General features: G+C 53.1%; 1 protein-coding gene and 1 pseudogene across 1 annotated transcript; both read right to left on the reverse strand.

Moving 5' to 3' along the window:
* Positions 1 to 20,211: 20,211 nt before the first annotated feature.
* LOC128903378 (olfactory receptor 14J1-like) lies at positions 20,212 to 20,687 on the reverse strand (annotated as a pseudogene).
* A 24,930-nt stretch (positions 20,688 to 45,617) lies between these two features.
* On the reverse strand, positions 45,618 to 46,550 carry LOC128903265 (olfactory receptor 14C36-like). The gene has a single exon (XM_054187279.1). The coding sequence runs from the start codon at positions 46,548 to 46,550 to the stop codon at positions 45,618 to 45,620; it is 933 nt and encodes a 310-aa protein (XP_054043254.1).
* Between the last annotated feature and the right edge of the window lie 24,141 nt (positions 46,551 to 70,691).

Genomic DNA, 70,691 nt, shown 5'->3' on the forward strand with positions numbered 1-70,691 from the left:
GGGCTCCAGGGGAACCTGCTGGGAAACAGGATGAAGTCACCACTGATGTTCCCTCCCTCAGCTGGGCAGAGACACTTCTTTCCAGAACTTTTAATTCTCCTCTCAAAGTTACATCGAAATATCACCTTTTTTGCTCTTATTATTAGATAACCGCAAGCTCTGCTGGAGCCGTTCATAGAGACAGGGCATCGTCTCAGGGATCATGAATGAGCCTGGTGGGAAAGCCCTTTGGCCAAGTGAAATGGCAGCAACCTCCAGATCCAGCAGTGGTCCATATCAAAACTGAACTGAAACTCAAATAGGAATTCCAGGGCACCGAGATGAGCTTTAGGTAATTCAGGAACAGTTAAACGAAGAAAAGGGAATAATGTAGGACCGCTGTCGAATTCAGTAGGAGTAGGACTAGACCTGAGATATTCAATGTCCTCTTTGCCTCAGTTACCAGCAGCGAGGTCTCCCAGGCCTTGGTGCTTTGAGGCAGGACTCTGGAGGAGAGCAACCAGCAGTGGATGGGGATCAAGTCAAGGGTTACTGGAGCAAACTACACCCTTACCAGTCCACGGGTCCAGAGGTTTGCATCCAGGGGTGCTGAGAGAGTGATTTTTCACTAGGAAGTGTTGGTCTGTTATGATCCCAGTAAGAAAGGCACTCCGACTTCATAATGTATGTTTTGAAACGCTGTTCATGTGGTCTAGCACTGTACGGAGAGTATCACAGGGGCAATCCTATGTCTTTTTAGATGGTGGGAACTCCAGGATGTGTGCATTAAATGGGCCTTTGAACTAAGACCCCACACAGGTCACGTGCACGAGGTCCCGAACCCCACCTTGGCAGACCTCCACTCAGCACTCTCTAGTTCATCACTACTTCTCAGAAATGGGGAGCGACACACTGGGACACAGCCACATGTGTGGGGCCACACCGGTGCTGAGTTGAGGGGGATGAGAACTCAGGTTCTCTGGGTGGCCCACGCTCCTCCTAATGCAGCCCCATATGCAGCTGGCCTTGTTCATAGTGTCCCTACTCTACGGGCTCGTAGGGCATCCCTCGTAGTGCCCAGGCCCTTCTCCTCAGAGTCTCTGCTCAGCCCGTCAGGTCCCAGCCTGTGCTGATGTATGGGCTTATTCTCCCCCTTCCCCCCCAGCACCCACCAAGGCAGGACTGACCACTTCTCCCTGTAAAACTTCAAGTGACTTCCACTGTCCGAATCACAGAGTTTCTCAAGGTCCCGGTGGACTGAAGCACCATTTACTCAGCTTTTAATGTTTGCACGCAGCTGGCTCATCTTGACTGGGGTGTCTCTCACAAGAGAACAGCATGAGGAGTTGCAGGGCACTACAAATACTCCTTCCTAGAGAAACTCTGGGTCTGGTACTGGTCAAGCCATAGGTCTGGACCCAGAGGGGAAGTTGCCCTTTCTGGGAGAGAGCAGCAGGAACACGTGGGGCTCTGCCTGGGGGGAGGTGATGAGTCAACTGAGAGCTGAAGGGCCAGCACGAGAGGGCAGGACATGGGCACCGCTGTGGTGGGTGGATGTCTGCTATGGATCCCCTGACCAGGAAGAGGAAGCAGATGAGGCCTTCTTCAGACACCTGGAAGAAACCTCATGTTTGCAGGCCCTGGTCCTCATGGCCGACCTAAACTATCCCAGCATTTGCTGAAGGGGCAAGAGAGTGAGGTGCAAACCACCCAGGAGGGGTTTGGAGCTCATTGGGGATGTCTTCCTTACAAGGGTGACTGTGATGCCATGAGGTGAAGTGCCCTGTGGGACTTCCTCCTTACAAACAGGGAAGAGCTGGTCAGGGCTGTAACAGTCAGGGACGGGAAGGTAAAGGTGAGGCTCCTGAAAGAAGCAAGCCCATAGCTTTTCCCTTTTGGTCCTTCCCCTCTTTTGTGTTGCTTTTAAAATCTTCTTTTGTTTTTCCCCCTCACAGCCAGAATGATTTACCAAAACTGGTTTTCAGCGAGAAAGTGGTCAGTGACTGAGGACATTTCCCTCCTCCCTGTCTTGCTTACCTTTACTTCCCACGTCTCCTCATTTGTCACTCTCTCCATGCCACTTTCTCCACTTTCTGAGGTGTTTTCTCTTCCAATAGAATTCCTTTTAGCGTATCCTAAATGATGTATTTAAATAAGACTAGAGGAAGAACTAGAGGAAAAAGACTAGATTGAGAAACACCAATTGGTGTTTCCATTTACTGTAAAGAGACTCTTGGGTAAAGAGCGCATGTGCAATAACTTACCTACTGTTTCTAGTGAAGTCCTACTCTAACTCCCTTAATAACTTTGTTCTTTGTACATCAAAGGATGTCTTCTTGCTTTCAGATGATTCTCCTCTCCATTCTGTTTTCCTTCCAGCCTGTGCCCGAATGTCCCCATGAACCTCTTTTCTCGTCCTTCTACACTCTTTCGCTCTGTCTCATCTTCTTTTAACCTCCTGAAGCATTGTTTCCTCCACTGACCATCTGCCCTTGAACACTGCAGCTTGGATGCAAACTATTGAACCATACCAGTGTCACGGAGTTCCTTCTTTTGGGCTTCCCCTCCCTCCACCATCAGGAGGTGCCTAATGGCAATAACTCTCTGGGCTTCGGACCTGGTTATCTTAGTTTGCCCTTTTGAGAGGCCTGGTTGACAGAGTCCCCTGGGAGGCAGTCCTGAAGGGCAAAAAAGTCCAGGAAGGCAGGACGTTTTTCAAGAAGGAACTTTTAAAGGCGCAGGATCAGGCCATCCCCATGTGCCTAAACACAAGCTGGTGGGGAAGAAGACTGGCCTGGCCGAACAGAGAGCTTTGTCTCAAACTCAGGGGAAAAAAGGAGATTATGACATTTTGAAGAAGGGGGAGGCAACTCAGGAGAACTACAAGGATGTTGTGAGGTTATGCAGGGAAAAAATTAGAAAGGCCAATGCCCAACTAGGTCTTTACCTGGCTAATGTCATAACAGACACTAAAACATGTTTCTATGATTACATTAGAAACACAAAGAGAGCTAAGGAGAATCCCCATCCTTTATTGGATATGGCGGAAAACATAGTGAAAATGGATGAGGAAGAGGCTGAGGTACTTAATACCTTCTTTGTCTCCGTCTTTAGTAGTAAGACCAGCAGTTCTCTGGGTACTCAGCCCCTGAGCGAGAAGACAGGGATGGGGAGCAGCATGAAGCCCCCATAATCCAAAGGGAATAGTGAGGGACCTGCTACAGCACTTAGACATACACAAATCTATGGGGCCAGATGGGTTCCACCCACGGGTACTGAGGGAGCTGTCGGAGATGCTCACCAAGCCGCTTTCCATCATTTTTCAGCAGTCCTGGCAAAGCGGGGAGGTGCCAGTTAAGTGGAGGTTAGTAAAGGTGACACCCATCAACATAAACGGCCAGAAGGAGGATCCTGGGAACTACCGCCCTGTCAGTCTGACCTCGGTGTGGGGAAGATCATGGAACCGATCATCCTGAGTGCCATCATGTGGCACATGAGGACAACCAGGTGATCAGGCCCAGTCAGCATGGGTTCATGAAAGTCAGGTCCTGCTTGACAAACCTGATCTCCTTCTATGAGAAGGTGACCCACTTAGTGGATGAGGGAAAGGCTGTGGATGTTCTTTACCTGGACTTTAGAAACGCCTTTGACAGCATTTCCCAAAGCATTCTCCCTGAGAAACTGGCTGCCCGTGGCTTGGACGGGAGTACTCTATGCCAGGTGAAAACCTGGCTGGATGGCTGAGCCAAAGAGTGGCCAAAGTGGTGGTGAACAAAGTTTAATGCAGGTGGCAGCTGGTCACAAGTGGTTTTCCCCAGGGCCTACAACTGGGGCCAGTTCCTTTTAATGTCTTTATCAATGATCTGGATGAGGGGATCGAGTGCACCCTCAATAAGGTTGCAGACGACACCAAGTTGGTTGGCAGTGTCGACCTGCTTGAGGGTAGAAAGGCTTTGCAGAGGGATCTGGACAGGCTGGATCGATGGGCAGAGGCCAGTGGCCTGAGGTTCAACACAGCCAAGTGCCGGGTCCTACACTTGGGTCACGAAAACCCAATGCAGCACTACAGGCTTGGAAGTGGCGAGGTGGCTGTTGGTGTCTTCTCCCAAGTAACGAGTTACATGACAAGAGGAAATGGCCAGGAGTTGTGCCAGGGAAGATTTAGATTGGATAGTAGGAAAAACATTTCTTCACTGAAAGGTTTGTCAAGCACTGGAATACTTTTATTTTCAGCCAAATCAAAGGGATTTGGTTGGTATCAGACAGCCAAGTTTAAACGCATGGGGGATGGAGGGCCCTGGGGACAGCCCAGTCCAAAAATCCAACCCCAACAAATCTAGCCCAAAAAGAAAAACCCAACCCAAACACCCCCAACCCAAAAAAACCCAACCAAACCCACCCCAAAATCCACTCCAAACAACTAAAAATCCCAGGGTTCAAAAAGCCCAACCCCAAAAATCGAGTCCCCAAACCCCAAAATCTAATCAAAAAACCATAAACCGAACCCCCAAAAACCCAATCCCAAAAAACCCAAACAAAAAAACCCAACCCAAAATTCAACCCAAACAACCCGAAAAATCCAACCCGAAAAATCCAACCCGAAAAATCCAACCTGAAAAACCAAACCCCAAAAATCCAACCTGAAAAACCCAAAATGCAACCCAAAATATCACTCAAAAAACATAAAATCCACCCCAAAAAATCCAAGCCCAAAAAATCCAAGCCAAAAAAAGGTAAAGCCCAAAAATTCCAAAATCCAAGCCAAAATCCAACCATTAAAAAAAAACCCACTCCAACTTCAAACCCAACCGACCCAAAATCCCAGTGCTCAAGGCCAGCTTGGATGGCATTGGAGGAACCTGACCTGCTTGAACATGTCCCTTCTGATGGCAGACCCACCACTGCGGGCAGCACATCAGCGGTTGCCATGCCACCACTGCCAGACAATCAGCGCTGGCCCTGTCACTGTCATGTCACAATGGCTGCCTGACACACCCATGCAGGGGTAAAAATCAAACCCAAAAAACCCAACCCCAAAATCCAACCCAAAAAATCAAACCCAAAAAAGTCCAAAACCCAACTCCAAACAACCCAATCCCCAAAAAACCCAACCCAAAATTCAACCCAACCAACTGCAAAAATCCAATCCAAAAAGTCCAACCCCAAAAATCCAACCCCTAAACCCAAAATCCAACCCAAAATCTAACTGAAAAATACCCCAAATCCACCCCAAAAAATCCAAGCCCAAAAAACCCAAGCCCAAACATCCAACCCAAAAAAATCCAAAATCCAATCCAAAATCCAACCCAACAAAACAAAATCCACCCCAACATCCAACCCAACCCACCCAAAATCCCAGGGCTCAAGGCCAGCTTGGATGGCGTTGGAGGAACCTGACCTGCTTGAACATGTCCCTGCCGATGGCAGCCCCACCACTGCGGGCAGCACATCAGCGGTTGCCATGCCACCACCGCCAGACACTCAGCGCTGGCCCTGCCGCCCTCATGTCACAATGGCTGCCTGACACGCCCGTGCAGGGGTGAAAATCTAACCCCAAAAATCCAACCCAAAATCCAACGCAAAAATTCAAACCCAAAAAAATCCAAAACCTGAACCCAGAAAAATCCAACCCCAAAAAACCCAACATTAAATTCAACCCAACCCACTTGAAATTTCTAACCCAAAAAATCAAACCCAAAAAACCCAAAATATGACCCAACATCTAACTGAAAAAAAACAACAATCCACCCCAAAAAATCCAATCCGAAAAAATCCAACCCAAAATTTCTAACCCGAAAAATCCAACCCGAAAAAATGAAAAACCCAACCCAAAATCCAACCGGAAATTCAGCTCGGTTAACAGAAAAAATCTAGCCTTAAAAATCCAACCCGAAAAACCCCAAATCCAACCCCAAATACAACAACAAAAAAACCATACAAAATCCAATCTAAAAAATCCAACCCCAAAAAACCCAAATACTCAATGGAAAACTCAACCAAAAAATCCAACATAAAAAACCCAACCCTAAAAAAACCCGCAAAAAACGCCAAATCCAACCTAAACGACCCAAAATCCCAGGGCTCAAGGCCAGCTTGGATGGCATTGGAGGAACCTGACCTGCTTGAACATGTCCCTGCCGATGGCAGCCCCACCACTGCGGGCAGCACATCAGCGGTTGCCATGCCACCACCGCCAGACACTCAGCGCTGGCCCTGCCGCCCTCATGTCACAATGGCTGCCTGACACGCCCGCACAGGGGTAAAAATCAAACCCCAAAATTCCAACCGACCAACCCATAATTAAACCCAAAATCCAACCCCAAAACGTGAACCCCAAAAAACAACTTAAATAAATAAAAAAAACAACCCCAAAAACCCAACAGGAAATGTCCAACAAAAAGAATCCAGTCCAGGAAACTCAACATCCAATCCAAAAGCCAAATCAAAAAACCCAAAATCCACCCCAAACTCCAACCCAACAAACCCAGAATCCCGGGACGCAAGGCCAGGTTGGACTAACAGCGTTCTGACCTGTCTCAGGAACAGTGTGGCCAGCAGGACTAGAGAAGTGACCGTCCCCCTGTACTGGGCACTGGTGAGGCCCCACCTCGAGTGCTGTGTCCAGTTTTGCGCCCCTCACCACAAAAAAGACACTGAGGGGCTGGAGCAGGTCCAGAGAAGAGCAATGAAGCTGGTGAGGAGTCTGGAGAACAAGTCTGATGAGGAGCAGCTGAGGGAGCTGGGGCTGTTTAGCCTGGAGAAAAGGAGGCTGAGGGGAGACCTTCTCGCTCTCTGCAACTCCCTGAAAGGAGGGTGTACAGAGGTGGGGGTCGGTCTGGGGGCCGCCTCCGCTGTGCGCTAGTGCCTTGGTACCCGGGCCTTGGGAGAGGGTGCTGCCACACACACAGATGCAGCTCCTCGGGGCTTGTGAGCCGTGCTTGGTTGCTGAGGAAGTGGTGCCTGGCTGGTGTGTGTCCTGTTGTCGTTTGAAGGTGGCTGTCAGAGACCAAGAAGTGGGCGCTTTCCTTCCCGTGTATCTCGGACAGGAGGCACTAGCCCCTTCTGACACAAAAGTGTGCCTGGGCACTCTCAGTGGCCACTTCTGCGCGTGGACTCGCACATTTAGCACGAACCTGTGAGCTGCACTAAATGGCCGCATGGTTCATGGTGCTGGTTTCGCGTCTGGTTGAAAACCTCTGGTTTTCATCCAAAGACTTCTGCATCCAAAGATGCAGCGTCCCTGAACCTGACAGTGCCGGTGCTTGGCCATTCGTGGGTTGGTTTTCTCTTCAAGGCGGTCTTTGATTAGCCCAGTTCTCATTAGCAGGGGGCCCATTAAATGCTGCCGGCCTTCCGTCCCCTGCAACAACCTGCAACATTCTAGTCTCCAAAGTGTGCCGAAGAAGAAGGCCGAAGAAGAAGTGCCTAAAAGCATCCAGCCTACGCTGCTGCAGGCTACGCTGGACGAAGACCAGGAGGTTAAAGAGAAGGCCGAGACCATGGTCAAGGAAGTGCTGGAGCAGGTGAAGGCGCTGGACCAGTCCGTCCACGTCTTAAGGAGGGCTCCCGATGAGGTCAGCGGAAGGTCGGTTGCCAGTGCCAGAGGGGCAGATCCTTTGGACACTTCTTCTTCTTGGGCAAAGCTGCTCATCTTGCAGCCACTGCAAAAGGCTGTTGATATCTCCTGAGTGAGTCGTGAGACTGCCAAGGAGAGCATGCAAAAAGCCATCTCCAGAATTCAGCAGCTGCGTGCAGAATCGGTCGGGTATGCCAAAACCATTGACCCTGAAGTTGTGGAAACCTTGAAGAAGAAGTCAGAGGAAGAAAGGATGTCAGAGCAGAAATGAGAGAAGCTTCAACCAAGGAAGGTCTTGCCACCTCTCAGCCTCCCTGCAACAGTCCCACCTGCAGAGGAAGCAGGAGAAATCAAAGAGCAGATCTCACAGACTCTCCTCCCAGCCCTCCCCTGAGGCGCTGAGCGAGATGCTCGCTGGCCAACAGAAGGCCTTCAGCAGTCCCGGCATTACACCTCTGGAGTCACAGAAGCAACTAACTACTTTAATAAAATATTAATAATAAAATAAAAAGAAACTATTGAAATCTCTACGATATGCACAAAACTGTATCAGACTCCCAGGATGACGATCACGTCACCGGCAGGCACTGGGAAAGTCCCAGACTGGACTCAGTGATGGACGGGAGCTGGATTCCCGATCTGGGTTTGGGAATGCACGGTTCAGGATTAAAGTCAGGTGAACTGACAGAGTCCTCCTGGGACGTCGGCCGTCGAAAGAAGAGACTGCCCCATGTGATCCCTCAGCTTTTATACTGAGCGTGGGGCAGGTGGGATGGAATACCCCGTGGGTCAGTTTGGGATCCCCCGTCCTGTCCCCTCCTCCCCGCAGGTGCCGCCCCTCTACGCTTCTCCGCTTCCCCCCCTCCAACGGGGCAAATAACACAGTGAGCTGAGCTTGGCTGTGACAGCAATAAGGATGAGCAGGAGCCTCTCTGCACACCGTTCCTTGGCATAAATTAGAAACAACCAGGTCTTATCACTCTGGGAGCGAACAGCGTCTGGACAATACGCTGTTAATGTCAGAGAGTTCAGTTGGTTAGAAGAGGCTTAGCTGCAGAGTAAAATTACTGAACACAAAATTGGTTCTGCTTTACCTCAAACCAGGACGCTCCCAAGGGCTTGCTTGTACCTACAGGAGTCACGCCAGGCCACACCGTGTCTGGGCATTTTCCCTGCAACGTTTTCCCTCGTCTTCCTCCCTCCTACAGCCCTGGTCAGGCTAAGACCCAGTTTTACAGGGAATGTGAAGTAGGGAAGAGAAAAGCAGCCAAGGTTTTAGCCTTGTGTAGGAAGCTTTGCGGCTGGTCTCTCTGAGGGGCTGGTCCAGCCCTGCAAAGCTCTACTCATGCCGTAGGCGAGTCCCATCTGCAGGTGCTGCTGAAGGCTGCGCCTTCTTCTGTGCCTTTATCCTCTGGTCCCCTCAAGAGCCCTGATGGGCCTTTGGGTTCCCACCCAGGGCCCTCGCTGGGCCTTTTGGTGTCCTGCCAATGGATGGGCTTCAGCTTGTTGTCTTTGCCACGGGACCCCTCCTCTTGTCTTCTCAAGGCCTGTTTCCTTCCCCTGTCCCCCCGGGACCAGTGTGTGGGCCTTTCGGGGCAGCTGAGGGGCCACCAAATGGCCTTTGGCTGCCTCCCAAGGACCTCCATTTCTCTTTGCGTGCTTCCTAAGGCCCTCTGCTTGCCCCTTGGTGCGGCCCTGGGCTCTAGATGTGCCCTTTGCTGCAGCCCAGAGCCCTCTGGCTGCCTCTCGATGCCCACCCCGAGCCCTTGGCGTGCCTCTGGGTACCCACCATGGCCGTGAGCCCTTGGGTGCCACCCAGAGCCCTCCCGCTGCCTTTCTCTATGCCCGGGGAACTCCTTTTATCCTCTTGTCCCCTCCAGCCTGGCTGGAGCCCTGCCAGAGCAAAAGGAGCAGGGGAGAGGGTTTAGGCTCCAAAGCTACACTTACAGTGTCCAAAGCCTCATTTTTGTTTTCCAAAGTCTTCGTTTGGGATTCCAAAGCCTCATGGTAGGCTCTAAAGCACCATTTTCATGGTCCAAAGGCTCCGTTTCAGTTTGCAAAAGCTCCTTTTCAGAGTCCAAAGCTGCATCTTAAGTGTCCAAAGCCTCATTTTCAGGCTCCAAAGCATGGTCTTGACGATCCAGCCAGTCGTTTTTAGGGTCCAAGTTGCACTGTAAGTGTCTAAACCCTCATCTTTATGGGCCACAACCCTCCCTTAAAGATCAAAGCCACACTTTTTAGGCTCAAAAGCCTCATTTTTAGAGTCCAACACCTTCCTTCTAGGCCTGAAAGGTTCCTTTTTTGGGTCCAAACCCTCCCTTTTAGGGTCCAAGACCTCATTTATACTTTCCAAGCCCCACTTTTAGGTCCAATGACTCATATGAAGGGCCGAGAGCACCATTTTTAAGGCTCAAAGTCTGATTTTGGAGGGCCAAAGCCTCATTTTCAGAATCCAAATTTCATTTCCAGGACCAAATCCTCATTTTTAGCTTCCAATACCTCATTTTCAGGGAGGAAAGCTCCCTTTTTAGGATTCAGTCCACAATTTGGAAGGCCGAAAACCTCATTATGAGCCTCCCAAGCCCCATTTTTAGGGTGTAAAGCCTCAGGTTTTGGTAGAAAAACGTCATTTGAGGGCACAAAACCTGATTTCAGGGTTCAAAGCTTCCATTTCATTTCCAACGCCCCATGTTTAAGGCTGAAATCCTCAGTTTTGGGACTCAAAACCATCTTTTCCGACACAGAACATTTCTTCAGGGCCCACAGTTCCAACCTGAGGGTCTGAACCCAAAGGCGCAGCTTGTCGCCTGGCAACGTCCGCCCTCCCCTCTGTGTCCCGCCTATCTGCCCCAAAGAGCCAATCGCCTTTGAGGAGGCGGGAGCAAGGCACAAGATTGATGTGTAAACAACCAATCAATCTTCAAGGCGTGCAGGGAAGGTGGCAGGAGTCAAAAACAACCCTTGGCACCATGTGGGGGCGGGGCATGTGGGCTCCACCAATCACAGCTGGAGTTCGAGCAGCACACAGATGATTGATAAGCGTCTGACCCATCAGTTGATGGGAGGAGCAAGGCAGAAGTAGAGCCAATGAAAGAAAAGATCCTGGGCAGAGTGACAGCCGAGACAACCAATCAGAGAGCACATCACCTCAGGTGACCTGCGCCTGGGCAGCCTGACCACCTGGGAGCCAATCAGGAGCCGCCTCCAGGCAGGGCAGGCCCCAACCCAGGGCAGAGTGACAGCCGAGGGGACCAATCGGAGGCAGCATCACCTCAGGGGAAGGGTGGGTGCTGCTGCTGTGCAGCCTGAGCACCCAGGAGGAGGGCGGTGGGCTGGGCCGGGATGGGGGAGGGGGATGCTGGCTGTGGGGCCGCCCGCCATCACCTCACCCACTCCCCTCCCGCCAGCCTAAGCGACACCTCAGTAGCCTGAAGGCTTGTGAGGAGGGGGGGACACGTCCCCGAGACGGTGCGTTGAGCAGGGGGAGATGGCGGTGCTGGGCCCTCCCCCTCAAAGCCGGGGGTGCCCAGGGTTGATGCTCTCCGCCCCCCTCTCCCCACAGCTACTGCACATCATCTCCTTCCTGACGCTGCCCGACCTGCTGAGCCTGGACCCGACGTGCCGCTGCCTCCCCTCCGCACCCCTCTCCCCAGCCAGTGCCTGGCCCTGCAAGAGGGCCGCCATCCTCAACTGGGAGTCGGCCGTTGCCACGGGGGCGTGGGGGTGGTGGCCCTTTGTCCCACAGCCAGTAACAACGTCCCGGCGTCCCCCCCCTCCAGACACCAAGGGGCCGTACCTGCAGAGCCTGGGCCGCGGCTGGCAGCGAGCACTGATGGCCTCCATCCTGTCTCCCCCTTCTCATGGCTACCACAAGCTGGCGCTTGCCCAGCAGCACCTCTTCCTCCTGGGTTACAGCAGGACCCACCTCTTGCTCCGTGACTCTGGCCGTCACGCCTGCTCCTGCCAGGCCCTCTCCCACGGCGTCAGGGATGTATGCCGACCCCTCACTCCCCCTTCCCCCCCTGCCACCGCCATGCTGGGTGACCGTCCCCTCCTCCCCACAGTGACAGTGGATCCCCGTGGGGAGCCCCCCCACGCCTGCATGCTGACGGAGCAGAAGCAGAGCGACACCCTGGAGGTGTTCGACCCAGCCGACGTCCAGCACATCTTCTGCATCAGCTTCCCCTCCTCCATCCGCGTCAGACAGGCGGTCGTCACCAGCACGGAGGTGACGTGGACCCTTCTGCTGCTCACAGGTTTGGGGAGGACACTGAGGAGATGGGGAGAGCACCTTGGGGTGTGGGGACACTGCGGGGAGGGGGACACACGTGCCAGATTCAGCCCCCTGACTTCCCCGTGTGGGAGCGCAGAGGAGGGGCAGGTGTACAACCTGCAGCTGACCCTATCCCTGACCCCAGTGTCATCCCTGTAGGTGCCATGTCCCCATCGCTGTCCCCACAGGTGTCCTGGCCACACCACTGTCCCCAGCCCTGTCTCTGTCCCTCCAGGTCTCTTGTCCCCCTCCCTGTCCCCACAGGTGCCCTATGCCCAGGGCTGTGGGGACAGCGGCCGCCTGCTGGGCTGGTTCCATGGCAGCATCAGTTTTGTCCACCTCCGTGTCACAGTGAGACCAGGGGACACTGTCGACCCCACTGGGGGCTGGGGAGGACCCCAAGGCTCAGTTGTGGTGTGTAATGTCTCCTTTCAAGAGTACAAAAACGCACTTTTAGTTTCCTAAGCCCTTTTTCAGGCTCCAAAGAGGCATTTTTAAGATTAAGCCAGTCAGTTTTAGGGTCCAAGGTGCATCTTGAATGTCAAAACCCTAATTTTTATGGTCTAAACCCCTCTTTTAGGCACCAAATTATCATGGGTTTGATCCCAAAGCTTTATTTTTAGGGTACAAACCCTCATTTACAAGTTCCAAAGCCCTTTTTAAGATTCAAAGACTCATTGTCAAGCTCTCAAACAGCATTTTTAGCATCCAGGCAGTCGTTTTTAGATTCACAGCCACATCTTGACTGTCCAAAGCGAGAGCGAGTGGCCCACACGCGTGTCCAGATGGGCCTCCAGGTGGGCCCCGGGGTGGCTGGGCAGCAGCCGGGCAGCGGCGTGGCAACATGACGATGTGCAGTGCGGTGTCGTGACAACGTGACGATGCAACAATGTGCGTCTGCTCTCTAGAGCCGCTTGCTGGGAGACTGGCTGTGGTGGCCGCAGCTGGGTGCCTCTGGAGCGAGAGGTGGCAGCGCAGGGTCACAGCTCCAGGAGAGCTCTTGCAAGGAGCCATGGAGCACCGTCTCACTGCTGGCGTCCCAAAGGTGGACACACTGCTGAGCACAGTGGGGAGGAGGGGAGAGGTGAGCAACGGGCCGATGGAGAGGGCTCAGCCCGGGAGCCGGGGACACGTGGGGCTGCTCTGGGGCCTCGGGGCATGTGTGGGGAGCTGGGAGGGATGGAAAGGTGGTGGTGCTGGGCAGAGTTGCGGGGAGTCGTGCCTCTCTGCCCAGCATGGCTCACGGCTAAGCAGGTGGCAGGGGTTGCTGCGACAGGAGGCGGATGTGGGTTGAGGAGAGGATGGGAGTTGTGGGGCCGGGGGCGAGGAAGCAGAGAGCAGCTTTTGACGGGGCTTGCTCTTGGCGCTGCCCCTGGTGGGAGTCTTGCGAGAGCCTTTCTAGCAAGTGCCGTGCAGGAGGCTTATGGAGATAGTGCCTGAGCGCCCCTGAGTGTGTGTCTCTTTCTAGCTCGGGAGCAGGAGACAGCCACTGGCAGAAGGACCTACAGCGTTGCTGGACCTCCCGCTCGGGGTCAAGGTCCCCGTGCTGTCTGGCTCCAAGCCTGTCTTCTGCAGGACAAAGCTGGGGGAAAAGGTAAAGGAAGTGGAAAGGGGTAGAAAAGCTCTCCTCTTTGACAGAGTCCCCCTGTCCTTCCCCCTTGTGGCCAGCTGCTCTACAGTGGGCGCTGCAGCCCTTCAACGTGGCAGCGCAGGGGAGGAGAGGGGAGCTCCTGGCTCCCTGGCACAGAGACAAAAAGGAGGACTTGCCAGTTTTCTGGGTTGGTTTCTGGCACCGTGCCAATGCGCGGCCGGGGCCCTGCCTGCAGCAGGCGTCTGTGTGTCCAGGTGCTGGGGCAATGTGCCCTTCTGGCTCATCCAGCAGCATTGAGCCGGGCCCCGGGGCACACTTGAGGGAGAATCATAGAATCATAGAATTGCCTAGCTTGGAAGGGACCTTTCAGATCATCTAGTCCCACACGGAGGGTCGCAGACAGTCCTGCTGTGGGGTCAACCAAGGTCTGGGCAAGTAGAGAGACTGGGCACGGTGGGGTGTTCCCCCGACAAAGGCGCTGAGACCAGCAAACCTCACCCATTACCTGGGGCGAGTGGCAGGTGCTGGCAATGGCCTATGGGACATGCTGGGGTGATGAATGTCCTGGACACCTTCCTGGTCTGTTCATGCCACCAAGGGCACACAGCAGCCTTCTTTCTCCTGCACCTACGTGTCTCCGCTCCCTTCATGGACACCTGGCTCTGCACTGCACACCCACGGGAGCGTGTCCTCACCCTGCATAGTCACACCGCCCAGCTAATGCTCTTTGGTTTTTTTCTCTCCTGGTCACTTTGCAGTCCAGGCCAGCTCTCCTCACCTCCCTCGCCCTCACCCAGCTGAACCCAGACCAGCAGAGCAGCCCATTCTGGGCTGTCCCCATGGCAGAGCCCACCACAGGGTGAAGCAACACTTGGGGAGCTCACCCCACAGCCCCTCTACAGGGCTCAGCAGCTGCTGGGGGGCAGAGAGGGGTCTCTGTTTCCCCATGAGCCCCTGGGCTGGAGGCTGAACACAGCAGGAGGAAAAGGAGGTTAGTGAAACTTCGTGATCCCTGGTCTCAAGTCCAGGAGATCCCCACCACAGACAGCCTGTTCCAGTGCTCTGCCACCCTCAAAGTCAAGAAGTTCCTCCTCATGTTTGGATGGAACTTCTTATGTTCAAGTACCTCTTGTCCTGTCACTTGGGGGCATTCCAGGTGCATTGGACACCACGTGAAAGCAAACTGTGGCCTGCACCCTGCTGCCAAAGGGATTGAAAAAGAAGAATGCATTGGCAATGTCAGATGTAGCACACCACTTGGCTGCCTTTGGCACCAGTTCATATTGGAACTTCCACCAGAAGGTTCAAGCAAGTCGGGGGGCTAAGGCATCTTCTGTGCGAGGGGAACATTATCAGGGCTTTGGAAGAAGGTGGGTGAACTGTTGGAATCTCACAGGCTCTGGCAAATCCCCAAGGGACAGGGGACAGGGCGTAGCTATCCCCATTGATGAAATGCATCAAAGGTTTTCAGAGCCACCTCCACATTTGATTTTCCACCTATAACCAGTGCTTCTGACTTTCTGCTTCACCGGTGCCCAGGGACAGGAATCTTGTCCGGTCGTTCCCTCCATGGTGTCTCCAGTGATGGGCATCAGTGGGGCCTGGTAACACCCTCACCATCTTGGGGTTTGCTGCTGAGTTTTACTTCTCTAGAGGCTTGCCCAGTGTTTGAGGGTCTACAGGATCTTGGCCGGAGAGGACTCATTTCCATACAAAATGCCATAACCAGCCAAGTCTCTGTGCATAGTCTTCCTGGATTCCTCAGTTCTTCTGTGCTTAATTAGAGAGTTCTCAGATGAATACATTTCAATACTAAACAACCATAAGAAAGGATTGCTTCCTTCTTATTTTGTTCTTTATTTTTTCTTCTTACACATGAAATGATGCCAGCAATCTCCAGTTCATATTGGTCCTGAATTTCTGCTAATGGAGCCTCAAGACCCTTTAAGGCAAGACCCTTTATTGCTAACACTCCGTGGACAGGCTTTGTCTCAATCTCACCATGTCTCTCACCTGGCAACCAGGACTGACAGCAGCCTGTTCAAACCTGAGCTTTCTCCACTCCAGTCCGTAGCTGCGTGTTTCCACTCCTTGGCACCGGTTCCCACCTGCTTTACCTTGAAAACAAGCTGACACAGAATGGTGTTTCCTAATGGCCAACAAAGGAAATCAAAGGCAGGCAGAGTTCAATACAGAGAAGACATTCCTCAGCTGTATGTCAAGTCCCCATTCCCTGCCCTGAAGTTCACTTTCCATTCTGGATGGCCTTAGACCAATAGAAAACACATTTTCCTGTCAAGCACAGATCCCAGACTGTGTTCCGAGGACAAGTTTATTTTAATATATTTCACATCTATATCTCCTATCTAAAAGAGGCTGGGATCAATGAAGGTTGGATACGTTGGATAGATCCTGCCTTTATCTCTTTGCAGTCAAGCAATGGTCCCACCTGCTAGCACTTCCCTCCTATCGTCCCTTTTTTGAGATGGCCAAATCTTTATGGGGCGTACAATGGCATAACACCATGGTCCTCCAAGTGCCAAACCGTAACCGGTGTACATGTTCCCTGAGTTCATCCAGGCACCGTCTCCTTCAGGCACCCAGAAATGCAGTGCGAGAGAACATGCTTTGGGACATGTTCCTCATCTAAAGGGAAGCTAAGCAGCCTTTAGCTCCCCACCTCCTTCTCTGGACCCTTTTGAAAGATGCATGCAGCATTTACTTTTTGCCAGATGTCAGGGAGTCCCGCCAGTCTCCAGTACCTTTCCAAGATGAGGGAGAGTGGCCTCACTGTGACATTCTCTTACTTTCCAGCACCTCTGGATGTACCCCGTCCATTCCCATGTACTGGTAGTGGTTGAGTTTGCTCCAGTAGATCCTGATTTCATTCCTATCCGCCATTGGCTGTTCTTGTCCAGAGTCTTGCCTTGAGGCACAAAGCCCTGAGAGACCTTGCTGGGGAAGTCTGAGGCAAAAAAGACATAGAGTATCTCAGAACTCTCTCTCCCTACTCTAACTCAATACAGCAGTGTCCAACTAATATCTTTGTTTTCTTCTGTAAGAATTCCTGAAGTTGGAAATCTCGTCATGATTCCCCTGAATTTACTTTCAGGTTTCAAACTGAGTTTTGATACAGGCCAATGTTCTCCTTGGAGGATGCTGTCCTTGAAGACCAGCTGTACAGAGCTTTGCACCACCTTCAATGCTCCTGACCATTGGATCCCCACGAAAACTCCTCAGCGTAGGCCAAAGGCAAAAGGACCTCTGAGGTCCAGCGTCTGCAGTCTTCTGTTCTGCTTCCTCACTGCCCTGGAGTGCTGGGACCCCACTACTTCAGGGTCACGACAGCCAATCTTCACGTCTCTGACCAGCTCTTCCTGCATTGCAGGTATCACATCAAGGTTGGCATTATTTTTGTTGGCCCATCTGGCAGCTGTGCTAAGACGTTGTCCTAAGACACTCCAGAAACCACCTGGACTGTACGTGCTGCTGTGCTCCTCTTTCAGAAGCTGCCAGTATCATGGCAGTCCCCAGCGAGACCCAGGCTCGTACAGCCAGACGCTTCCCTAGGATCCTTCAGAAAGACTATACCCTCTTCCTCATCCTGACTGTGGGTTCCTTATCTCCCACCATGACAGGACACTTCTACTGGCCTCTCCTCTCACCCTCCCCCACAAAGGCTCACCAAACTCTTCACCTGCCCCAAGGAGTTGCGCCATACATCCAGTTAACGGCTTCACTTTCAGGAAACCCCACTCCTGATCCTTCCAGCCTGTCTCTCCTGAAAAGCCTGTAGCCATCCATTGCAGCACCCCAAGCTGTGTGCCTTGTCCCACCACGCCTTGGCAGTTCCTCTGTCAAAGTCAAAAAGCACAGGCTCTCTCTCAACTTGTCTCTTCCCCTGGCTGAGAGTTTTGGTGCACATCTGGGCTGTGGCACCTCAGGTGTAGCTCCAGGCCAAGCTCGGACGTCTCTTAAAGGAAACCTGGTACCAAGCATTGAAGACCTTCTGTGTGCAAAGGCTTTGCTTCACGGCAGAGACACGGTCAAGTGGACGGCACCTGGAAGCTTAAAGCTGAAATTGGATGTTGATGGTGAGCAAAGCCTGCTGTCTGCAAGAACAGAGAGAAACAGGGCTGGGAAGGGCGGCCCTGGCAAGAAAGAGGGTTTTTGTCAGTGGTGTCTCTGCAGCCCTCAAGGGCCTTTGACAAAGGTGAAGGTGATCTCCATGAATGACAAGGTGCTGCTGACAGGTCCCCCACGAGATTTTTTGGCCTGTTCCTTGACTGTATTATGAAGAGGGCGAGTAAATGTTGGGCAAGAGAAAAAACAGCACTTTGAGAGTGCAACACATGAGTGGAGACCCTGGTGTGATGTGTCTTGTGTTCTAAACTGCCTCACATCTACTGCATGGAGAAGGGAGAGACCTTGCCCCACTGCAGTGGCAATCAGTCACTTGTGTTATGAAAATTTGCAAGTGGCCCGTGCTGACCGAGCAGAGAGGCTAGGACACAAAGTACAGAGGTGCACGCATAAATATTTAGTCATGCGCATGAGGTGTCCGAGCTCAATTGGGGTACCTCAAATGCGGTTAAACACAGGGTTCTTATGCCATTCAAGCATTCAGGTACCTTATTATTTGACTAATGACTAACTAACACAGACACGGAGTACCAATTCCTAATCACAGTAAAACTGCACAAAGTAGCTATATCTCTGCAGCTCCATCAGCCATCAGCCTTCTGGCAGCTTTTCTATTGATCCAGACGTCCCCGGAGTTGGTCTATTGCTAATTACTTGTCTGTGATGCTGGACACTGGGAGAGTTTCAAAGGTGTGTAAGAGGGACGAGGATACTGGCATTATCTCGGTTCTCCAGGGGTATCTTTTATCCTTCATGGACAGCTGAATGATTCTGAGAAGTCCTTATTTTGAGGGCAGGGCTGTTCTTCTGCTCCTTGTGATGAGCTGACCTCCTTTAACTCACTTACCCAAGCATGATAAATCAGTACACAATGGGAGCTAGCTAGATATATATCTTAAGAAAGTCAATTCATTTTCATACGATAAAGACTGATGGGCATAAGAGTTAGGGAGGTAAATTTTGATACCCTTGGATCAGAGGATGTCTGTGGCCAGGTGGGTCCTGCAGAGAGCTTTTTGGTGGTCAAGGATCACCTCTTCGTCATCCAGAATGGTCCATGCCAACATGCAGGAAGTCATGCCAAGGTGGCAGGAGGCTGGCATGCATGAGAAAAGAGCTCTGAGTAACATCAAGCCTGAAGAGGAAGCACAGAGAAGGTGGAAGCTGGCTGCCTTCCAGCCTCCAGGGTTCCGTGGTTCTGTGCTGGAGTTGAACTTTCGGTTTTCCTTTTTCCTCTTTCCCCTTCCCAAGTTCTTTTCTTTAACCATTGTCGTAGATTCCTCTACAAACAGCCCAGCTTCTCTTTCCCCACAGGCCCTACATTTGCTTGCTTTGTGCCCTCTCTACGGGGCACAAAGATGTTTCTAACATAGCTGTTGTGACAATTCCTCTGCTGGACAGTACAAAATTAGGAATGCCTTTAATTCCCTGTAGTGCCCTGCAACTCCTCGTGCTGTTATCTTGTGCTGATGCATCACCACAACCATGGTGAGCTGCCTGCACGCAAACATGAAGAATGAACAAAATGGATCTTCAGTCCAGGGGGACCTTGGGAAATTCTGGGAGTCAGCCAGAAGAAACTGCTGAAGTTTTACAAAGAGAAGTGGCCAGTCCTGCATCAGGGGGAAGAAAAACACCGTATTACAGTGCCAGGTGGGATGTGACAGGATGAGCAGTGACCCTGAGGAGAAGGGCCCACGCATTATGAGGGACACCACATGAGCCAGTGGCGCATGCTGACCATGAACGAGGCCAGCTGCACACAGGGATGGATTAGGAGGAGAGGGCTACCCAGACAGCTTGACTTTTCATGCCCTTTCAGTGAGCCGTGGTGTGGCCACACCTGGACGTGTCTGTCCCTCTGTGGGAATTCCTGCTGTAGACAGGTGGGGAGGAACGGGAGAGTGCCCAGAGGAGGTCTGCACATGGCCTCTGCTTGAGGCCCCAGACCCCATCCTTCTGACCTCTGCCATCCCAGCACAACCCCAGGAACATGCTGTCCCTGGAGAAACACCAGCCTCTCCAGACAGCTCCAGATTCCCCTCCCACAGGATGGGTGGCCTTTATGTCATCTGTGTGAAGGGCTGGGGTACGTCCCTCAGTTAAACCCACGATCTTACCTCTCACCAGACACCGACTGGTGACTCCTAAATCCAGTCCAATATCTCTAAAATGTTACAAACGGACAGTCAGCTTTTTATTCCTGGACACATGGAGGAGGAAGAAGAACTTCAGGGGTGAATTTCCTCAGGCATGTTTGGAGAAAGACCCCAGCATTAAAGCACTGCACCAGGGAGATCTTGCTTTGTTAACGGAGACTCTGTGAAAGAGGCCAGCTCTGAGCCACTGTGAAATATATTTTTAGAAGGGAACCAGGTGAAACTAAGACGTAAATGTCTCAGGTGTAGTGACACAAGTGAAACCTTTGTGTAGGAGCATAAAAACCATAAATGACAATATCAACAGCAATGATGAGAAATGTAATCATTAAAAACACAAAGCCAATAACAAAACACACAAAAAAGCAGATGGAATCAAATAGTGCGGGAGTCATTTGTGGAGAGAGGTGGAACATTTCTCCCTCTTGAAAAAAATCCATGAAATCAGATACCTAATGGCCTCCTTGAGCTCCTGGTTCCTCATGCTGTAGATGAGGGGGTTCAGTGCTGGAGGCACCACGGAGTACAGCACAGCCACCACCAGGTCGAGAACTGGGGAGGAGATGGAGGGGGGCTTCAGGTAGGCAAACATGGCAGTGCTGACAAGCAGGGAGACGACGGCCAGGTGAGGGAGGCAGGTGGAAAAGGCTTTGTGCCGTCCCTGCTCAGAGGGGATCCTCAGAACGGCCCTGAAGATCTGCACGTAGGACAGCACGATGAACACAAAACAACCAAAGCCTAAACCACAAGAAGCCCAACTTCCCTGAGGTAGGAGTGTGAGCAGGAGAGCTTGAGGATCTGGGGGATTTCACAGAAGAACTGGCCCAGGGCATTGCCCTGGCAGAGGGGTAGGGAAAATGTATTGGCCGTGTGCAGGAGAGCATTGAGAAACCCACTGCCCCAGGCAGCTGCTGCCATGTGGACACAAGCTCTGCTGCCCAGGAGGGTCCCGTAGTGCAGGGGTTTGCAGATGGCAACGTAGCGGTCATAGGCCATAATGGTGAGAAGACAATACTCTGCTGCAAGAAAGAAGACGAAGAACAAGAGCTGTGCAGCACATCCTGCATAGGAGATGTCCCTGGTGTCCCAGAGGGAATTGGCCATGGCTTTGGGAAGAGTGGTGGAGATGGAGCCCAGGTCAAGGAGGGAGAGGTTGAGGAGGAAGAAGTACATGGGGGTGTGGAGACGGTGGTCACAGGCGATGGTGGTGATGATGAGGCCGTTGGCCAGGAGGGCAGCCAGGTAGATGCCCAGGAAGGTCCAGAACTGGAAGAGCTGCAGCTCCCGCGTGTCTGCGAATGCCAGGAGGAGGAACTGGGTGATGGAGCTGCCATTCGACATTTTCTTCCCCTGGGCTTGGAGACCTGTGAATGGAAAGAAAAGCAGTGAGAAGTTAGGGAAGATTTCTCTCAAACTAAAGTATTCAATTGGTCTTAGAAACCCACCAAACTGGCTCTCGCCTTTCAGGAAGACCTTTTGCAGGTCCTTTTTGTACACTCTGGTTGGTGCTGGCTGATAGTCCACCAGAGAGCTGAGATCTCTGCAGGATTCAGTCCTGCCCTACAGCCATGGGTAAAAAGGAACACGGGGTGATCTCAGATTAAATCCACTCCTGGCATCAAAGGGCTTTTCAGCATTGTCACCCGACTGCAGGGCAGAGCTCAGGGCACCTTGTTGTTGGTGTTGTTCTGTTGTAGTTTCCCCACCACACCTGAGGAGTGTTTTTAAGGCAGAAATCCCTGGCATTTCTGCTGTGCTGCAAGTGAAACCTTGTGGGTCCTGCGAGCCAAGGGGACTGTCCCTCAGTGCAGAGCGAGGACAGCGAGTTTGTCCATCGGAATTGCTCTCAGCTGCCCTGTGCTGCTGCCTCTTTGAGCTGGAGGATGATCCCAAGCAGACATTCCCCTGAGAAGAACCTGGACACTGCTGAGAGCAGAGGAGTCCCATTTACAAGCGCAGTTCTCCCAGCCCCTCACCTGAGCTCACTGGACCCGAGGAGGATCTCAGCTCTCCCCTCCCAGCCAGGGACACAGGGGGCTCATTGCAGCTGCCTACATTCAGCCCTCCAGCTGGATTTACGTGGCCTTGGCACTGACATGTCTACTCCGTGGGGCTGCTAGACGACACAGGGATGCCACGGGAGAGCTGAGCCCCTCTGGAGGGCAGCGTGCAGCCAAGCAGGACACTCCTGGGAAAGAGCCAACTAGCCTAAAGATGGGGTGGCTTACTCTCGGCCCCACACACTGCAGTCCCCAGAGCCCAAAATATTAAAGGCATTTGGATGCTTTTCCTCCCTGGATACACCTGCATGACAGGACGTGCAGCGTCAGTGTCTGAGCTGCACCTGAATCCTCAGCCCCCATCACAGTGGAAGAAGGGAAGGAACAAGGACAGCAGGGGTGAGAGGGGAACAGGTGAAAATTCTTCTTCAAAAAGAGTCAGGACAGGGAGACACTTGAACATTTCTCCTCCAGGATGTGGGAGAGGAGACGAGGGAGTGTCTCCAGGGAATGTATGTGTGGTGGTGGGGAGGTGCCATCCTAAATGGAAAAGGAAATTCCTTTCTCCCACTCCCCATGCATCCCACTAAAGGTGGAAAATTCAAAACATGGGCTCCATTTCTTTCAGGTAAATGCTGCCTTGAAGTCCTTCTCCAAAAGGATCCTCTGCAAATGTCCTGGGGGTGATCTGGAGCTGGGAGGAAACACGACCCATGCAGCACCCTCACGACTGCAGAAGGACCCTGCCATGACACGACTGGGGTCACTCCTTCCACCCACAGCTTCTCCCCGCAGCGCCATGGGGAGCTCCCCGGGCAGGCTGAGAGCTGACCCTGGCAGGCAGCAGAGTCCCTGGCCCAGCACACAGTTCCCTGGGACACGGGGACCCTGCTCTGAAGGACAGCCCTGAGCACCCCTGCACGCACACCCACCTTCACAGCCCGGCAGCCGTCCCTGGGAGAAGGCAGCCGACATGCCCTGTGCCTTTGGTGATGTGGTAGGGGTGCCCTGCTCTCGAGCACATCCTTCTCAACACCGACGGAGCCTTGAGAGCCTTCCTGACAGATCACATTAGCCATGGGCTATGCCAGCTTTAGGAGACTGCTCCAGGGAGCCTCTCTGCATTATACTGCAGCAGAGACACAGCATGCCCTGTCCCTCTGACGGTGCAGCAGGGAAGCCCTGCTCCACACGTTGTCCTTCTCCTCGAAACTAGAGAAACTGTGAGAGTTGTACTTGCAGATCCCGTAGGCTGGGGGTTGTTCCAGCTTCTGGAGATCCCTCCAGCAGCTGCAGATTCAATGCCCTGCAGCCAGAGACTGTGCAAAGGCTGTGAGGATTTCTCCCAGTGAGCTCTCAGCACTCTCCCACCCCAGGCTGCCTTTAAGATCCGCTGGCCTCACACGTCTCCCCTCGTTACCTGCAGGCAGTGCCCTCAGCCCTGCTGCCCTTTGCAGAGGAGCTGCTCCTGGGCAGAGCTGTCTCTCTGCAGCGCTGCCCGCTTGCCACGAGCTCCCTCCATGCCAGGAGCCCAGCCCAGCCCAGACGCAGAGGACCAGCCCGAGACGTCACTTTCTCTGCCTCCTCGGGGCTCCCTGGAGGTGTCCCTGTGCCTCCAGGGGAACCTGCTGGGAAAGAGACTGAAGTAATACTGTGTGGTCTCTCTTGCACCTCTGGAGAGACGCTTCTTTCCAGCCGGGTAATTTCTCCTGTCAGAGAGAGCTGCGCACGAGAAAGGTCTTGTTCCTTCTGGTATGAGACAGGAAACCTGGACAGTGCCAGATCTCCTTTGCCCCCGCTGAGCGAAGGCAGTCGGCTTCGTCAACTGAGGCATCTCCTCCTTGGTTTGTAGTCCTGGGTGTGAAGTGGACTCAGCTCTCACTTAGGGCTGCCACAATCCCACAGGAGGGGGGATTCCTCTTGCCTCTCTTCAGGTGGGCACAAAATAGGCACCTGCTGCATGGGAGCTGCTGGTCTCAGCTCCCAGCGTCATTCCTGGAGATGGAGGCCAGCAGTGAGCTCTTCAGACTCAAACACCTACTGACATTTCAGGTCTCAGACGTGGTCCAAGATACGTGCCGGTAACTGCAAGATCTAACGGAGCAGTTCATGGAGACAGGGCAGTATCTGCTGCCACCATCTTTGAGATTCATGAGGAATTCCTTTGGCCACCAGCACGTGCCCACATTTCGGACAACTGAACTTTTCCCTACTCTTTCAGTCCAGGGCAGCCTTCTGAGGTAGACAGGGGACCAGATGTACTCATTGCCATTGACATCATCCATCTTCTCCATCGGCCGTGTATACTAGATCCCCACTGACTGTAACGGCAGATGTCTCATGGACATGCCCACATCACCTAACCTAATTCAGGGCAGCTACTCAATGGCCATGGACAGGCCTGTTGTGCTACAGGAGGTGCCAGGGCTCTCCAGCACAACTGCAGGTGGCCGGCAGGGACTGCACAGGACCTACGGGAAAGGCATCGCCTTCAGAGTGGGTGCGAGACACACACTCCAGATGCCATGACTGATAGGATCAGTTTCTGTTGGCCGGCAACTGAATCCCACGAGGGCAATGAGGCAGGGTCTGACCCACCTCCATCCAGTCGATGCAGAGCAGTTCAGGAACAGGAAGCACATCACACTGGGATCTCCACTCATTTGCCTATTTAAGCAACACAAGGAAGTCTCCAGAATAATGACCCCAGGTCTTATTGGAGACATTAATGACCCTGACACCACTGGAAGGGGAACACAGCAGCATGCATACTGTCCAGCAGGTTTCTGGGTCTCTTGGGACAACATCTTTGCACAGGCGCAAGGTAGGCCAACAAAGGTGTTGCTGAGTCCAGTCAATTCAGAGGGAATTCTGATCAGGGGTGTGAAAATGTCAGCCTGGGCTGTAGCGACCATGAAATAGTGGGGTCTCAGCTCCCAAGGGGAGTGAGAAAAGACGGAAGCCAGACTACAGATGCTGGGTCTCTAGAGGAGAAATGGGGATGGCTTCAGGTAAGCTAGAGCTTCCCAAGTGTAGACCCTTGCAAGGCAAGGGTTCGAGGGCACCAAGAGGAGAGGCCGCTGCTTCAGGAACAGTTAAAGAAGAAACAAAGAGACTGAGTGGCCACTGCTGGAAATTAGTAACAGCAGGTGTAGATGAATCTGAGATTCCCTGTGTCCTTCTTGCCTTGGTCTCCTCCAGCAAGTTCTCCCAGGCCTTTGTGCCTTGAGGCAGGACTCTGGAGGGAAAAAAAACCGTGGTGAATTTGGATAGAGTCAGGAGTTACTTGAGCAAACACAATCCTTACCAGTCTATGGGACTGGAGGGGTGGCATCCGAGGGAGCTGAGAGGGCAGGACGATGCCACAGTAAAGCCACTCTCCATCATCATTGAAAGCATCTGGAGTTTGCGGGAACTCCCTAACAACTGGCAGCACCCAAATGCTGCAGGCACTTTCTGCTGTGACCCTGCTTTGCGTAGAATGTTGGTCTATAGAAATCTTGCAAGGTCACTTCCAGCCTGAACGGAAAGTTCCCAGAACAGGCCAATGTCTGCCACCCTGAGACCTGGAATCTGCACTCTGCTCTTCGTCCTCACTCCCTCGGGAGCTGAGACTCCACTCTTTCTTTGCTACTAGAGCCAAGGCTGACAAGGATGACACAGGTTTTCTGATCCAGGTGAGCATCGCCTTGGTTGGCCCATCTGGCAGCTGTGCTAAAAAGCTGAGGCAAAGAGCCTCCAGACACCTAAAGGAGCATTTGCACCATGCTCTCCTGGGAATGTCAGGGGGTGCTGGGCTGACTTTTGGCTGCCAGGTGCCCACCCAGCTTCACTCCCACTCCCCCTCCTTCTCCACTCGCCTTGCTGTCTGCAGGGCTGTTTCTCTCCATGTGTCTCACTCCTCTCTCTTACAGTGACTGCACACTGCTGTTTAGCCTTGCTTCAATATGCTATCACAGAGGTGCCACGAGAATTGCTTACTGGCTCAGCTTTGGGCAGTGGCATGTCCCCTTTGGAGCCAGCTGAAAGTCGCTCTCTCTCACATGGAGTCACCTCTTGATCCCTTTTCTCCTAAGCCACCTCTGCAGCCCCCTCACCCCTACCAAAACCTAGCCATGTCAACGCAATACACAGGGTCATTGATGTCCCCGGTAAGACGTTACGTCGTTGGTGAGCCCAAGACTTCCTCAGGTTGGTTAAATAAGAGTTGGTCCCCTTCCTCTCCTTCATTATAGGTTCTTTGTGTCAGAGCAGAGGTGTGCTGGACCTCAGTCGTGGCACCAGGGCCAAGCTCAGGCGTGCAACAAAGCCAGCTGTTACCAAGTGCCCAAGTACCGTGCAGGCAAAAGGTTTGCGTCAGAGCATGCTGGGGGGGATGGCAGATGGCAATGTAAAGGGGAAAGGAGGAGATCAATCCCTGCTTTCCTCAGGACGAGAGAGAAGCAGGGCTGGACTCTGCAGCCCCGGCACGAGAGGGCTTTGCTGTCTGCGGGGTCTCTGCAGCCCCAGAGGGCCTGTGGTGCAGGTGAAGCTGATCTCCAGGAAGGACAAGGGGCTTTTGCAAGTGTCCTTGGCTATGGGTATCCTGAGATCCAGGAACACTGTGAAAATCATTGCTCTGTTCCTTGACTGCATCATCAAAGGGATGACTGAGGGATGTGGGAGAAGCACTCCCTGCATCTACTGGATTGAGATGGGACAGCACTTGCCTCACTGCAGTTGCTTGAAGGAAAGCACTGAACGCCTCAGAAGGTCTCTTGGGGTCTCTTACACGGCTGCTCTGAATGGGGATGATGTTCGCGCAAGTCCTGTGCTGTCCCTGCCGGCTGCACGCAGTTGTGCTGGAGAGCCCTGGCACCTCAGGCAGCTCCACAGGATGGAGTCAACCTTGAAATTGGGCAGCTGCCCTGAATTAGGTTGGGCATTGTAGGGGTGCCAGTGAGAACCCAGCCCTAACTGCCAATGGAGATCTGGTAACGACAGCTGGTGGAGAAGAGAGAGAGACGTCAGGAAGGAGATGATGTGCAGTAGCTGTGGGGAGAGGGGGGCGGAGAGCATCAACTCTGGGCACCCCCGTCTTTGAGGGGGAGGCCCCAGCACCGCCATCTCCCCCTGCTCAACGCACCATCTCGGGGACGTGTCCTCCACCTCCTCACAAGCCTTCAGGCTGCCACAGGGTCAGTTGGACTGGCGGGAGGGGAGTGGGTGAGGTGATGGCGGGCGGCCCCACAGCCAGCATCCCCCTCCCCCATCCCGGCCCAGCCCACCGCCCTCCTCCTGGGTGCTCAGGCTGCACAGCAGCAGCACCCGCCCTTCCCCTGAGGTGATGCTGCCTCCGATTGGTCCCCTCGGCTGTCACTCTGCCCTGGGTTGGGGCCTGCCCTGCCTGGAGGCGGCTCCTGATTGGCTCCCAGGTGGTCAGGCTGCCCAGGCACAGGTCACCTGAGGTGGTGCACTCTCTGATTGGCTGTCTGGGCTGTCACTCTGCCCAGGATCTTTTCTTTCATTGGCTCTACTTCTGCCTTGCTCCTCCCATCAACTGATGGGTCAGACGCTTATCAATCATCTGTGTGCTGCTCGAACTCCAGCTGTGATTGGTGGAGCCCACATGCCCCGCCCCCACATGGTGCCAAGGGTTGTTTTTGACTCCTGCCACCTTCCCTGCACGCCTTGAAGATTGATTGTTTGGTTACACATCAATCTTGTGCCTTGCTCCCGCCTCCTCAAAGGCGATTGGCCCTTTGGGGCAGATAGGCGGGACACAGAGGGGAGGGCGGACGTAGCCAGGCGACAAGCTCTGCCTTCTGGTTTTGGACCCTCAGGTTGGAACTGTGGGCCCTAAAGAAATGTTCTGTGTCGGAAAAGATGGTTTTGAGTCCTAAACTGAGGATTTCAGCCTTAAACATGGGGCGTTGGAAATGAAATGGAAGCTTTGAACCCTGAAATTAGGTTTTGTGCCCTCAAATGACACTTTGGTACCAAAACCTGAGGCTTTACACCCTAAAAATGGGGCTTGGGAGGCTCAAAATGAGGCTTTGGGCCCTCCAAATTGTGGACTGAATCCTAAAAAGGGGGCTTTCCTCCCTGAAAACAAGGCTTTGAAAGCTAAAAATGAGGATTTGGTTACAAAAATGAAACTTTGGACTTTGAAAATGAGGCTTTGGCCCTCCAAAATCAGACTTTGAGCCTTAAAAATGGTGCTCTGGGCCCTTCAGATGAGTCATTGGACCTGAAAGTGGGGCTTGGAACGTATAAATGAGGTCTTGGACCCTAAGAGTGAGGCTTTGGACAAGGAGCCTTTCAGCCCTAGAATGCAGGTGTTGGACTCTAAAAATGAGGCTTTTGGACCTAAAAAATGAGGCTTTGATCTTTAAAGGAGGGCTTTGGCCCATAAAAATGAGGGTTTAGACATTTACAATGTGTCTTGGACCCTAAAAATGACTGGCTGGATCGTAAAGACCATGCTTTGGAGCCTGAAATTGACGTTTTGGACACTCAAGATGCAGTTTTGGACTCTGAAAAGGAGCTTTTGCAAACTGAAACGGAGCCTTTGGACCATGAAAATGGTGCTTTAGAGCCTACAATGAGGCTTTGGAAGCCCAAACTAAGACTTTGGAAAATAAAAATGAGGCTTTGGACACTGTAACTGTAACTATGGACCGTACAGCAAGGCTTCATGCCTGAGAAAATGAGGGTTTACACCCTGAAAATGAAACTGGTGGCTCTAAAAAAAGCTATGGTCATTAAAGACGGGTTGTGACCCTCAAAATGAGGGTTTTGACCCTATACATGAGGCTCTGGGCACTCAAAAGGCTGGGTAAGATGCTACAAATGACACTTTGGACCCTGCAAAGGAGGGGAACCTACTGGTTTTCTGCCCTTTGCCCCAGGGTGCCGCCTGTGGGGCAGGACTCTGGGCTCAGGGACAGGGACACCTCCCCTGGTCACGGGCCAGGCTGTAACAAGTCTGCGGCCAGGCTGAGCTGAGGGATGAGCCGTCCCGGCGGCAGCGGGATGTTGGGGGATACGGCGCGTCCGTAGACCCCTTGACAGAAGAGATAGAGATTGCAGTGTACCCATAAGAAGGCCGCGAGTTGCGTTGTATAAGGACAATGTAACAAAAAGGAGAAAGAAGAAGATTGCTTCGGAGAACAAGGAGGAACTAGGCTGTGAGAAAGACGGATTTTGAGCGATGTGAACAGGATTTCAATAACCAATCACATTGTAGCTATGAGCGCATGTGCTATGTAACCTAACCAATTGAAAGCGTAAAAAGAACGCGTGAACGGAGCGTGAACAAAAGATTAGCTATATAAGACAGCCAAGTTTGTAATAAAAAGAGCTTAACTTAACCCTTGAAGGAGAGTCTTGTCGTTTGTCCGTCCCGACTGAAACGACAATTGGTGACCCCGACGTGATGCTGAGGAAGAAGACGACTGGGAATAGTCGTGGGGATGGAGCCCAGTGAAGCTGAAGACAGCGGGCAGAGCTGTTGACGGATCCGGATCATATTTAAGAAGACACCCGTAGTAGGTGAGCCACTGGGGACATGGGAGAGAAGTTAACTAAGGAAGAGCAGACTCTACTCTCCACATGGACGCTGCTGTTGAAGCGGCAGGGTGTAATCCTCCCTGAAGTGACTTTGCGAAAAACGCTATTGTGGGGAAAGGAACAGGGAGTAGAAGTAACGTCGGTTACGGCATTTAGTGTAACGCAATGGACGAACCTACGGCAGACATTATTTGAGGAAGCTATGCATGGCTCAAAAACGGCTATTGAACTGTTAACTACGTGGTGACTTTTGTTTGGGACATTAAAGACCTTTAAGGAGCAGAAAGATGTAGCGGAAGGGAGTGAATAGCCGTCCGCAGCCCCTGAGCCCTTGGCCTTAAAACCTCCTGTTGATGATATGAAGGGGCAGGAGATTGCTGTTAAACAAAATAAGGGACTGCTCCCGATGAACACAAAAGATAAACAATATAAGTACGTGTTGCCTCGTGACCAAATAGCAGCTGTAAAAGAGACTCAAAGAGGGATGGGTGTTATCCACCCTGAAGGACTGGTGCATCCCTCTGCACCTCTTGCTCCAGCCTTGGGGGAAACAGAGGCATGGCCTCATTTCTACTAACCCCATCTCAAGTCTGGGTTTTCCATCCTTGCCACCTGAGTCAGACGATGAGGAGGGCAGTCATATAAAAGGTGAGGAAGGGACTGAAGTGGTGGACTCTGGGGAGCCACCCCCATCGTACGCAAGGTGCCCCTGGATGCTTGGGGGCCAATTGGCAAAGGTTTAAGTGCCTTACTAGTAGGAAGATCTAGTAGCACCTTACAAGGCCTCATGGTACATGTTGGAGTGATTGATGCTGATTACACAGGACAAATATGTGCCATGGTATCGACAGCTACACCACCTGTGACTATGGAGAAAGGAACTTGACTTGCTCAGTTAGTCCCATTTCAAAGTTGTGTTCCACAACGGGACAACGTTACATGTGGTGATGGTGGGTTTGGTGCTACGGGAAAGCCACAAGTCTATTGGGTGCAGACGGTATCTGATCAACGCCCACAAATGCATTGTGTTCTTGAACTTAGTGATGCCACTCCCAAGAAGGTCCAACTGGCTGGATTATGAGACACTGGAGCAGATGTGACGATCATTTCTTTACGGGAGTGGCCTGCTGCTTGGCCATTAACCTCCAGTGCCTTGGGAGTGGCAGGACTCGGAAGGGTTGCCAATAGTTCTATGTCCACTAACCCTATGGTGACTGTAAACTCAGAATGGCAAAGGGCTACAGTGTGGCCATACGTGACCTCAACTCCTTTAAACCTCTGTGGAAGGGACTGCTTGGGCCAATGGGGAGTTCGCATAACTACGGAGTTTCAGTCGGGGCCACTGTATTGCAGGGCGTTTCTCGGCCCACTTTAGCTCTAAAATGGCTAACAGAAAAACCATTGTGGGTTGATCAGTGGCCCCTTAGCCAAGAGAAATTAACGGCCCTGAAGTCTCTGGTAACGGAAGAACTTGTTGCAGGACACATAGAAGCGTCACATAGCCCTTGGAATACCCCGGTATTTGTTATCAAAAAGAAATCGGGGAAATGGAGGTTGTTGCATGATTTGAGAGAGATTAATGATGTCATGGCAACAATGGGAGCACTACAACCGGGATTACCTTCGCCTACTATGATACCGATGGGGTGGGAAATTGTTGTAATGGATTTAAAAGATTGGTTTTTTACCATCCCTCTGGCAGAACAAGACAAAGAAAAATTTTCAGTTACTGTTCCGTCTGTGAATAACGTGGAGCCGACCAAAAGATATCAGTGGAAAGTGCTGCCACAAGGTATGAAAAATGCCTACAATTTGTCAATGGTTTGTAGCAAAAGCGTTGAGTCCAGTACGTGCCCTGTTCCCATCTGATTGCTGTTACCATTACATGGATGATATTCTGCTAGCGGCTGCAACACCACAAGAGTTAGAAAAAATGGAACAGAAAACACAGGAGTCATTGTGTGAATATGGCTTAATAATCGCCCCAGAAAAGGTACAAAGGCAACGACCGTGGTTATACCTGGGAATGAAAGTATGAGCTCAGTCAGTCATGCCACAACCTATCCAACTACAAATAGAAGTAAAAACGTTGAATGATGTACAAAAATTAGCAGGAATGATTAATTGGATTCGGCCCTATGTTGGTATTCCATCTTCCAAATTACAACCTCTCTTTGAGCTATTAAAAGCTGACACTAATATTTTAGCCCCACAAATGTTAACTGAGGAAGTGCAAAAAGTGGTAGCTGAAATAGAACAAGCTCTTAGTAGTAAACACGTATGGAGACTTAGCGGTTTCGGTGCAGGCCTTTGTGTTAGTAGATGAATTAGTGCCATTTGCTGTGATTGCTCAATGGTGTGAACAATGGGATGATCCCTTACATGTTTTAAAATAGATTTTTTTGCCGAACAAGACGAAGAAGACAGCCCCTGGTCTATTTGAGCTAATAGCACAAGTTATTATAAAAATTAGAACTCGATGTTCAGAACTGATGGGAAGAGACCTCAAACAGCTTGTAGTCCCTGTGCAGAGGGATTATTTTGAACGGTGCTTAGCTAACAGCACTGCCCTACGAGCAGCCATGACCAATTATACAGGGCAGGTGAGCTCCCATTTACCTTCACACCCGCTGATCAAATTGGGCACCCAGATGGCCTTTGCACAGAAAAATCTCAGTCGCAGAAACCCAGTGGAGGGCCCCACGGTGTTCACAGATGGATCAGGAAAAACTGGAAAAGCTGCCATTGTCTGGAGACAAGGAACACAATGGCAACATAAGATCGAACATCAAGAAGGTTCGCCCCAAGTCGTAGAATTACGGGCGATGACCACGGTGTTTCAGAACTTCCCCAGCCCTGTCAACGTTGTGACAGATTGGGCTGATGTGGCTGGTCTGGTACAACGTTTAGATAAGGCTGTTTTAGGTAATGTAACCAATGAATTGCTGTTTGGCTTATTGAAACTGTTATGGATAACAATACAAAAGCGACAGCAAGAATATTACGTGATGCATATTAAAAGTCATACCCAGTTGCCAGGATTTATTGTAGAAGGCAATGCACAAGCTGATGCTTTAGTGTCTGCAGTGGCCCTGGGACCTGTGCCCAATGTTAAACAGCACGCGATAGCATCGCCTAGTTTTTATCATCAGGGATATCGTGCTTTAAAACGTCAGTTCAATCTTAGTAACGCTGAGGCTCGCAATATTATTGCAGCCTGCCCCGATTGTCAAGGTCAACATGTACCTATATATTCTGGCACCAATCCACGAGGATTACGTGCTTTACAGCTTTGGCAAACTGATGTCACACATATTACTGAATTCGGCCGTTTGAGGTATAGTTGTAGTTGTGCTAATGTTGGTGCCATGTCTCATCTCCCTACTGCAAAGGGCCCTGCAGCGGGTGATGGGGGCGGCATTTGTAGCACAAATACAAAAAGGGGGAATTGTTGGGGCATACGGCGGGTCACCTCTCACTAGACCACGTTACTCAAAGCCCCAACCGACCTCCCCTTGAACACCTCCAGGGATGGGGCAACCTCTCCAGGTCTCCTGCTCCAGGGTCTCACCACCCTCAAGACCCGAGGCAGTCCTCCTCGGCCTGCCCGCCTGTGCCCCGTCCCCTCGCTGTCCCCAAGGCCCGGGGCTGGGCACCTGCGTCTCTCCTGGGCTCGGGAGACCACGAGGGCCAGAGGAGCCCAGACGCAGTTGCCAAAGTACCAAACAAGAGAGAGGGAAAGCATTTTTACTGTGACTTTCTTGGTATGTTTTGTTAAAAAAAAAAAATGGTGGTTGTGAGCCTTGAAAAGAAGTAACGAGGCAGGTAGAAGGGGCGTTCCTGCTGAAGGCCAGCACTTGCTCCCGGCAGACCTGCGGCTTTCTGCTTCTCCAGGGGAATGGCTGTCTCTCTGGCGTCTTTGCTCGACGTGGTGGTGTTCTCCATGTGCTGCCGTGGAGGGTCTGGCTTCATCTCCAACCTCCCGTCGAGCAGCCTCCTCGTCCTCAGGCCGAAGAAACCCCACCTCCAGGCCCTAGGGACCTCAGTGGCCCTCTGAGGGACTTCTCCCGGCGCAGCAGCCTGACGAAGCCATGTTGTCTTGTCCCCTATTCTCGGAGCTCAGAGCAGAGGAGATGGTACCCCTTTGGAAGGGGTGGGCGTCTGGGAGAAGGTGAGGGACGGGAAGGAAAGGCTCACAAGACCCGCAGTCATCAACAAATCATTGCTGATGCTGGGGAGGTGGAAAAGGTGAGCCGGCTGGACGGCCAGGTGCGGAGGGTGGGCCTCCCGGCTAGTGCCAGGTGTGGAGGCTGGGCCGACGGTAGAAGGCTGGCCAGGCGCTCCTGCGGCCCCACGACGATGGTGGTGTGGAGGGGAGCCCTGGCACGATGGAGTGGTGCCGGGAGAGCCATCTTGAAGGTGGATCCACCTGCATCGGTTCTTCTTCATCTCAAGGAGGATCCACTTGCATGGGTTCCTCCTCATCTCAAGGAGGATCCACCTGCATGGGCTCCACACCACCAGCTACATGAGCAAAGGCCATCGCTGCCGAGTAGCTGACGGTGCCTCCTCTCTGACGCCTCCTCTGCCTCCACACCTCTTGCAGAATCTTCTCTCGCTCGCGTGGAAGCAGGCACCCGCTCGCTTCGCCCTTTTGGGTCTTCTGTCTGCCAACCGTCTTGGAAGTTGAGGACCCAGAAGCTCAGCGAATGGGGGGCACCTGCTGGGGAGCCGGTATTTATAGGGTCCAGAACAGAACACGGTAAGGTAGCTCAAGGCATCAGGAGGCCATTGTGATGGCTATGCAAATAACCAAACATGGCTATTCTGGCAGCTGGGGGGCCTGTGACCTTAAAGGTACCCTACCCTGTAGCTTTAAGGTACTGTGTACCTGAGGAAGAGGAGGGTTGGGGGGAGCTGAGGCCCCCTTTCCTGGCGATCGCTCCCCTGGGTCCATTCCTAACGGAGGGACATTTCACGGATCGTCTCTGAAATGCAGGCAGCACTTTTCCTGTGGGGGGCCAGAATTGTCTGGATTCTACCCACCCACCCTTTTCAGCATTTTAATGGCTGAGGGATTTTTAAAAATCTTCATGAGCCAGATGGAGCCTTTCCACCAACTTTGGTGGAACTTGGATGCAACTGGCTCCTCACAGAGTTCGGGGAGAAGAGGGGACAACTTTGCAAGGTCTAACTGGTCCAGAGAAGAGAGGATCACTCAGCTGACATCCCCCTGGAAGGAGCACATGGTTATTTCAGGCAAAGGCAATCTGCTGTTTCCACTCCTGAACGTTTATTTGGGTCAGGGTGGGAAAATCCGATTTACTTGCCAAAGTCCCACTGGGGTGGTAAAAATATAAATACCACATATCATTATGTGTGTGTTCTGAAAAGTGGTTAGCGACTGTGTTTATTACACTTGGCGACTCGCAGGGAGTTATTCTCTCTCTGCCCCCTCCCCTAAATTCACATGCTTACACTGAATACGATTTCTGCCGGGACCTGTAAAACCGCTGCAGGGGGATGGAGCCGGAGCGATCCTGTACCCGGCTCCTCGCAGGGCTTCCCACAGCGCAGCCTGCAGAGAGGATTATGATTTCTCAGGGTGGATGGCAATGGAGCCCTGATGGGATTCACGTTTGACTACTGGGAAAATGAAGGGGAGCTTTACCAACAGTACGTGTGAAGCCACACCACCTCTTAAATCACAGCAGCTCTCACTCCATCCCCAAACCCAAGCGCTTTGTGCAGAGCACTGCTTCCAGTCTCGGTTCTCAGCCTCTCCCAGCCCTGGCCAGACAGCGACCGGCAAGAACCTATTGCAATTTTGGCAGTCCTAGCAATGGATCAGCTCCACGCTGCTCCAGCCCTAGAACGCATCATCTCCATCCAAGAGCTACAACCGCCCATCCCAGCGCTGTTCCTGGATGCATCTTTCCACTAGAGGAAACTTCAGCGGGAGAGGATGGGCTTTCTAACCTTTGTATGCGACACAACGCGTTTACACCTTGGTTTCTGGGTGTTGCGTAGGACAAAGACAGCACGTCACGAGGCAGGGCTGCTGTGTCTTTCCAAGTCAGATTTAACTTTGTTTTGTGACTTACGTGCCTTGATCTCGTAGAGAGGGATGGGATGTGTTTGCAGACTAGGTGGCCTCTCTTCCCCAGCACAGGTGTGTCAGCCCCCGTACTCGAGGATTTATAACCTGTAACTCCAACAGCAGCGCGGGGGCTCTGCAGAGGCCACAGGTACCATGGGCCCTGCAGGCGTACAGCCCCCTCTCCTTCCAGTGCTGCTCTGGGAGCACCCATTTCTCCTGGCTTTTGTGGTTCTGACCCCACGGATAGATTTTCATTTGGCTTTTTGTCCTGCCAGCTCCAGCTGGAGCTGTTTCTTAGCTGTGTCTGCCTGGGAGGGGGGACGTGAGGCTGTGCCCCCTTGCTCGGTGCTGGCAGGGGGGGCTGTGCTCTTCCTCCAGGTGCCGCTGCCCTGCCAGGACCCATCATCTCCAGTGACACATGCCACCCTGTACGTCCCATGTGCTGCTGTAGCCCTGTCCTTGCCTGCAAGGACTGGATCTGCTCTGCTCCTGTATCACTTCTGAGCAAGACTGTCCATCCCAGTGCTGTCTTTTGGGGGAGCTGCATCCAATTCCTGACAAGGAGGAAGAAAAATCCAGAGGCGGCATTCAAAACGTTTCAGTTTGAATGGGAAAAGACTCCCAGGGCAGGTTCCCTCCCATCCGTGGACCGGTCCCTGCGCACCAGGCGTTTGGGAGGGGACAGTGCTGTTCTGGTGCCAGGCAATGCTCCTCCATCCCGTCACCCACCAAGGTTTTGTTTCGAGACATTTATGAGCTGTGGCAGGTTTCTGTGAACCCTGCAACCACCTGGCTTTGAAACCTGCAAGTTGCAGGGTCTCAGGGTGCAGGTTGGAAGGGTTTTTCAGCTTGGCAGTGAAAAACCCCTCGCCCCCCGCAGTGCCCCAGCTGCTTCAGCCCTTTGTCCATCCTGAAAGCTTCTACCCCCACGGTAGAGACTGGCCCCGACCCCTGCAGCTCGGGAACACTTTTGGGGAAAGGAGTGAAGGTGATGGCCGGTGATCCGTCCCCGAGCAGAACCCTGGGTCTCCCGCATCTAGTGGACGAGCACCAACCCGCCTCCACCAGTCACCGCCACGCTCGGCCACGGCGCTGCTTCTCTGCCAGGGGCTGCCCTTTGGGGCCGCGGGGCTGCAGGACCCCCCCAGCCTGGGCAGCCCCTGGGAACCCCCAGGGCCAACCCCAACACCTCGCACCCTACAGCCATGAGGGAAGAGTGGTGGCCCCACATCCCCCGGTGCTGCTGCTGTGCTTCCCTGGCTACCAGCACACGGCTCAGCCTCTGTGACATGGCCCCTGTCACCGGGGCACTCCCAGGCAGCAGCATCCCCCCGGGCAGCGACGTCCTGCTCAGCCACTGTGCTGACGCCACAGCCAAGCCCTGGGCGACCCAGCAGGCGACATTGCACTGCCCCAGGAGGTGCTTCTGAATTGCTCCTTGGTGGGCCAGGACGGTCCCAGCAGCGTGCCCATGCTTGTGGACGCTGGTGGCACCAGCAGAGCCATCCCCCACTCCAATATCGGCTTGCTCTCGCTGCCTGCAGAGCTGCTCACCCCCAAACGCAATGTCCCTGAAACTTCCGACGTCGCCCTGAGCCTGGAGCAGTTCACCACCATCAGGATGGGTCCCCAGGAGCTCCAGTTGGATGCAGGGTGGACCTGCCACCACCCCAGCCTGGGGCGGCTGAAAGAGCGGGGAAAGAAGCGGAAGAGGACCTGGCCAAAGCCACCCAGCAAGCGCAGGGCTCGCTCATCCAGCACCGGGGTGGGAGGGTGAGATTAGACCCACAGCGAGGGTGAGATGGAGACTGGGGGGTGAAATGGTGCAGCTGCTGGGGGGTGGTGGGGTATTACATTAGAAGAGGTTTCATGACACTTTTTTTTTCCATTAAAAGCCATTCCTGCAGAACCGCTCTGTGCCTGTGTGGGAGGAGGAGGGAGCCAGGGGGCACCGGGAAACAGCACCCAAGAGGTACAAAAGGCCCCCTGAGCCCCATGTCAGAGCCCCTGAGCCCTGAAGGGCCCCGAGCCACCCCCAAGGCTAACCCACCTCCAGCAGGGAAGGCAATGGCAGGGGGTGACTCCCCTGTCCCCTTCCCCAGTGGAAGCAGCCCTTTGTCAGGGAAGCCAGGACAGACAGGTCTCTGTAGGACCCGGGCATGGCCCCATCAGAAAGCAGCGCTGAGGCCCTGGGAGACGGAACGACCCTGGGAGCTGGGGGCGGGACGCACACACGCAACAACAAAGGATGCAGCACCGTTGTCTTCAACACGACCAACGTCCCCTCCAGTGGGGACAGGGCTCCATGCAAAGCCTCAAGACAATCCCACCCGTTGTCAGGTCTCGCCGTGCTCAGCTCCGGAGGCCAGCTTTGCCTCACTGCCACAGCAAAATAACTCCAAATCACCCAAATAATGCCAAGGGAGGGAGCTGCAGGGCGGGCAGGGAGCCTCCTCCCCTTGTCTGGCTGCACCTGTCAAAAATTCTCCCCAAATCCCCATAATTCACCCCAAAAAACTCCCCCTGACACTACCTGCGATGTCGCACAGAGATGGGAGAGGTGCGAACATCGGGATGCCCTGCCCATCCCACGCTCATCCCCCTGCCACTGCCCACTGAGATCAGGGGGGTTCCTGTGGGTGTCCCTGACACCCTGGGTGGTGTCGCGAGAGATGTCACCTCGCTGTCACCCTGTGCCCAAAGTGGTGGCCTGCTCTGTGGCGTACAACCACCTGGGGCTGGTGGATGTCCAGAGGAGAGTCTACATGCAAGGGAGGAACTGCTACGGGCAGCTGGGGACTGGGGACAGGCTGGACTGCATGGAGGTCACACAGGTGATGGGCCATCCTCTGCTTTCCCTCTCCTCTTCACTGTCCCCACAAGGGTCCTGTCCCCATCCCTGACCCGATCCCTCACCCCAGCATCATCCCTGTAGGTGTCATGTCCTGATCAGTGTGCCCACGGGAGTTCTGACCCCGCCACTGTCCCCGTCCTTCTCTCTGTCCCGGCAGATGCCATGTCCCCATCCCTGTTCTTGTCACTGTCCCCACAGATGCCCCGTCCCTGTCCCCACAGTGGTCTGGTTGCCCTCTCTTGCCCAAGAAAGTACGTTCCTTTCCATAGCACCATGCAAAAGGTCCCTGGGAGGGTCAAGGTCCTGAAGGAAGGTCCCACAGATGGCCCTGCTTCCAGCACCACGTTGGGCTGATCTCAGAGCCATGGTGAACTGTAAAACCCTTCTCCCCTGTTCGGGGGAAGGACCGCTGTGAACAACTTCTAAAGTCAACACTCTTTAGCAGCATCTCTTGTGTTTTTCTTCGTCTCTTTCCTGAGCTCCTTGTGTCCCGAAGACAGAGGGATTCCTCTGCCTGGGCTGGGTCACAAACCTCCTGCCCCAGGGCACGAGCACCCCAGCACAGCCAAGAGGCCGCTCTCCCGCAGGGGAGGTGGAAAGGGTCCCTGGCACTTTGTGTCACGGGGAGCTGTCACGAGTGTTTCTCCAGGGTGACCCAGCTGCAGGTCGCTGGGGGGTTTGGGCCATTCCAGCTGGTGGCTGCACCTCCGTGGATACCTGAATCGTGGGATCCCCCACCTGCCCTTGCTGCAGCTATGACAGGAACGGCGGGCAGAGCCCACAGCCGTGCGTCACAGCCCTGCTTCCAGCAGCCGCTGGGCAGGGGAGGAAGATGAATGAAGCGATGCAGGGGAGGAGTCTTGCAGAGCTAGCGGCCATGGACCTGCCTCCAACATCGACAGCATTCCTCAAGGAGCTTCTTTGGAGGAGTCTGGGGGTGACACCCGGGACTTCAGTTGTCTCCAGAGGAGGCCAAAAGTCTTTGGGAGCTGCCTGGGAGTAGTCATGGGGTGCTAGAATACGTGGACCTGCCTTGGCCATGGACACGATTCCTTGGATAGCTGCCTTGGAAGAGCCTGGGGCTGCTCCTGGGCCTTCAGGTTGCTGCAGAGGAGGCCAAGAGAGTGTGGTAGCTGCCTGGCAGGAGTCCTGGCAGCTGCTGGGCACGGACATGCCTCCTAGAGCAACAGACCATTCTGGGTAGGTGCCTTAGAGGAGGCCGGGCCTGGGGTGTGACATTGTGCCCCGGGACAGGAGGTTGGGGACCCAGGCCAAGCAGAGAAATGGATGGTGGCACCGGAGGCACTGGGGCCTGGGGGAGTCCAACAGGTTTGGTGGGACCATCTGGGTGACACTGGTGGGCTTGCCTGCGGCCTCGGCTCACCGACGTTGTGTCTTCCTTCAGCACGGCTGTCAGCACCGTGCTGCTGAGGGTTGCCTGCCCACAGCCTGTTGGGAGCAGGAAGGCTGTTACCCACTTGTCCTCATCCCGGAGAGTCTCACCAAGTCTGGCCTGAGCCCCGGACCCAGTACGCAGGACCAGATGGAAGGACTGAACATCATCCCGTGCCGAGGGGTGGTGGCAGTAGAGCCGAGGTGCCGAAGGGCTGCCTTTCGGAAGGCCGTTGCTCAGCTGGCAGGGTCGGGCACCGAGTGTCTCTCTTGGCTCCGAGGTGGCTCCCGCCAGCAGCTCTCTGCCTTGTCCAGGAGCCTTAGCTTGGACGGAGTTCCCTTTGTTTGCCAGCAGTGTGGGAAAGCCTTTAGAGTGGGAGCGACTCCTTGTGCCCCAGAGCCCGCTGTGGCCCCCGCCCTGGACGTGCCCCCTGCGCCTCACAAGAGGCCATTGTGGCTCCCACAGCCACCCCGGCCACGGCCACCAGTGTCTGGCTGTGCTGGCCCGGGCAGCGCCGGGGAGAGATGAGCTCTGAGCAGAGCAGCACTGCCCTGCTCAGGGACATCGCTCCCCACCCTCGGAAGGCCTTGCTCTTCCCCTTGCTGAGCACTTCCATGGCACAGCCATCTCCTTGGCCGCGGCACGATGGGCCAGCTGAGCTGCTGCTGGAGTACTGGGCGGGGGGACTAAAGGCAGGCGTCTTCATGTACCTTTGGGGAGAAAGAGTACCACTGACCTATGGAAAGTCATCTGGGAGGGATTTGTTTTCCTCCCGCCTGCCCAGAGGATACCACATCAGTGTCCTCAGACTCCAAGGCACAGAGAAGCCCACAGAAGAGCACGTGCTTCTGCAGCAAGCGCAGGAGCAGCTGGAGCCAAGAGCACCAGAGCCTGAGGAGGGCAGAGAGCGCGCTGATGTGCGGGCAGGTAGAATGCGGAAAAGATTTTAATTTCTTGTCCAACTCCAAGCCCGTAGATCCAGATGCACCTTGAGCAGACAATTCATGGTGCAGTTGGGAGCACCACCTCGGGTTGCAGTTCTCTAACCGTTGCCCTTAGAACACCCTGCAACTCGTGGCTTTGATCATTAATAAGCAGGGCGAATTAGGGTGAGCTTTTCCAGCGGTTAACTGATCTTTATTTGGGTTTCAGTGCACGTCTTGGCACACAAGCCAGCGCCTCTTTCTTTGGTATCTCCAGATGCTCATCAGACATGGCCTGAGGTTTGGGAACCGTGCCACTGCCGGGGCCCCGCCGAGCCTGCCGCACTGCTGCCCGGCTGCACAGAGGCTTTTCTCCATTGCCACAGCGTTTGACCCAGAACGAGGGGGTCTGCTGGGCAAGTTTTTGTCTCTTAGTGCCTGACTAACGCAGCTGGTCTTGTGTTCTCTCTAGCCCTTTTCTGAGGAAGGTCCCTCAGCTCTCCCGTGGGAGACAGGTACAATTCAGACCGAGTGCCCGCATTTCAGATGGGCTCTTACCTCCAGGGCTCTCCTGGCAGGGGTAGAGACAGAACGTGCATGTTCTTCACGGTGAGACCTGGTGGTCTGACACCTGCTGAGGGACACCTTCTGCCAGGCGTCCTTCCAAGGAGGGCAGCAGGGGATGCAGAGCACGTGGCACCAGTGAAATTGGTGGTGATTTAGGACACTTGACCTATAGCCTAGAGCCCTTCTCTGCCCTCTGCAGTGTCCCTGGGAATGCTTCCTTCCCCCTGCCCACAGGCATTTCATGACACTAAAGAGCTGCTCCAGTACCTTGATGCTGACAGCGGTTGTTTGGTTGTCACGTCCCACTCAGAAGAGAGAGGTGTGTGTGAGGGACTCAGATTCACAAATCCTCAGCAGCGCGGACTGAGGTGAGACAAATCTCAAGGTCCCTATACAAACATTTATTAGGTCAGTAACCAGGTCTTAACTAGGTCCACAACAGTTGCTTAGGTATGTAACAACTTATGGCAAGCAGTACGGTATGCCTTGTGTTACGTCTCTGAAAGGAATAAGAAGCTAAAAAGAAAGATAAAGAAAGAAGCAACGGAGTAGAGAAGGAGAGATCGAGAGAGAGAGATAAAGAGATCACCGGTCCTGGCTCCAGCGTTACTCCAGTCAGCGCGGGTCGCAGAAGTGTCTTGAGGGTCTCTTCAGGGAAAAGTCTGACCAGCCAAAACTCTTCTTTTCTCCAGGGAAATTCTTCCCCCTTTTATGTTCGCCCACTCCTAGGGGCCGTTTTGTCTCGGGTTCCCTGCCCCCGCCCGCCAGGTGACGTGCAGCATGATTTGGGTGGGAGATGAGAGCTACAGTCATATACGTTTAGCATGATCTCGATAATCTTCATTAGCATATGCAGGGGTGTGAACTTTAATAATCATTTCACGCATAATGAGGCAAAGGTCAACACTGGGCATAGTGTCTTTTGTGAAGAAACAGCTCATCCTTCACGGGAGAGAAAACAGGGCTGTTGTGTTTCTTTAAAACTGGTCATCCAGGCGCCAGTTTTCTTTCTCATGAGTCGCACAAGAGATAAGCAGGTGTTGGCCTTATCAGTTCCATGACAGAAGGCCTGGTACTGCGAGTGTTTGAGACATGAAAAGTCTCTTCAGGCTGCTTTGTTTAGGAGAAATGACTAGTTGTCCCTCATATGAATCCATGTTCACCACTCCCCATAACCTTCCGTTCCTCTACGTGCTTAGAGATGACATCCAGAATGAGCTGTTCCCTCACATCCCTAGGCATGGAGCAGGGACTGACTGGCCTGTACCTTCCCGGGCCTTGTTTCTTGCCCTTTTTGAAGACTGGCATGACATTGGCTTTCCTCCAGTCCTCAGGCGCCTCTCCTGCTCTCCAGGACCTTTCAAAGGTGATGGAGAGCGGCTTCGCATTAACATCTGCCAGTTCCCTTCAGCACTCTTGGGTGCATCCCATTGGGGTCCATGGATTTGTGCGTGTCGAGTTTGCCAAAATGATCTCTAACGCGATCCTCCTCTACCGAGGGAAAGTCTTCCTTTGTCCAGGCTCTCTCTCTTACCTCCAGGGTCTGCGATTCCTTAGGGCCAGCCTTAGCAGTAAAGACTGAAACAAAGGCAGCCTTTAGTAACTCTGCCGTCTTCCCCAGTGTCATGGTTTGGGCTGGACTGGCCACTAAACCAAATGACAGATGTTCCCTTTTACCTCTCTCCCTTTCAGAGGAGGGAGAGCATCTCCCTTCAGAGGAGAGGAGAGAAAATGAGAGAGAGAGACTTATGAGTTGAAGAGAAACCAAACCGACATAATACTCTAATAATAAGAAAAGCTAATAATAATATTGTGACGGTGTGCTCCCCTCCCCAGGCACAAACCTGACCTTTATCTCCTGTAACCCTGCCCAAGTGGTGGTCACAATGGGTGCATGCAGTCATGATGGCTGCACCGGGTTGAACGTGGTTTTGGTGAGACAGACAACACCACAATAGCCAAGGGCTAACTTGAGCAATACTGGCACGGTGGTCAATATGCAAATATGAGTATGGGTCATTCATCTTAGCCCCATAAGTAGGGAACAGCCCCCTTTGAGTGGGCTGCACGCCAGGATCTCCCCTTGAGCAGGGACGCCCGCTCAAGACGTGCCACAACAGATCCTCGGTAAGTGACTGATAGCATGTAACCTTTGAAATCTTAGCTAAGTGATATAAAGGACTGATTGCGCATTCATAATCCTTTAGGCATAAACCATTGAGGAGTCTGGGACTAAGACTGGATCCAGCCGCCCCTAGGCTCCTCTCTGAGAAGGAGTTTAGAAAGCAAGGGGGTCCTCTCTGAACCTCGTGACTCAACGGGAGGGTCTTCCTGACAGCTCTGTCCTCTGTGCAGTAAATAACCAAGTGTTATCTTAAAACGCTGTCACATTTACCATCAAACTGTTAAATCCCTGGTTTATGTCAATAAATGCATTGCTGCTTCTCTCTATGAGTGAAGTGCATTGCTCCATCCGTGACAAATATTAATAAGAAAATAATGGAATATATACAATATATACAAAACCATGTCAAGCTCCCAGGATGACGATCGTGTCACCGGCAGGCACTGGGAAAGCCCCAGACTGGAGTCAGTGACGGAAGGGCACTGAACTCAGGGGCTGGATTCAGGAATGCACAGATCGGGAACAAAGGCAGACCAACAGCCAGAGGAGTCCTCCTGGGACACTGGACATTGAAGAAAGAGCCTGACCCTTTGATCCCTCAGCTTTTACACTGAGCGTGGGGCAGGTGGGATGGAATACCCCGTTGGTCAGTTTGGGATCCTGTCCCCTCCTCCCCGTAGGTGCCGCCCCTCTACGCTTCTCCGCTTCCCCCCCTCCAACGGGGCAATAACAGAGTGAGCTGAGCTTGGCTGTGACAGCAATAAGGATGAGCAGGTGTGGATGCCGAAGAACCTGCGGACACGGCACCCGGAACGAGCCCTGGAGTTCTCGTGGCTCTCACTGGCGGCGAACCGCGGGATAAGTAAACAAGCCCTCGCTGCACAGCACCTGGGCCATGGTAAGGGGAAGAAAAGGAGAGAGTGCTGACGGCCGGCCGCGTTGCTGAAGATGAATAGTTTGTCTTTGTTTACACCATGTGTGGTATGTGTGGTATGTGCTGGGTAATCACACGATAAGGATGTAGCAGTGGGAAATTGCTAGCTCTGAAGCAGAAGGTATTTAAGGAGGCTGTTGCCTAAAATAAAGCGATTTTGTTTGTACACCGAAACGGAGTCCGTGCCTAATGGCCACAAGCAGGAGCCCCTCCGCACACCATTCCTTGGTATTAATTATAAACAAGCCCTTACCACTCTGGAAGCGGGCTATGGTCATAACATTATGCCATGAACTTCAGAGAGTCAGGAGAGGCTTAACTGAAAAGTAAAGTTCCTAAAAAGAAGGCCAGTTCTGTTTTACCTCAAACCAGGACACTGTCTACGTGAACTGACCTCCAGACGCTGTCTCACAGGCCTTCAAGGCACCTCTAGGAACAGCTGATGGCATTTGTGCTCACTCAGGTTCATCCCACCACCCCCGCACGATGGGCATGCTTACGCCTCCTCTGTACGATGCAAACACGGAGTTCTGAGCCAGTCACTCCGCGTCCCTACGCGGAAGGAGAAGCAACGTCTCCGAGCAAGGGTGAGCGGCCAGTGCTGGAAATGGTGGTGGTTCTTGGCTGGTCTGTGACGATTGCCCTGGGGAAGCATCCCCAGGGTGTCCAGTGAACAAAGGCACAGACCAGACCCTGCTCTGCTGGACCTTCCTGTCCCGTCCAGGAGCCTGGCTGTGCAAGGACACTGCTGTGTGCTCCCGCCCTGCACACTCACTCGCTTTCACTCTTCACTGATGTTTTTTCTCCTATGCAAATTACTGGCTGTGCGCTTGAGAGCCATTTTGGCAAGAGACCTGAGCCTTCAGGCACTGCCCTGAGGAGATCCCCTGGTATGATGGAAATGCTCTTTTGGAGGCCAGCTCTGTCACAGAAGTGCTCATTCCCTGTCCCTGCCTGCAGCTACAGGACCACCACACCGCAAAACTGCCGCCAAGCTTCAAGAGCACTCAGGCCTTATACCAAGAGACGAGCTAAGAAGGGGAGCGCTGAAGTGGAAAGTGAGCAGCTCTGGGAAGACCAAGCGCTGGTGCTCCTTGTCAGTGCTCCGGTGCCGGGACTCTTTTCCCCTCCACCTCTGCACACAGGATCTGCCCCTGCAGCTCAAGAGAAGGTCTCAAAGGAAGGATCAAACAATACATTGAAGGTCCTTTATTTTCTTAAAACACAGAGAGAGCATCTCTCCTCCTAGACACAGCGTGTGGGTCACACCACACAGAAGGTGAATAGATACATACTTAGAAATGGCAGAACATAATGACATTTTTTTGTGGACAATATTATAATAAAAAATAAAAAAAAAAACAACCAAAAAACCCCCCAGAAACTCACAACCAAAACCAACCTGCAATGAGTTCCATTAGGAGTGATTTGCAGAAGAAAACAAGCAGCTCAATGCTTCTGAAACCATCCAGATATCAGTTTCCACACTGCATCCTTGAGGTCCTTATTCCTCATGCTGTAGATGAGGGGGTTCACTACTGGAGGCACCACCGAGTACAGAACTGCCATCACCAGATCCAGAGATGGTGAGGAGATGGAGGGGGGCTTGAGGTAGGCAAACACTGCAGTGCTGACAAACAGGGAGACCATGGCCAGGTGAGGGAGGCACGTGGAAAAGGCTTTGTGCCGTCCCTGCTCAGAGGGGATCCTCAGCACGGCCCTGAAGATCTGCACGTAGGACAGCACGATGAACACAAAACAACCAAAGCCTAAACAGACACTGACCACAAGAAGCCCAACTTCCCTGAGGTAGGAGTGTGAGCAGGAGAGCTTGAGGATCTGGGGGATTTCACAGAAGAACTGGTCCAGGGCATTGCCCTGGCAGAGGGGCAGGGAAAATGTATTGGCCGTGTGCAGGAGAGCATAGAGAAACCCACTGCCCCAGGCAGCTGCTGCCATGTGGACACAAGCTCTGCTGCCCAGGAGGGTCCCGTAGTGCAGGGATTTGCAGATGGCAACGTAGCGGTCGTAGGCCATAATGGTGAGAAGACAATACTCTGCTACCATCAGAAAAGGCAAGAGAAAAACCTGTGCAGCACATCCAGCATAGGAGATGGCCCTGGTGTCCGAGAGAGAATTGGCCATGGCTTTGGGGACAGTGGTGGAGATGGAGCCCAGTTCGAGGAGGGCGAGGTTGAAGAGGAAGAAGTACATGGGGGTGTGGAGGCGGTGGTCACAGGCAATGGTGGTGATGATGAGGCCGTTGCCCAGGAGGGCAGCCAGGTAGATGCCCAGGAAGAGCCTGAAGTGCAAGAGCTGCAACTCCCATGTGTCTGCAAATGCCAGGAGGAGGAACTGGGTGATGGAGCTGCTGTTGGACATTTGGTGCCTCTGGGCATGGCTGACCATTGAAAGAGGAGAAGACATTGACAAGTTACAGCTGACTTCTTGAGTCAATCCTAAGCTAGTTCCCCCAACACCCCCTCAGAATTACTTCTCTTTGAGGGAGCTCCACTCATCTTTTTTGTGAGCTCAGGTTTTTGCTGCTGAGTGAGGGCACTTGCTCTGAAGGGGCAGAAATCCTCATCTTTCCCATTGCTCTCAGCCTGACCACTGGTGAGCCCTGAGCGACAAATGGGCTCCCTGTGCCCTAATGCAGAGTCAGGAGAGCCGGTCTGCCCATGAGTGACCTGCTGGTCACCACACAGGTGCCCTCTGCTTACACGTCTCTCTGTTAGAGGATGTTCTCACTAGAAACCTTCTTGAAGAAGAAACGGGAGTTTTCTGAGCTCAGAAGAGTCCAGTTTCAAAGTCCATTTCTCCAAACTCTTCCCTCTCTCCCTGTGCAGCTGAGCAGAGAGTGATGCAGAGGGGTGGCCTGGCTCTCTGCTGCCTGGAGTTGTCCCTGCTGGGAGCTGTTTCTCTGTCTCCAAGTCTCCTCCCTGCCAGTGCTCACAGACCCCATCCCACCCGCTCTGTGCTCAGCTCTGCCCTGCAGGCACCTCCTGGCAGAAGGGCACTGCTCAGAGGCACCTCCCTGTCAGCAGGTCCTAAGGAGTAGTTCAGATAAGCACTGATGCCGCAAGCAAAGGTGATGCCGGTGCTGTCTGTAGGTAGAGGAGTGGGGGAAGGCACTTACGAGGCTTTTGGCAGATCTGCTGATCCCTCAGTGCAACAGGTCAGGAGGCTCAGTCTTAACCTTTAGAGCCCCTTTCTCCTTTCCCTTAGAAGCAAGCTGAGATCACAAATCCTGGAAAGATCTTCAGCTCTAGGATAGGCACTGCCTTGACCATTGCTCTTGAAATGCTGCCTCTGCCAATGTCCTGGTGTGATGTGGAGCTGTGAGCTGCCCTGGCCCATGCAGCACCTTCTCACAAAAGAAGGACCCTGCCCTGGCAGAGGTCACTCCTCTTACCCACAGCTTCTCCCCGCAGTGCCATGGGGAGCTCCCCAGGCAGGCTGAGAGCTGACCCTGGCAGGCGGCAGAGTCCCTGCCCCGGCAAACAGATCCCTGCAGCACAGGGACCCTGCTCTGAGGGACAACCGTGGCCACCCCTGGCTGCACACCCACCTTCACACCCCTGCAGCCGCCCCTGTCCCTGTCCTGCCCTGTCCCTCTGATGGTGCAGCAGGGAAGCCCTGCTCTGGAGCACGTCCTCCTCCTCTGTAGAAGAGAGAGAGCCCACAGGCTGTGGGTTATGCCAGCTTTAGGAGATCCCTTCACGAACTGCAGCTGCATTGCCCTGCACCCAGGGACTTACTGTGTCAAGGACCGCAAAGATTTCTCCTCTCTTGAGCACTCAGCATCCTCCCACTCCTGACTGCCTTTAAACCTTTTTCTGCCTCCCTCCTCTGCCCTCGCTGCCTGCAGGCAGTGCCCTCAGCCCTGCTGCGCTTGGCAGAGGAGCTGCTCCTGGGCAGAGCTGTCTCTCTGCAGCGCTGCCCGCTTGCCATCAGCTCCCTCCATGCCAGGAGCCCAGCCCAGCTCAGACGCAGAGGACCAGCCAAAGGCCTTTTAATGTCAGATTCAAAACCCGAAGTTCCCTGGAGCGTCAATGGGTCCCACTGAGGACCATGACTGACAAAGCCTCCCCAGTGGCTGGTTAGAGCAGTCAACTGGAGGCAGAGATGACAGATAGGCAAAGGGAATGTCCAGGTGGAACACATTCGGAGTAAACCTGGATGGGTTCCATTCAGCCAAAGGGCGAAGCCATGACCCCCAGCCCTTGGAAAGGGAGATCCTGTCCCTCAAAAGTAACTCAGGGCTCTTCCTGGGGCAGTGAGATGTGGGGATGCTCAACGGTAGGACTATGGAACAACAGCTCCCAGGCTCTTGGGTGGGGAAGGGGAGGCAATGAGACACTAATGCTGTCAGGATAAAGTGCTTCCTCACAGGCATCGGTGGCAGAGACAACAGCCATAGCCGAGGGCAGAAAGAGCTCATCCCTGTTGGTGCGTTTCAGGCTTTCTTCATCCCTCTATCAGCTCCACCACAGGCTGTCCTACAGTGTCCCACACCTGCACCTCTTTCTCTGCAGGCTGTAGACCTCCACCCTGCCACCACACCTTGCTCTCACCTCAGCATCTTCCTTCCTTTACTGATGTGTCTCCGTCCTCCCTGGCTGTTCCTTGAAACACAAAGCCATGGGCTGATCCCGTCTCCCTCTGGGTGACTTGTTACACCACAGCACTGCCCTTGGAGTGACATTTCTTTTTCCTCATGTGCAGTCTGGACCTCCCCAGCTGCACGTTGCATCGCTATTTCTTTCTCATGCTGTAACTTACGAGAAAGGAAAGGCCCATCATCTCTGAAAGCAGCCTTCAAGCGCTCTCAGGTTACTGCAATACTGCCTGGAGCCCCCACAGTGCTGGGCCAAGGAACTGCACATCCCTCAGCCACCCCACACAGGTCACGTGCACGAGGTCCCGAACCCCACCTTGGCAGACCTCCACTCAGCACTCTCTAGTTCATCACTACTTCTCAGAAATGGGGAGCGACACACTGGGACACAGCCACATGTGTGGGGACACACCGGTGCTGAGTTGAGGGGGATGAGAACTCAGGTTCTCTGGGTGGCCCACGCTCCTCCTAATGCAGCCCCATATGCAGCTGGCCTTGTTCATAGTGTCCCTACTCTACGGGCTCGTAGGGCATCCCTCGTAGTGCCCAGGCCCTTCTCCTCAGAGTCTCTGCTCAGCCCGTCAGGTCCCAGCCTGTGCTGATGTATGGGCTTATTCTCCCCCTTCCCCCCCAGCACCCACCAAGGCAGGACTGACCACTTCTCCCTGTAAAACTTCAAGTGACTTCCACTGCCCGAATCCCAGAGTTTCTCAAGGTCCCGGTGGACTGAAGCACCATTTACTCAGCTTTTAATGTTTGCACGCAGCTGGCTCATCTTGACTGGGGTGTCTCTCACAAGAGAACAGCATGAGGAGTTGCAGGGCACTACAAATACTCCTTCCTAGAGAAACTCTGGGTCTGGTACTGGTCAAGCCATAGGTCTGGACCCAGAGGGGAAGTTGCCCTTTCTGGGAGAGAGCAGCAGGAACACGTGGGGCTCTGCCTGGGGGGAGGTGATGAGTCAACTGAGAGCTGAAGGGCCAGCACGAGAGGGCAGGACATGGGCACCGCTGTGGTGGGTGGATGTCTGCTATGGATCCCCTGACCAGGAAGAGGAAGCAGATGAGGCCTTCTTCAGACACCTGGAAGAAACCTCATGTTTGCAGGCCCTGGTCCTCATGGCCGACCTAAACTATCCCAGCATTTGCTGAAGGGGCAAGAGAGTGAGGTGCAAACCACCCAGGAGGGGTTTGGAGCTCATTGGGGATGTCTTCCTTACAAGGGTGACTGTGATGCCATGAGGTGAAGTGCCCTGTGGGACTTCCTCCTTACAAACAGGGAAGAGCTGGTCAGGGCTGTAACAGTCAGGGACGGGAAGGTAAAGGTGAGGCTCCTGAAAGAAGCAAGCCCATAGGTTTTCCCTTTTGGTCCTTCCCCTCTTTTGTGTTGCTTTTAAAATCTTCTTTTGTTTTTCCCCCTCACAGCCAGAATGATTTACCAAAACTGGTTTTCAGCGAGAAAGTGGTCAGTGACTGAGGACCTTTCCCTCCTCCCTGTCTTGCTTACCTTTACTTCCCACGTCTCCTCATTTGTCACTCTCTCCATGCCACTTTCTCCACTTTCTGAGGTGTTTTCTCTTCCAATAGAATTCCTTTTAGCGTATCCTAAATGATGTATTTAAATAAGACTAGAGGAAGAACTAGAGGAAAAAGACTAGATTGAGAAACACCAATTGTGGTCTCCATTTACTGTAAAGAGACTCTTGGGTAAAGAGCGCATGTGCAATAACTTACCTACTGTTTCTAGTGAAGTCCTACTCTAACTCCCTTAATAACTTTGTTCTTTGTACATCAAAGGATGTCTTCTTGCTTTCAGATGATTCTACTCTCCATTCTGTTTTCCTTCCAGCCTGTGCCCGAATGTCCCCATGAACCTCTTTTCTCGTCCTTCTACACTCTTTCGCTCTGTCTCATCTTCTTTTAACCTCCTGAAGCATTGTTTCCTCCAGTGACCATCTGCCCTTGAACACTGCAGCTTGGATGCAAACTATTGAACCATACCAGTGTCACGGAGTTCCTTCTTTTGGGCTTCCCCTCCCTCCACCATCAGGAGGTGCCTAATGGCAATAACTCTCTGGGCTTCGGACCTGGTTATCTTAGTTTGCCCTTTTGAGAGGCCTGGTTGACAGAGTCCCCTGGGAGGCAGTCCTGAAGGGCAAAAGAAGTCCAGGAAGGCAGGACGTTTTTCAAGAAGGAACTTTTAAAGGCGCAGGATCCGGCCATCCCCATGTGCCTAAACACAAGCTGGTGGGGAAGAAGACTGGCCTGGCCGAACAGAGAGCTTTGTCTCAAACTCAGGGGAAAAAAGGAGATTATGACATTTTGAAGAAGGGGGAGGCAACTCAGGAGAACTACAAGGATGTTGTGAGGTTATGCAGGGAAAAAATTAGAAAGGCCAATGCCCAACTAGGTCTTTACCTGGCTAATGTCATAACAGACACTAAAACATGTTTCTATGATTACATTAGAAACACAAAGAGAGCTAAGGAGAATCCCCATCCTTTATTGGATATGGCGGAAAACATAGTGAAAATGGATGAGGAAGAGGCTGAGGTACTTAATACCTTCTTTGCCTCCGTCTTTAGTAGTAAGACCAGCAGTTCTCTGGGTACTCAGCCCCTGAGCGGGAAGACAGGGATGGGGAGCAGCATGAAGCCCCCATAATCCAAAGGGAATAGTGAGGGACCTGCTACAGCACTTAGACATACACAAATCTATGGGGCCAGATGGGTTCCACCCACAGGTACTGAGGGAGCTGTCGGAGATGCTCACCAAGCCGCTTTCCATCATTTTTCAGCAGTCCTGGCAAAGCGGGGAGGTGCCAGTTAAGTGGAGGTTAGTAAAGGTGACGCCCATCAACATAAACGGCCAGAAGGAGGATCCTGGGAACTACCGCCCTGTCAGTCTGACCTCGGTGTGGGGAAGATCATGGAACCGATCATCCTGAGTGCCATCATGTGGCACACGAGGACAACCAGGTGATCAGGCCCAGTCAGCATGGGTTCATGAAAGTCAGGTCCTGCTTGACAAACCTGATCTCCTTCTATGAGAAGGTGACCCACTTAGTGGATGAGGGAAAGGCTGTGGATGTTCTTTACCTGGACTTTAGAAACGCCTTTGACAGCATTTCCCAAAGCATTCTCCCTGAGAAACTGGCTGCCCGTGGCTTGGACGGGAGTACTCTATGCCAGGTGAAAACCTGGCTGGATGGCTGAGCCAAAGAGTGGCCAAAGTGGTGGTGAACAAAGTTTAATGCAGGTGGCAGCTGGTCACAAGTGGTTTTCCCCAGGGCCTACAACTGGGGCCAGTTCCTTTTAATGTCTTTATCAATGATCTGGATGAGGGGATCGAGTGCACCCTCAATAAGGTTGCAGACGACACCAAGTTGGTTGGCAGTGTCGACCTGCTTGAGGGTAGAAAGGCTTTGCAGAGGGATCTGGACAGGCTGGATCGATGGGCAGAGGCCAGTGGCCTGAGGTTCAACACAGCCAAGTGCCGGGTCCTACACTTGGGTCACGAAAACCCAATGCAGCACTACAGGCTTGGAAGTGGCGAGGTGGCTGTTGGTGTCTTCTCCCAAGTAACGAGTTACATGACAAGAGGAAATGGCCAGGAGTTGTGCCAGGGAAGATTTAGATTGGATAGTAGGAAAAACATTTCTTCACTGAAAGGTTTGTCAAGCACTGGAATACTTTTATTTTCAGCCAAATCAAAGGGATTTGGTTGGTATCAGACAGCCAAGTTTAAACGCATGGGGGATGGAGGGCCCTGGGGACAGCCCAGTCCAAAAATCCAACCCCAACAAATCTAGCCCAAAAAGAAAAACCCAACCCAAACACCCCCAACCCAAAAAAACCCAACCAAAACCACCCCAAAATCCACTCCAAACAACTAAAAATCCCAGGGTTCAAAAAGCCCAACCCCAAAAATCGAGTCCCCAAAACCCAAAATCTAATCAAAAAACCATAAACCGAACCCCCAAAAACCCAATCCCAAAAAACCCAAACAAAAAAACCCAACCCAAAATTCAACCCAAACAACCCGAAAAATCCAACCCCAAAAATCCAACCTGAAAAACCAAACCCCAAAAATCCAACCCCAAAAATCCAACCTGAAAAACCCAAAATGCAACCCAAAATATCACTCAAAAAACATAAAATCCACCCCAAAAAATCCAAGCCCAAAAAATCCAAGCCAAAAAAGGTAAAGCCCAAAAATTCCAAAATCCAAGCCAAAATCCAACCATTAAAAAAAAACCCACTCCAAGTTCAAACCCAACCGACCCAAAATGCCAGGGCTCAAGGCCAGCTTGGATGGCATTGGAGGAACCTGACCTGCTTGAACATGTCCCTTCTGATGGCAGACCCACCACTGCGGGCAGCACATCAGCGGTTGCCATGCCACCACCGCCAGACAATCAGCGCTGGCCCTGTCACTGTCATGTCACAATGGCTGCCTGACACGCCCACGCAAAGGCAAAAATCAAGGCCAAAAACTAAATCCAAAAAAAACCACCCCAAAATCCAACCCCAAAAACTGAACCCAAAAAAATCCAAAAGCCAACTCCAAAAAACCCAATCCCAAAATATCCGACCCAAAATTCAACCCAACCAAACCGAAACACCCAACCCCAACAAACCCAACCTCAAAAAACCCAACCCAAAATTCAACCCAATAACACAAAAAATCTAACTTTATAAATCCAATGCGAAAAACCCAAAATCTGATCCAAAATCCAACCAAAAAAAAAAAACCACCTACAAAAAATCCAATCCAAACAATCCAATCCCAGAAATACAACCCCAAAAAGCCCAAAAACACAACCGAAAAACTCAGCCAAAAAATCCAAACCCAAAAAATCCAACCCTAAAAAAGCAACTAAAACCAACCCAAATCCAACCCAACCGACCCAAAATCCCAGGGCTCAAGGCCAGCTTGGATGGCGTTGGAGGAACCTGACCTGCTTGAACATGTCCCTGCCGATGGCAGCCCCACCACTGCGGGCAGCACATCAGCAGTTGCCATGCCACCACCGCCAGACAATCAGCGCTGGCCCTGCCGCCCTCATGTCACAATAGCTGCCTGACACGCCCGCACAGGGGTAAAAATCAAACCCCAGAATTCCAACCGACCAACCCATAATTAAACCCAAAATCCAACCCCAAAATGTGAACCCCAAAAAACAACTTAAATAAATAAAAAAAACAACCCCAAAAATCCAACAGGAAATGTCCAACAAAAAGAATCCAGTCCAGGAAACTCAACATCCAATCCAAAAGCCAAATCAAAAAACCCAAAATCCACCCCAAACTCCAACCCAACAAACCCAGAATCCCGGGACGCAAGGCCAGGTTGGACTAACAGCGTTCTGACCTGTATCAGGAACAGTGTGGCCAGCAGGACTAGAGAAGTGACCGTCCCCCTGTACTGGGCACTGGTGAGGCCCCACCTCGAGTGCTGTGTCCAGTTTTGCGCCCCTCACCACAAAAAAGACACTGAGGGGCTGGAGCAGGTCCAGAGAAGAGCAATGAAGCTGGTGAGGAGTCTGGAGAACAAGTCTGATGAGGAGCAGCTGAGGGAGCTGGGGCTGTTTAGCCTGGAGACAAGGAGGCTGAGGGGAGACCTTCTCGCTCTCTGCAACTCCCTGAAAGGAGGGTGTACAGAGGTGGGGGTCGGTCTGGGGGCCGCCTCCGCTGTGCGCTAGTGCCTTGGTACCCGGGCCTTGGGAGAGGGTGCTGCCACACACACAGATGCAGCTCCTCGGGGCTTGTGAGCCGTGCTTGGTTGCTGAGGAAGTGGTGCCTGGCTGGTGTGTGTCCTGTTGTCGTTTGAAGGTGGCTGTCAGAGACCAAGAAGTGGGCGCTTTCCTTCCCGTGTATCTCGGACAGGAGGCACTAGCCCCTTCTGACACAAAAGTGTGCCTGGGCACTCTCAGTGGCCACTTCTGCGCGTGGACTCGCACATTTAGCACGAACCTGTGAGCTGCACTAAATGGCCGCATGGTTCATGGTGCTGGTTTCGCGTCTGGTTGAAAACCTCTGGTTTTCATCCAAAGACTTCTGCATCCAAAGATGCAGCGTCCCTGAACCTGACAGTGCCGGTGCTTGGCCATTTGTGGGTTGGTTTTCTCTTCAAGGCGGTCTTTGATTAGCCCAGTTCTCATTAGCAGGGGGCCCATTAAATGCTGCCGGCCTTCCATCCCCTGCAACAACCTGCAACATTCTAGTCTCCAAAGTGTGCCGAAGAAGAAGGCCGAAGAAGAGGTGCCTAAAAGCATCCAGCCTACGCTGCTGCAGGCTACGCTGGACGAAGACCAGGAGGTTGAAGAGAAGGCCAAGACCATGGTCGAGGAAGTGCTGGAGCAGGTGAAGGCGCTGGACCAGTCCATCCACGTCTTAAGGAGGGCTCCCGATGAGGTCAGCGGAAGCTCGGTTGCCAGTGCCAGAGGGGCAGATCCTTTGGACACTTCTTCTTCTTGGGCAAAGCTGCTCATCTTGCAGCCACTGCAAAAGGCTGTTGATATCTCCCGAGTGAGTCGTGAGACTGCCAAGGAGAGCACGCAAAAAGCCATCTCCAGAATTCAGCAGCTGGGTGCAGAATCGGTCGGGTATGCCAAAACCATTGACCCTGAAGTTCTGGAAACCTTGAAGAAGAAGTCAGAGGAAGAAAGGATGTCAGAGCAGAATTCAGAGAAGCTTCAACCAAGGAAGGTCTTGCCACCTCTCAGCCTCCCTCCAACAGTCCCACCTGCAGAGGAAGCAGGAGAAATCAAAGAGCAGATCTCACAGACTCTCCTCCCACCCCTCCCCTGAGGCGCTGAGCGAGATGCTCGCCGGCCAACAGAAGGCCTTCAGCAGTCCCGGCATTACACCTCTGGAGTCACAGAAGCAACTAACTACTTTAATAAAATATTAATAATAAAATAAAAAGAAACTATTGAAATCTCTACGATATGCACAAAACTGTATCAGACTCCCAGGATGACGATCACGTCACCGGCAGGCACTGGGAAAGTCCCAGACTGGACTCAGTGATGGACGGGAGCTGGATTCCCGATCTGGGTTTGGGAATGCACGGTTCAGGATTAAAGTCAGGTGAACTGACAGAGTCCTCCTGGGACGTCGGCCGTCGAAAGAAGAGACTGCCCCATGTGATCCCTCAGCTTTTATACTGAGCGTGGGGCAGGTGGGATGGAATACCCCGTGGGTCAGTTTGGGATCCCCCGTCCTGTCCCCTCCTCCCCGCAGGTGCCGCCCCTCTACGCTTCTCCGCTTCCCCCCCTCCAACGGGGCAAATAACACAGTGAGCTGAGCTTGGCTGTGACAGCAATAAGGATGAGCAGGAGCCTCTCTGCACACCGTTCCTTGGCATAAATTAGAAACAACCAGGTCTTATCACTCTGGGAGCGAACAGCGTCTGGACAATACGCTGTTAATGTCAGAGAGTTCAGTTGGTTAGAAGAGGCTTAGCTGCAGAGTAAAATTACTGAACACAAAATTGGTTCTGCTTTACCTCAAACCAGGACGCTCCCAAGGGCTTGCTTGTACCTACAGGAGTCACGCCAGGCCACACCGTGTCTGGGCATTTTCCCTGCAACATTTTCCCTCGTCTTCCTCCCTCCTACAGCCCTGGTCAGGCTAAGACCCAGTTTTACAGGGAATGTGAAGTAGGGAAGAGAAAAGCAGCCAAGGTTTTAGCCTTGTGTAGGAAGCTTTGCGGCTGGGCTCTCTGAGGGGCTGGTCCAGCCCTGCAAAGCTCTACTCATGCCGTAGGCGAGTCCCATCTGCAGGTGCTGCTGAAGGCTGCGCCTTCTTCTGTGCCTTTATCCTCTGGTCCCCTCAAGAGCCCTGATGGGCCTTTGGGTTCCCACCCAGGGCCCTCGCTGGGCCTTTTGGTGTCCTGCCAATGGATGGGCTTCAGCTTGTTGTCTTTGCCACGGGACCCCTCCTCTTGTCTTCTCAAGGCCTGTTTCCTTCCCCTGTCCCCCCGGGACCAGTGTGTGGGCCTTTCGGGGCAGCTGAGGGGCCACCAAATGGCCTTTGGCTGCCTCCCAAGGACCTCCATTTCTCTTTGCGTGCTTCCTAAGGCCCTCTGCTTGCCCCTTGGTGCGGCCCTGGGCTCTAGATGTGCCCTTTGCTGCAGCCCAGAGCCCTCTGGCTGCCTCTCGATGCCCACCCCGAGCCCTTGGCGTGCCTCTGGGTACCCACCACGGCCCTCCGTGTGCCCTTGGGTGCCACCCAGAGCCCTCCCGCTGCCTTTCTCTATGCCCGGGGGACTCCTTTTATCCTCTTGTCCCCTCCAGCCTGGCTGGAGCCCTGCCAGAGCAAAAGGAGCAGGGGAGAGGGTTTAGGCTCCAAAGCTACGTTTACAGTGTCCAAAGCCTCATTTTTGTTTTCCAAAGTCTTCATTTGGGCATCCAAAGCCTCATGGTAGGCTCTAAAGCACCATTTTCATGGTCCAAAGGCTCCGTTTCAGTTTGCAAAAGCTCCTTTTCAGAGTCCAAAGCTGCATCTTAAGTGTCCAAAGCCTCATTTTCAGGCTCCAAAGCATGGTCTTGACGATCCAGCCAGTCGTTTTTAGGGTCCAGGTTGCACTGTAAGTGTCTAAACCCTCATCTTTATGGGCCACAACCCTCCCTTAAAGATCAAAGCCACACTTTTTAGGCTCAAAAGCCTCATTTTTAGAGTCCAACACCTTCATTCTAGGCCTGAAAGGCTCCTTCTTTGGGTCCAAACCCTCCCTTTTAGGGTCCAAGACCTTGTTTATACTTTCCAAGCCCCACTTTTAGGTCCAATGACTCATATGAAGGGCCGAGAGCACCATTTTTAAGGCTCAAAGTCTGATTTTGGAGGGCCAAAGCCTCATTTTCAGAATCCAAATTTCATTTCCAGGACCAAATCCTCATTTTTAGCTTCCAATACCTCATTTTCAGGGAGGAAAGCTCCCTTTTTAGGATTCAGTCCACAATTTGGAAGGCCGAAAACCTCATTTTGAGCCTCCCAAGCCCCATTTTTAGGGTGTAAAGCCTCAGGTTTTGTAGAAAAACGTCATTTGAGGGCACAAAACCTGATTTCAGGGTTCAAAGCTTCCATTTCATTTCCAACGCCCCATGTTTAAGGCTGAAATCCTCAGTTTTGGGACTCAAAACCATCTTTTCCGACACAGAACATTTCTTCAGGGCCCACAGTTCCAACCTGAGGGTCTGAACCCAAAGGAGCAGCTTGTCGCCTGGCTACGTCCGCCCTCCCCTCTATGTCCCGCCTATCTGCCCCAAAGAGCCAATCGCCTTTGAGGAGGCGGGAGCAAGGCACACGATTGATGTGTAAACAACCAATCAATCTTCAAGGTGTGCAGGGAAGGTGGCAGGAGTCAAAAACAACCCTTGGCACCCTGTGGGGGCGGGGCATGTGGGCTCCACCAATCACAGCTGGAGTTCGAGCAGCACACAGATGATTGATAAGCGTCTGACCCATCAGTTGATGGGAGGAGCAAGGCAGAAGTAGAGCCAATGAAAGAAAAGATCCTGGGCAGAGTGACAGCCCAGACAGCCAATCAGAGAGTGCATCACCTCAGGTGACCTGCGCCTGGGCAGCCTGACCACCTGGGAGCCAATCAGCAGCCGCCTCCAGGCAGGGCAGGCCCCAACCCAGGGCAGAGTGACAGCCGAGGGGACCAATCGGAGGCAGCATCACCTCAGGGGAAGGGCGGGTGCTGCTGCTGTGCAGCCTGAGCACCCAGGAGGAGGGCGGTGGGCTGGGCCGGGATGGGGGAGGGGGATGCTGGCTGTGGGGCCGCCCGCCATCACCTCACCCACTCCCCTCCCGCCAGCCTAAGCGACGCCTCAGTAGCCTGAAGGCTTGTGAGGAGGGGGGGACACGTCCCCGAGACGGTGCGTTGAGCAGGGGGAGATGGCGGTGCTGGGGCCTCCCCCTCAAAGCCGGGGGTGCCCAGGGTCGATGCTCTCCGCCCCCCTTTCCCCACAGCTGCTGCTCATCATCTCCTTCCTGACGCTGCCTGATCTGCTGAGCCTGGACCCGACGTGCCGCTGCCTCCCCTCTGCACCCCTCTCCCCCGCCAGTGCCTGGCCCTGCAAGAGGGCCGCCATCCTCAACTGGGAGTCGGCCGTTGCCACAGGGGCGTGGGGGTGGTGGCCCTTTGTCCCACAGCCAGTAACAACGTCCCGGCGTCCCCCCCCTCCAGACACCAAGGGGCCGTACCTGCAGAGCCTGGGCCGCGGCTGGCAGCGAGCACTGATGGCCTCCATCCTGTCTCCCCCCTCTCATGGCTACCACAAGCTGGCGCTTGCCCAGCAGCACCTCTTCCTCCTGGGTTACAGCAGGACCCACCTCTTGCTCCGTGACTCTGGCCGTCACGCCTGCTCCTGCCAGGCCCTCTCCCACGGCGTCAGGGATGTATGCCGACCCCTCACTCCCCCTTCCCCCCCTGCCACCGCCATGCTGGGTGACCGTCCCCTCCTCCCCACAGTGACAGTGGATCCCCGTGGGGAGCCCCCCCACGCCTGCATGCTGACGGAGCAGAAGCAGAGCGACACCCTGGAGGTGTTCGACCCAGCCGACGTCCAGCACATCTTCTGCATCAGCTTCCCCTCCTCCCTCCGCGTCAGACAGGCGGTCGTCACCAGCACGGAGGTGACGTGGACCCTTCTGCTGCTCACAGGTTTGGGGGGGACACTGAGGAGATGGGGAGAGCACCTTGGGGTGTGGGGACGCTGCGGGGAGGGGGACACACATGCCAGATTCAGCCCCCTGACTTCCCCGTGTGGGAGCGCAGAGGAGAGGCAGGTGTACAACCTGCAGCTGACCCTATCCCTGACCCCAGTGTCATCCCTGTAGGTGCCATGTCCCCATCGCTGTCCCCACAGGTGTCCTGGCCACACCACTGTCCCCAGCCCTGTCTCTGTCCCTCCAGGTCTCTTGTCCCCCTCCCTGTCCCCACAGGTGCCCTATGCCCAGGGCTGTGGGGACAGCGGCCGCCTGCTGGGCTGGTTCCATGGCAGCATCAGTTTTGTCCACCTCCGTGTCACAGTGAGACCAGGGGACACTGTCGACCCCACTGGGGGCTGGGGAGGATCCCAAGGCTCAGTTGTGGTGTGTAATGTCTCCTTTCAAGAGCACAAAAACGCACTTTTAGTTTCCTAAGCCCTTTTTCAGGCTCCAAAGAGGCATTTTTAAGATTAAGCCAGTCAGTTTTAGGGTCCAAGGTGCATCTTGGATGTCAAAACCCTCATTTTTATGGTCTAAACCCCTCTTTTAGGCACCAAATTATCATGGGTTTGATCCCAAAGCTTTATTTTTAGGGTACAAACCCTCATTTACAAGTTCCAAAGCCCATTTTAAGATTCAAAGACCCATTGTCAAGCTCTCAAACAGCATTTTTAGCATCCAGGCAGTCGTTTTTAGATTCACAGCCACATCTTGACTGTCCAAAGCGAGAGCGAGTGGCCCACACGCGTGTCCAGATGGGCCTCCAGGTGGGCCCCGGGGTGGCTGGGCAGCAGCCGGGCAGCGGCGTGGCAACATGACGATGTGCAGTGCGGTGTCGTGGCAACGTGACGATGCAACAATGTGCGTCTGCTCTCTAGAGCCGCTTGCTGGGAGACTGGCTGTGGTGGCCGCAGCTGGGTGCCTCTGGAGCGAGAGGTGGCAGCGCAGGGTCACAGCTCCAGGAGAGCTCTTGCAAGGAGCCATGGAGCACCGTCTCACTGCTGGCGTCCCAAAGGTGGACACACTGCTGAGCACAGTGGGGAGGAGGGGAGAGGTGAGCAACGGGCCGATGGAGAGGGCTCAGCCCGGGAGCCGGGGACACGTGGGGCTGCTCTGGGGCCTCGGGGCGTGTGTGGGGAGCTGGGAGGGATGGAAAGGTGGTGGTGCTGGGCAGAGTTGCGGGGAGTCGTGCCTCTCTGCCCAGCATGGCTCACGGCTAAGCAGGTGGCAGGGGTTGCTGCGACAGGAGGCGGATGTGGGTTGAGGAGAGGATGGGAGTTGTGGGGCCGGGGGCGAGGAAGCAGAGAGCAGCTTTTGACGGGGCTTGCTCTTGGCGCTGCCCCTGGTGGGAGTCTTGTGAGAGCCTTTCTAGCAAGTGCCGTGCAGGAGGCTTATGGAGATAGTGCCTGAGCGCCCCTGAGTGTGTGTCTCTTTCTAGCTCGGGAGCAGGAGACAGCCACTGGCAGAAGGACCTACAGCGTTGCTGGACCTCCCGCTCGGGGTCAAGGTCCCCGTGCTGTCTGGCTCCAAGCCTGTCTTCTGCAGGACAAAGCTGGGGGAAAAGGTAAAGGAAGTGGAAAGGGGTAGAAAAGCTCTCCTCTTTGACAGAGTCCCCCTGTCCTTCCCCCTTGTGGCCAGCTGCTCTACAGTGGGCGCTGCAGCCCTTCAACGTGGCAGCGCAGGGGAGGAGAGGGGAGCTCCTGGCTCCCTGGCACAGAGACAAAAAGGAGGACTTGCCAGTTTTCTGGGTTGGTTTCTGGCACCGTGCCAATGCGCGGCCGGGGCCCTGCCTGCAGCAGGCGTCTGTGTGTCCAGGTGCTGGGGCAATGTGCCCTTCTGGCTCATCCAGCAGCATTGAGCCGGGCCCCGGGGCACACTTGAGGGAGAATCATAGAATCATAGAATTGCCTAGCTTGGAAGGGACCTTTCAGATCATCTAGTCCAACCATCAGCCTAACTCTAAGAAAAACCATCATTAAACCAAAGGTCTCTCAGCACTCTGTCTACCCGTCTTTTAATTACCTCCAGGGATGGTGCCTCAGCCACTTCCCTGTGCAGCCTGTTCCAATGCTTGAAAAACCTTTCAGGGGAAAGATTGTTCCTAATATCCAGTCTAAACCTCTGCTGGGGCAACTGGCGGCCGTTTCCTCTTCTCCTGTTGCTTGTTTCTTGGGAGAAGAGACCGACCCCCACCTCTCTACACCCTCCTTTCAGGGAGTTGTAGAGAGCGAGAAGGTCTCCCCTCAGCCTCCTTTTCTCCAGGCTAAACAGCCCCAGCTCCCTCAGCTGCTCCTCATCAGACTTGTTCTCCAGACTCCTCACCAGCTTCATTGCTCTTCTCTGGACCTGCTCCAGCCCCTCAATGTCTTTTTTGTGGTGAGGGGCGCAAAACTGGACACAGCCTCTTCTGGGTCGGTTGGGTTGGATTCTGGGTTGGATTTGGGGTTTTTTGATTTGGATTTTGGATGGATTTTGAGTTTCTTGGACTGGATTTTTGGGGTTGGATTTTTGGACCGGTATTTTTGTGGTTGGTTTTTGGGGGTTGGGTTTTTGGGGTTGAGTTTTTTTGGGGATGGATTTTGGGTTTAATGAGTTGGATTTTGGGTTTGATTGTGGGTTGGTCAGGTCGATTTTTTAGGGTTGGATTCTTTGCATTGGATTTTCACCTCTGTGCAGGCGTGTCAGGCAGCCATTGTGACGTGACGGTGGCAGGGCCAGCACTGAGTGTCTGGCGGTGGTGGCATGGCAACCGCTGATGTGCTGCCCGCAGTGGTGGGGCTGCCATCGGCAGGGACATCTTCAAGCAGATCAGGTTCCCCCAACGCCGTCCAAGCTGGCCTTGAGCCCTGGGATTTTGGGTCGGTTGGGTTTGAAGTTGGAGTGGGGTTTTTTTTAATGGTTGGATTTTGGCTTGGATTTTGGAATTTTTGGGCTTTACCTTTTTTGGCTTGGATTTTTTGGGCTTGGATTTTTTGGGGTGGATTTGGGGTTTTTTTCAGTTAGATTTTGGGTTGGATTTGGCGTTTTTTGGGTTGGATTTTTTGGGTTAGAAATTTTGAGTTGGTTGGGTTGAATCCTGCCCAGCCCCATCCTTGGCTATTGAGCCATGAAGGAAGATGCAAAAGGGCTCAGCAAGCGTGAACATCGTACGGCTGGGGCTGCTCGGCACTATGACCAGCCCGGCCAGTGCAGGGTCTTTCCATGGCCACAGGGCACCGCAGCCCCCTCCTTCTACAGAGCAGCACCGCCAGCTCGGGGCCCTGCAGGGCGCATGAGGAGGCAACCATGAACGGCCAGCCAGGCCAGCAGAGACACACTCACCTGGGGAAAGGCTCTCTGGGGAGAAGGGGTGTCTCTGGAGAAGAGCAAGGGAGCATTTGTTTGCCTGCAGGGAGGAATCCGTGAGAAAGAGAAACTCTTTCTGCAGGCACACGCCTGGGGCAGGCTGCTCTGTCGCTGGGCCAGGGTGCTTGATCTGGCCTGGGGAGAGGGGCTGGAACTGGGGGAGCTCAGGCAGTCTGTGGTGGGGATCTCCTGGACTTGAGACCAGGGATCACGAAGTTTCACTAACCTCCTTTTCCTCCTGCTGTGTTCAGCCTCCGGCCCAGGGGCTCATGGGGAAACAGAGACCCCTCTCTGCCCCCCAGCAGCTGCTGAGCCCTGTAGAGGGGCTGTGGGGTGAGCTCCCCAAGTGTTGCTTCACCCTGTGGTGGGCTCTGCCATGGGGACAGCCCAGAATGGGCTGCTCTGCTGGTCTGGGTTCAGCTGGGTGAGGGCGAGGGAGGTGAGGAGAGCTGGCCTGGACTGCAAAGTGACCAGGAGAGAAAAAAACCAAAGAGCATTAGCTGGGCGGTGTGACCATGCAGGGTGAGGACACGCTCCCGTGGGTGTGCAGTGCAGAGCCAGGTGTCCATGAAGGGAGCGGAGACACGTAGGTGCAGGAGAAAGGAGGCTGCTGTGTGCCCTTGGTGGCATGAACAGACCAGGAAGGTGTCCGGGACATTCATCACCCCAGCATGTCCCATAGGCCATTGCCAGCACCTGCCACTCGCCCCAGGTAATGGGTGAGGTTTGCTGGTCTCAGCGCCTTTGTCGGGGGAACACCCCACCGTGTCCAGTCTCTCTACTTGCCCAGACCTTGGTTGACCCCACAGCAGGACTGTCTGCGACCCTCCGTGTGGGACACGGCTGGGGCTGGGAAGCGGTCAGGCGCTGAGGGTGCTGTCAGTGCAGGAGGGCAGACATGGACTGAGCACTGAGGGCTCTCAGGGCATTTTGCCCTGGTGATCTCTCCCCACCCCTGAACCGATGCATCCCACGGGGCTCCTGCACAGTGGGACCGAGCGTGGGGCTGGGGCTGGGTATGGAGAGGGCACTGGTATGGGCCACAAAGCAGGTGTCCAGGAGGTGAAAGTAAGGACGGGTTACAGAAAAGTACTTGGCATTTATTGTCTGTGTTGCACAAGAATGTTTTTAGGAAAGGCAAAGCTCACCTGGAGCTGATGGTTGCAAGGCAGTCTTGATGCCCTCCCCTCTGCCCCTAATTTTGCTCTGGTCACCCCCAGAGTAGACAGTACTGGCCACTCTTCTTGTTCAGCAGTCTCTAGGGCCAGTTGGATGGCTTTCACTTCTGCAAACTGCCTTCACACCCTTTCTCCTTCCGTGGCTTCAGCAACTTTTTGTGTGGGACTCCACACCACAGCTTCCGATGGTTTCCTACAACACGACAGGATCTTCAGTGAACGGAGCATAACACCTTTCATCAGTAGATGACAACTCATTGTATGAGGGTGCCACCTGGGCAGGAGCCACCTCCTCATGAGATGCTCCAAAATCTATGCCCTCTGGACAGTCCGTAATCTCTTCAAGGATTCCTGGAGGTTTGGTTTTCCTGGTCGAGCTCACTGTGTGATCAGCACTACCCGCTTAGTCCGTGTAGCGTCAGTCGCGTGATGTGTGGAGGGGATATCCAGTGTAGCACAGGCAACTGCTGTGCCAGGAGGAGCCGTGCTTGCCTATCAACAACTTCTGAAGTGACTCAAACCCCCTCATACGCTGTCAGGATCTCTTTTTCGGTTGGGGTGTTGAGGGCTTCCGATCCTCAATACCCTCATCTCCAAAGCCTAGAGGTTGACCTCAGGTTTCTCCCGATGATTTCTGCCAGAGGCTCCAGGTGAGACCACGTGCCCCAGCTGCACTGTAGAGACCATTACGCATGGCTGGTCCTGTCTGGACAGACCCAAGAGCTACCACACGAGCTATCTCCTGTTTGATCTGCTCAAAGGGTTGCTGTTGCTCAAGGCCACACTCAGAATAGATCTTCTTTCAGGTTACTCCATAGAGAGGGCTCACAAGCTGATTACAACCTGGAATATGCATTCTCCAGCATCCCACAAGGCCTAAGAAAGCTTGTGCTTCCTTCTTCTTAGCTGGTGGAGACATGGTTGCTATCTTGTTGACCGCATCCGTAGGGACATGACGGCATCCATCCTGCCATTTTATTCCCAAGAACTGAATCTTCTCTGCAAGTCCCTTGACCTTGCTTCTTTTATGGCAAAACCAGCTTTCAGAAGAATCTGAATTGCTCTTTTCCCCTTTTCAAACACTTCTGCTTTGTTGCCCCACATGATGAGATCATGGATGTATTGTACATGTTCAGGAGTATCACGCTGTTCCAGTGCAGTTTGGATTAGTCCATGGCAAACTGTAGGATAGTCGATTACAGAATCACAGAATGGCAGGGGTTGGAAGGGACCTCTGGAGATCACGTAGTTCAACCCCCCTGCCAGAGCAGGTTCATCTAAAGCACGTTGCACAGGAATGCGTCCAGGCAGGTTTTGAAAGTCTCCAGAGAAGGAGAGTCCACCACGTCTCTGGGCAGCCTGTTCCAGTGCTCTGCCACCCTCAAAGTCAAGAAGTTCCTCCTCATGTTTAGATGGAACTTCTTATGTTCAAGTACCTCTTGTCCTGTCACTGGGGGCATTCCAGGTGCATTGGACACCACGTGAAAGCAAACTGTGGCCTGCACCCTGCTGCCAAAGGGATTGAAAAAGAAGAATGCATTGGCAATGTCAGATGTAGCACACCACTTGGCTGCCTTTGGCACCAGTTCATATTGGAACTTCCACCAGAAGGTTCAAGCAAGTCGGGGGGCTAAGGCATCTTCTGTGCGAGGGGAACATTATCAGGGCTTTGGAAGAAGGTGGGTGAACTGTTGGAATCTCACAGGCTCTGGCAAATCCCCAAGGGACAGGGGACACGGCATGGCTGTCCCCATTGATGAAATGCATCAAAGGTTTTCAGAGCCACCTCCACATTTGATTTTCCACCTATAACCAGTGCTTCTGACTTTCTGCTTCACCGGTCCCCAGGGACAGGAATCTTGTCCGGTCGTTCCCTCCATGGTGTCTCCAGTGATGGGCATCAGTGGGGCCTGGTAACACCCTCACCATCTTGGGGTTTGCTGCTGAGTTTTACTTCTCTAGAGGCTTGCCCAGTGTTTGAGGGTCTACAGGATCTTGGCCGGAGAGGACTCATTTCCATACCAAATGCCATAACCAGCCAAGTCTCTGTGCATAGACTTCCTGGATTCCTCAGTTCTTCTGTGCTTAATTAGAGAGTTCTCAGATGAATACATTTCAATACTAAACAACCATAAGAAAGGATTGCTTCCTTCTTATTTTGTTCTTTATTTTTTCTTCTTACACATGAAATGATGCCAGCAATCTCCAGTTCATATTGGTCCTGAATTTCTGCTAATGGAGCCTCAAGACCCTTTAAGGCAAGACCCTTTATTGCAAACACTCCGTGGACAGGCTTTGTCTCAATCTCACCATGTCTCTCACCTGGCAACCAGGACTTACAGCAGCCTGTTCAAACCTGAGCTTTCTCCACTCCAGTCCGTAGCTGCGTGTTTCCACTCCTTGGCACCGGTTCCCACCTGCTTTACCTTGAAAACGAGCTGACACAGAACGGTGTTTCCTAATTGCCAACAAAGGAAATCAAAGGCAGGCAGAGTTCAATACAGAGAAGATATTCCTCAGCTGTATGTCACGTCCCCATTCCCTGCCCTGAAGTTCACTTTCCATTCTGGATGGCCTTAGACCAATAGAAAACACATTTTCCTGTCAAGCACAGATCCCAGACTGTGTTCCGAGGACAAGTTTATTTTAATATATTTCACATCTATATCTCCTATCTAAAAGAGGGTGGGCGCAATGAAGGTTGGATACGTTGGATAGATCCTGCCTTTATCTCTTTGCAGTCAAGCAATGGTCCCACCTGCTAGCACTTCCCTCCTATCGTCCCTTTTTTTGAGATGGCCAAATCTTTATGGGGCGTACAATGGCATAACACCATGGCCCTCCAAGTGCCAAACCGTAACCGGTGTACGTGTTCCCTGAGTTCATCCAGGCACCGTCTCCTTCAGGCACCCAGAAATGCAGTGCGAGAGAACATGCTTTGGGACATGTTCCTCATCTAAAGGGAAGCTAAGCAGCCTTTAGCTCCCCACCTCCTTCTCTGGACCCTTTTGAAAGATGCATGCAGCATTTACTTTTTGCCAGATGTCAGGGAGTCCCGCCAGTCTCCAGGACCTTTCCAAGATGATGGAGAGTGGCCTCACTGTGACATTCTCTTACTTTCCAGCACCTCTGGATGTACCCCGTCCATTCCCATGTACTGGTAGTGGTTGAGTTTGCTCCAGTAGATCCTGATTTCATTCCTATCCGCCATTGGCTGTTCTTGTCCAGAGTCTTGCCTCGAGGCACAAAGCCCTGAGAGGCCTTGCTGGGGAACTCTGAGGCAAAAAAGGCATAGAGTATCTCGGAACTCTCTCTCCCTACTCTAACTCAATACAGCAGTGTCCAACTAATATCTTTGTTTTCTTCTGTAAGAATTCCTGAAGTTGGAAATCTCGTTATGATTCCCCTGAATTTACTTTCAGGTTTCAAACTGAGTTTTGATACAGGCCAATGTTCTCCTTGGAGGATGCTGTCCTTGAAAACCAGCTGTACAGAGCTTTGCGCCACCTTCACTGCTCCTGACCATTGGATCCCCACGAAAACTCCTCAGCGTAGGCCAAAGGCAAAAGGACCTCTGAGGTCCAGCGTCTGCAGTCTTCTGTTCTGCTTCCTCACTCCCCTGGAGTGCTGGGACCCCACTACTTCAGGGTCACGACAGCCAATCTTCACGTCTCTGACCAGCTCTTCCTGCATTGCAGGTATCACATCAAGGTTGGCGTTATTTTTGTTGGCCCATCTGGCAGCTGTGCTAAGACGTTGTCCTAAGACACTCCAGAAACCACCTGGACTGTACATGCTGCTGTGCTCCTCTTTCAGAAGCTGCCAGTATCATGGCAGTCCCCAGCGAGACCCAGGCTCGTACAGCCAGACGCTTCCCTGGGATCCTTCAGAAAGACTATACCCTCTTCCTCATCCTGACTGTGGGTTCCTTATCTCCCACCATGACAGGACACTTCTACTGGCCTCTCCTCTCACCCTCCCCCACAAAGGCTCACCAAACTCTTCACCTGCCCCAAGGAGTTGCGCCATACATCCAGTTAACGGCTTCACTTTCAGGAAACCCCACTCCTGATCCTTCCAGCCTGTCTCTCCTGAAAAGCCTGTAGCCATCCATTGCAGCACCCCAAGCTGTGTGCCTTGTCCCACCACGCCTTGGCAGTTCCTCTGTCAAAGTCAAAAAGCACAGGCTCTCTCTCAACTTGTCTCTTCCCCTGGCTGAGAGTTTTGGTGCACATCTGGGCTGTGGCACCTCAGGTGTAGCTCCAGGCCAAGCTCGGACGTCTCTTAAAGGAAACCTGGTACCAAGCATTGAAGACCTTCTGTGTGCAAAGGCTTTGCTTCACGGCAGAGACACGGTCAAGTGGACGGCACCTGGAAGCTTAAAGCTGAAATTGGATGTTGATGGTGAGCAAAGCCTGCTGTCTGCAAGAACAGAGAGAAACAGGGCTGGGAAGGGCGGCCCTGGCAAGAAAGAGGGTTTTTGTCAGTGGTGTCTCTGCAGCCCTCAAGGGCCTTTGACAAAGGTGAAGGTGATCTCCATGAATGACAAGGTGCTGCTGACAGGTCCCCCACGAGATTTTTTTGCCTGTTCCTTGACTGTATTATGAAGAGGGCGAGTAAATGTTGGGCAAGAGAAAAAATAGCACTTTGAGAGTGCAACACATGAGTGGAGACCCTGGTGTGATGTGTCTTGTGTTCTAAACTGCCTCACATCTACTGCATGGAGAAGGGAGAGACCTTGCCCCACTGCAGTGGCAATCAGTCACTTGTGTTATGAAAATTTGCAAGTGGCCCGTGCTGACCGAGCAGAGAGGCTAGGACACAAAGTACAGAGGTGCACGCGTAAATATTTAGTCATGTGCATGAGGTGTCCGAGCTCAATTGGGGTACCTCAAATGCGGTTAAACACAGGGTTCTTATGCCATTCAAGCATTCAGGTACCTTATTATTTGACTAATGACTAACTAACACACACACGGAGTATCAATTACTAATCACAGTAAAACTGCACAAAGTAGCTATATCTCTGCAGCTCCATCAGCCATCAGCCTTCTCGCGGCTTGTCTATTGATCCAGACGTCCCCGGAGTTGGTCTATTGCTAATTACTTGTCTGTGATGCTGGACACTGGGAGAGTTTCAAAGGTGTGTAAGAGGGACGAGGATACTGGCATTATCTCGGTTCTCCAGGGGTATCTTTTATCCTTCATGGACAGCTGAATGATTCTGAGAAGTCCTTATTTTGAGGGCAGGGCTGTTCTTCTGCTCCTTGTGATGAGCTGACCTCCTTTAACTCACTTACCCAAGCATGATAAATCAGTACACAATGGGAGCTAGCTAGCTATATATCTTAAGAAAGTTAATTCATTCTCATACGATAAAGACTGATGGGCATAAGAGTTAGGGAGGTAAATTTTGATACCCTTGGATCAGAGGATGTCTGTGGCCAGGTGGGTCCTGCAGAGAGCTTTTTGGTGGTCAAGGATCACCTCTTCGTCATCCAGAATGGTCCATGCCAACATGCAGGAAGTCATGCCAAGGTGTCAGGAGGCTGGCATGCATGAGAAAAGAGCTCTGAGTAACATCAAGCCTGAAGAGGAAGCACAGAGAAGGTGGAAGCTGGCTGCCTTCCAGCCTCCAGGGTTCCGTGGTTCTGTGCTGGAGAGGGCCATTTGTTTGTGTGTGTGTGTGCTTGTCTGTGCATGGGGGAACTGGAGGGATGAGGGAATCCCGAGGCCAGCTTCTAGAGAGATGGAGGGTCTGAGACCAGCTCCTAGAGGGATCCGTGCTGTCTGTGTATCTATAGAGGTACACATCTAACACTAACGCTAACTAGCATGCAAACAGCCCCATCCTCATTGCCCTTTCTCCACAGACTGTGGATTGTCTTGGTCTGGAGTCTTCCCAAGGTCCCTTCCAGGATGAGAGACTGTGCATTTCTTTCCACCACGGGTCTTCCCTTCATGATGAGGGGGAGAGCGCTCACGTTGCCCATGACCACAGAAGTAAGCAGACATAACGTTGGTCCACTCCGCTGTGGGTTTTTTGTCCCACTCAAGGCATTGACTCAATGCTGCTCATCGGGTATCTCCAAACCGCTTTCATCATATCCTGAGTTGAACTTTCGGTTTTCCTTTTTCCTCTTTCCCCTTCCCAAGTTCTTTTCTTTAACCATTGTCGTAGATTCCTCTACAAACAGCCCAGCTTCTCTTTCCCCACAGGCCCTACATTTGCTTGCTTTGTGCCCTCTCTACGGGGCACAAAGATGTTTCTAACATAGCTGTTGTGACAATTCCTCTGCTGGACAGTACAAAATTAGGAATGTCTTTAATTCCCTGTAGTGCCCCGCAACTCCTCGTGCTGTTATCTTGTGCTGATGCATCACCACAACCATGGTGAGGTGCCTGCACGCAAACATGAAGAACGAACAAAATGGATCTTCAGTCCAGGGGGACCTTGGGAAATTCTGGGAGTCAGCCAGAAGAAACTGCTGAAGTTTTACAAAGAGAAGTGGCCAGTCCTGCATCAGGGGGAAGAAAAACACCGTATTACAGTGCCAGGTGGGATGTGACAGGATGAGCAGTGACCTTGAGGAGAAGGGCCCACGCATTATGAGGGACACCACGTGAGCCAGTGGCGCATGCTGACCATGAACGAG

Source organism: Rissa tridactyla, unplaced genomic scaffold (genome assembly GCF_028500815.1).
Source record: "Rissa tridactyla isolate bRisTri1 unplaced genomic scaffold, bRisTri1.patW.cur.20221130 scaffold_29, whole genome shotgun sequence".
NCBI classification, from domain to species: domain Eukaryota; kingdom Metazoa; phylum Chordata; class Aves; order Charadriiformes; family Laridae; genus Rissa; species Rissa tridactyla.

Excerpts from the sequence above, each read along its gene's own strand:
- LOC128903265 (XM_054187279.1), bottom strand. The coding sequence starts at position 46,550 with ATGTCCAACAGCAGCTCCATCACCCAGTTCCTCCTCCTGGCATTTGCA.